General features: G+C 46.6%; 13 non-coding genes and 2 pseudogenes across 13 annotated transcripts; all 15 read left to right on the top strand.

Moving 5' to 3' along the window:
* The first annotated feature begins 44791 nt into the window (after positions 1-44791).
* LOC134950499 (U1 spliceosomal RNA) lies at positions 44792-44955 on the top strand. Its single transcript, XR_010183408.1, has one exon. It is a non-coding gene; the product is annotated as a U1 spliceosomal RNA (small nuclear RNA).
* Positions 44956-45107: 152 nt separating this feature from the next.
* Positions 45108-45270, top strand: LOC134952203 (U1 spliceosomal RNA). The gene has a single exon (XR_010184777.1). It is a non-coding gene; the product is annotated as a U1 spliceosomal RNA (small nuclear RNA).
* A 675-nt stretch (positions 45271-45945) lies between these two features.
* Positions 45946-46109, top strand: LOC134951090 (U1 spliceosomal RNA). The gene has a single exon (XR_010183893.1). It is a non-coding gene; the product is annotated as a U1 spliceosomal RNA (small nuclear RNA).
* A 152-nt stretch (positions 46110-46261) lies between these two features.
* Positions 46262-46424, top strand: LOC134952609 (U1 spliceosomal RNA). Its single transcript, XR_010185097.1, has one exon. It is a non-coding gene; the product is annotated as a U1 spliceosomal RNA (small nuclear RNA).
* A 671-nt stretch (positions 46425-47095) lies between these two features.
* On the top strand, positions 47096-47259 carry LOC134950498 (U1 spliceosomal RNA). The gene has a single exon (XR_010183407.1). It is a non-coding gene; the product is annotated as a U1 spliceosomal RNA (small nuclear RNA).
* A 152-nt stretch (positions 47260-47411) lies between these two features.
* LOC134952202 (U1 spliceosomal RNA) lies at positions 47412-47574 on the top strand. Its single transcript, XR_010184776.1, has one exon. It is a non-coding gene; the product is annotated as a U1 spliceosomal RNA (small nuclear RNA).
* A 674-nt stretch (positions 47575-48248) lies between these two features.
* LOC134951868 (U1 spliceosomal RNA) lies at positions 48249-48412 on the top strand. Its single transcript, XR_010184527.1, has one exon. It is a non-coding gene; the product is annotated as a U1 spliceosomal RNA (small nuclear RNA).
* A 152-nt stretch (positions 48413-48564) lies between these two features.
* Positions 48565-48727, top strand: LOC134952273 (U1 spliceosomal RNA). Its single transcript, XR_010184833.1, has one exon. It is a non-coding gene; the product is annotated as a U1 spliceosomal RNA (small nuclear RNA).
* A 671-nt stretch (positions 48728-49398) lies between these two features.
* LOC134951089 (U1 spliceosomal RNA) lies at positions 49399-49562 on the top strand. The gene has a single exon (XR_010183892.1). It is a non-coding gene; the product is annotated as a U1 spliceosomal RNA (small nuclear RNA).
* A 170-nt stretch (positions 49563-49732) lies between these two features.
* Positions 49733-49895, top strand: LOC134952312 (U1 spliceosomal RNA). Its single transcript, XR_010184866.1, has one exon. It is a non-coding gene; the product is annotated as a U1 spliceosomal RNA (small nuclear RNA).
* A 671-nt stretch (positions 49896-50566) lies between these two features.
* Positions 50567-50721, top strand: LOC134953161 (U1 spliceosomal RNA; annotated as a pseudogene).
* Positions 50722-50866: 145 nt separating this feature from the next.
* LOC134953295 (U1 spliceosomal RNA) lies at positions 50867-51008 on the top strand (annotated as a pseudogene).
* Positions 51009-51701: 693 nt separating this feature from the next.
* On the top strand, positions 51702-51865 carry LOC134951366 (U1 spliceosomal RNA). Its single transcript, XR_010184119.1, has one exon. It is a non-coding gene; the product is annotated as a U1 spliceosomal RNA (small nuclear RNA).
* Positions 51866-52017: 152 nt separating this feature from the next.
* Positions 52018-52178, top strand: LOC134952111 (U1 spliceosomal RNA). The gene has a single exon (XR_010184717.1). It is a non-coding gene; the product is annotated as a U1 spliceosomal RNA (small nuclear RNA).
* Positions 52179-52850: 672 nt separating this feature from the next.
* On the top strand, positions 52851-53014 carry LOC134951715 (U1 spliceosomal RNA). The gene has a single exon (XR_010184404.1). It is a non-coding gene; the product is annotated as a U1 spliceosomal RNA (small nuclear RNA).
* Positions 53015-71046: the final 18032 nt, after the last annotated feature.

The raw sequence follows: 71046 nt of genomic DNA, 5'->3' as shown, positions 1-71046 counted from the left end.
TCCCAGTATACGGCTACCCTCAAAGAGTCTGCTGACCGCAAACAGGAGATTACCCTGAAGTCCATTTATACACATTCAGGTACCTTACTCAGACCGGCAATTGCGTCGGCCTGGGTGTGTAGTGCTGTAGCGGCATGGACGGTTACCTTATCTGAGGGGATGGATACCATAGATAAGGATACTATTTTATTGACCCTGGGGCATATAAGAGATGCTGTCCTATATATGTGTGTATGCAAACTACAGGTGGTGCTGCAGGGCTCACACCCTTTTACTTGTCTTGTAGAGCAACTCTGGAGCTGCTACTGGGTCCAGCTGCTGCAAGAAATCAGCTTGAATGCTTCAGGGGCTGGGGCATGGCCAACATGAGCCCACACTGATGGGGGGTGGGGGTGTATAAAGCGATTTAGGTGTCATCCAAGCGCAACCCCACAAAGGCCGCCATGCCCTGCGTGACCCTTTTCTCTTTTCATATGCAGACGAGGGTTGCAGCCAACTATGCCCACTGCTTGGATGACATCACCATATGCAAATCCATCTGCTGCAGGCCTTCCCCCAGGAATGCTTGCACTAGTTGTTGCATTTGGTTTGTTGTTTGGGGGTGCTTCAGTATTAGGCAGCCTTCTGCCCTCCCACATTCGTCTGAAAATGTGTTCTCCCTGCAGTTGTTGTCCCCAGATGAGAGTTCCCTTGTGCTGCCTCAGTTGAATCTCCTTAACTTGACAGGGGTGTGCCCGAGCAGCCGCCCTCCACAGCCCTATCCCAACACATACTTATCTTGCATATGAGATCTCTTGATCATGAAGATAGTTCTCACAGGGTGAGGTTCATCCATTACATTTTAAAGTAGGAAGGTACAAATTACATATGTGCTGGATTCAAATGTTTTCCCCCCTTCCTTTCTCAATTGTGCCCATCAGCAGCTATTCTAATGTTGCTGCCAATGGGTGCGACACATTCATTTCTTCTGTGGGGTACACTGGACTCCACAAGGATTCACATTGGGGTGTAGAGTAGGATCTTGATCTGAGGCACCAACAGGCTCAAAGCTTTTGACTGTTCCCAAGATGCTCAGCGCCCCCTCCTCTATAACCTCGCTTCCATGAACAGGGAGCTCAGTTTGTAGTTGGTGCCTTCAGTAGCAGGCCACTTAGGTAGCCTATTCTTAGCTATTAATTTTGGCAAGAAAAGAAGAACTTTTTTTATAAGAATCTACAAGGGCTGCAGCAGGCTAGGTCTAATAGACTTCTTTACTGCAGCTCCATCACTCCCAGTGGCGCAGTATACTCCCGTGCCCCGGTTGCTGGGTCACTGCAGCGGAGGCTCCGGTTTCTTCCTAAGGTCAGTCACACACACACCACCCTCCGGGATCACGAGGCCGCTGATGGGGGCGGGCCGTGTGCGCACTGGCGTGGACACTGATTACTGGGCAGCCGCTCCACTAGCCACCAGGGACAGTTAAGGAGCACAGCTCTGGGGTTTTTTCTCCTATATTAACCCCATTTTGTACTACCCGCAGTGCATTGTGATAGGTAATGGGGCCTGATTCAGGTTGGATCGCAATCCAACAGCAAAAACTGCTAAGAGCATACGCATCCGCCTGCATTTTCTGCGGTACCCCGCAGATAATGCGATCGCCTCTGCCTGTGAATCGGTGAAGGGGGGAGGGGGGTCAACAACATTCCATTTCCAAGTCGGAGATGGAGCGGTGCGGGGGCACGGTTTCAAAATGGGGTCGGCAACGGAGAAACAGGAGGTGTGGTCAGAGCAGCTGCATGACATCACATGGGCCGGACTCTGCCAGTGGAGCCCCAGCGTCATGAGGTAGATTTTGTAGAGGCCGGGGAGGACTTCTGTTCCTGGGAACTAGCTGTGTTGTGCAGCTTTATTCCTCTGCCCCTACCTCTGGCAAGAAAGGACGCACCTCGCACTTTCTTGTTTCTTTGTGACCGAAAGGACTGCATTTGATAATGCGGAGCTTTCTTATGCTGTGAGGGAACATAAGGTAAAAATTTGATTTTCCAACTGTAGCTGTGCGTGTTAATGCTTTGTCCATCCTAGGGGAGGATTTCCATCGTAACCTATCCGTTGATGGAAAAGGATACGCCATAAGAATCCTTTTGGAAATCTGCAGTCTTTTATCTGGAGATTCCCAAGCTTTTTCACATAACTCGTTCAGCTCGTGTGACCCCCTCAAAGGTTACCTCAGGCTTCTTTCCCTTGTACATATGTACCCTCTTGTCAGGGACAGGGGGTTCCTCTGTGATGTGCAAAACATCTTTTATTGCCATAATCATATATCGAATGGATTTTGCCAATTTTGGCTGTAACTTTGCATCATCGTAATCGACACTGGAGTCAGAATCCATGTCGGTATCTGTGTCAACAATCTGGGATAGTGGGCGCTTATGAGACCCTGACAGTCCCTGCAACATAGGATCAGGCATGGGTTGAGACCCTGACTGTCCCAAAGCTTCAGCCTTGTCTAATCTTTTGTACAATGAGTTTACACTAGCATTTAAAGCATTCCACATATCCATCCAATCAGGTGTCAGCGAGGACACCACATTCATTTGCTCCCGCTCCTCTCTAATATAGCCTTCTTCCTCAGACATGTCGACACACGTGTACCGACACCACACACACAGGGAATGCTTTTTCTGAAGACAGTTTCCCCACAAGGCCCTTTGGAGAGACAGAGAGAGAGTATGCCAGCACACACCCCAGCGCTATATAACCCAGGAATAACACAGTAACTTAATGTTTGTCCAGTAGCGCTGCTGTATGTAATTTGCGACAAATTTTGTGCCCCCCCCCCCTCTTTTCAACCATCTTCTCTACCGTGGTATAAGCAGGGGAGAGTCCGGGGAGCTTCCTCTCAGCGGTGCTGTGGAGAAAAAAATGGCGCTGGTGAGTGCTGAGGGAGAAGCCCCGCCCCCTCGGCGGCGGGCTTCTGTCCCGCTTAAACTGTAAAATTGGCGGGGGCTCATACATATATACAGTGCCCAGCTGTATATATGTTATATTTTTGCCAATAAGAGGTTTATATTGCAGCCCAGGGTGCCCCCCCTGCGCCCTGCACCCTTACAGTGACCGGAGTATGTGAGGTGTATGGGAGCAATGGCGCACAGCTGCAGTGCTGTGCGTTACCTCAGTGAAGATCATGAACTCTGCGGAGCCCGTCTATCCCCATGGTCCTTACGGAGTCCCCAGCATCCTCTAGGACGTTAGAGAAACTAGGATTTTAATACCTACCGGTAAATCCTTTTCTCTTAGTCTGTAGAGGATGCTGGGCACCCGTCCCAGTGTGTACTGTGTCTGCAGTTATTAAATGGCCCTTAACTCCAGAACATTTATGTGGAGACAACTTTCCTGACTTGACCATCTTCCTTGGACGTTTTCCCCCTGTGTGACTGCTCCCCAGCCTCGGAGGGTTGCATCTGTGGTCCCTAGGATCCAGTGCTGGATCCCGAACCATCGCCCCTCTAGGAGGTGAGAACTGTGCAGCCACCAATGGAGTGAGATTCTGGTCTTGGAAGACAGGATTATCCTCCGGTGCATGTGTAGGTGGGATCCGGACCACTTGTCCAACAGGTCCCACTGGAACACTCTGGCATGGAACCTGCCAAACTGAATGGCCTCGTAGGCCACAACCATCTTCCCCAGCAACCGAATGCATTGATGGATTAACACTCTTGCTGGTTTCAGAATTTGTTTGACCAGACTCTGGATCTCCATAGCCTTTCCCCTGGAAGAAAACCTCTTCTGTGTCCAGTATGACTCCCAAAAACAACTACCGCGTCATTGGGACCAACTGCGATTTTGGCAAGTGTAGGAGCCAACCATGTTGTTGAAGAACTGTCAGGGAGAGTGCAATGTTTTGCACCAACTGGTCCCTGGATCTCGCCTTTATCAGGAGATCATCCAAGTACGGGATAATTGTGACTCCTTGCTTGCGAAGGAGAACCATCATTTCCGCCATCACCCTGGTGAAAATCCTCGGAGCCGTGGACAGACCAAACGGCAATGTCTGAAATTGGTAATGACAATCCTGAATTGCAAACCTTAGGTAGCTTGATGCAGTGGCTAAATGGGAACATGTAAGTAGGCATCCTTTATGTCTACCAAAACCATGTAATCTCTTTCCTCCGGACTGGAGATCACTACCCTGAGAGATTCCATCTTGAAATTGAATTTTTTTAGGAAGAAATTGAGGGATTTCAGATTTTAGATTGGTCTGACTGAGCCGTCTGGCTTCGGGACCACGAAGAGGCTTGAATAAAAACCTTCTCCCTGCTGACTAAGGCCAATTTGAACAATCGGTGAGGGGGAACGTCTTGAAAACCCAGTTTGTACCCTTGGGACACTATTTGTAAAACCCACGAGTCCAGGTCCGAATGAATCCAGAACTGACTGAAGAGTTTTAGACGTGCCCCCACTGGTGTGGGCTCCTGCAAGAAAGCCCCAGCGTCATACAGTGGATTTGGCAGAAGCAGAGGACAATCTCTGCTCCTGCGATCTTGAAGAGGCTACAGACCTCTTCCTTCTCCTTCCTTCTCCTTCCTCTACCTGCAAAGAAAGGGGAATCTTAACTTCTTGCATATCTATTGGGCCAAAATGACTGCGGTAGATAATGATGCGTCTTCATCCGTTGAGAGGGAACATAGGGCAAGAAGGTTGACTTACCTGCGGGAGCTGCCGAGATCAAATTAACTAGGCCGTCGCCAAACAAGGCTTCACCTTCATAGGGAAGAGACTCCCTTTCTTCTTGGAGTCAGTATCAGCATTCCCTTGGTGAATCCACAATGCCCTCCTATCCGAGACTGCCATGAAATTGGCCCGTGAACTCAAGAGTCCTATATCCCTTGCAGTCGTAAGTATGCTGCAGTGTCAACAGGCCAACTAAACCCTCCCCCCTCCTTTTACCCCATCACTTTGTCCAGTCCCTGTGGTCCATACTGTATTGCCATTATTATGCATGTTGCTGTGCTGGCCCTTTTCTGAATGTCCCTGCCACCGCCACCGAAGAGCTGGATAGCCCAGTATGAAAACCACCTGCCGGCCTCACTGACGGTCCGAGTCAAAGGCTCCATTTTTTTTTTAAAGATCCCTCTGCCAAGTTAAGGGGGGCTTAAGGGGGCCCCAGAGATATCAGTGTACTGGGGCCCAAGATTTCTGTTGCTGGCCCTGACCCTCAGGGGCGTATCTACCCCTTGGCCAGGATGTCACTTGCCAGGAGCACCATCCAGGTTTCAGTTGGGGGATTAGAGTTCATACAGTAATTAAATGTTTTCATATTGAGAACTACATCTCCCAGCATATACAGTGTGCTGGGGATGCTAACAAGCTTTATTTAAAAGTTTAAAAAACATTGCTTTTATAATTGCAATGGTTAAAAAGGGAGAGCTATAAATCAATTTATCAGTGAATGATCGCAGTTTGAGCCGTTACATTTTACTGAACCACCTATCCCTCCACACTCACTACCTGTCCTCAGGATACATTTACCATCCTGGCAGACGGTATACCGGCGGTCATTTGACCGATGTTGGAATCCTGACACCGCTTGGGAGACTGGTGCCGGCACACAGACAGCCAACATCCCGAAGGTGAATATTGGAGGGAGGGTTAGGAGTCGGACCAGGGGAGGTGGTGTAAGGGAAGGCACTAGGAGGGGGAAGGGGGTAGCCCTAGCTGCCACCCCCTGAGGGTTAGCCCTATCCGCCACCCCCCCAGAGGGTTAGTATTAGGATTGGGGATCATGTGACCTCTGGAATCCCGAGCGCCGATGCCATACCCAACCCCCTCTACTTTTTCAGGCATTTCTATCTCTCCTCTCTCTATGGTGTTCTAATTGCCCACTTTCCCTTGTGCTTTACACTCTCTCTCTCTCTCCTTTGTTTAGAGCATCAGTTTCTGTAGTCCACTTATACCCTTATTTTTTCCAGTGTTTCACTAACTCTCTGATGTAATGAGGATGTATGGTCTAGAGGGATCAGTAATGCATTGTACTGTATAGAGGCGTCAGGGATGTAGCGTAAGGAATAGAGGCGTCAGGGATGTGGCGTAGGGAATAGAGGCGTCAGGGATGTGGCGTAGGGAATAGAGGCGTCATGGATGTGGCGTAGGGAATAGAGGCGTCATGGATGTGGCGTAGGAAATAAAGGCGTCAGGGATGTGGCGTAGGGAATAGAGGCGTCAGGGATGTGGCGTAGGGAATAGAGGCGTCAGTTATGTGGCGTAGGGAATAGAGGCGTCAGTTATGTGGCGTAGGGAATAGAGGCGTCAGGGATGTGGCGTAGGGAATAGAGGCGTCAGGGATGTGGCGTAGGGAATAGAGGCATCAGGGATGTGGCGTAGGGAATAGAGGCATCAGGGATGTGGCGTAGGGAATATAGGCATCAGGGATGTACTAGCAGGTATATAGAGGTCAGTGTACTGTAAAGAGGGGTCAGTAATGCAGTGATGGTTATAGAAAGGTCAGTGATGTAGTGTAGGGTATAGAGGGGTCAGTTATGTAGTGTGGGGTAAAGAGGGGTCAGTAAAGATACTAAGCTGAAGTACTTAGAACACTTCTTGAATTAAGACGCAACCTGCAAGAAAAAGTATGCAATATGGGTGAAAAGGCAAATGTCAGAGGTCTGATACAAGTGACCAGCTCCATACCTTGCACCACATAGCGTTATGTTAAACTGGGATATGTTCTTTTTTGGTGTGTGTGTGTGTGTGTGTGTGTGTGTGTGTGTGTGTGTGTGGGTGCCAAAGGCTGCCTGCCTTATTGCTCCTCCCCCATCCGGCTCCCAAGCACCTCTGCTGCCCAGTGATCCAGGAGCCTGCTGCTAGGAAGAAGTGGCCGAGCTTCAGCAAGCGAGTCTGGAAACTGGCGGAGGAAGTCATGATAACCAGATAATGGGGAGTGGAGAGCCAGTTCCAAGGTAATACTTTATACAGCTGGTTGAGATCCTGGTCGGTGGATATGGATTCCAAGATAACCCTGGAGGTGCTTCCTTTCAAGGGAGACACTCTCTTTGGAGAAGACCTCAATAAGATTGTAGCTGATCTGGCTACTGCTAAAACAACTTGCCTACCTAGTATGACTCCTACCACGCAGAAGGCTAAAAGTACTTTTCCAGGGCCCTTTCATCCTCCAGGTAAAGCGTACCCATGGTCAGGCATACCCAAAGCAAGCTCATGCTTCCAGACCTGCCAAGCCCAGACTGAAGCAAGCCTGGGCTGCCAGTCAGCCTGCTTCCAAAACGGACAAGCCTGCCGCATGACGGGGCGGGCCTCCCTCTGGGGGATCCCAGGGTGGGGGGCCCGACTTCTAGGTTTGGCATAGAAAGGTATAATTCTAAGATAGAGAATTCTATTTGGAGCTCACCTTGTACTTTGTGAAGAAATAATCAGCATTGTGGCTGAGCAGATACATGTAGTGTGTGGCTGCAAACTGCATGGATCTGCTGCGTTGCAATGCTGATACTTTTTTTTTTCAAAGTACCAATAGCTTCATATAATGTTCACAATTTTTATGCAGGATCAAATAGCTCAATGGGTAGGGTGTTTGATTAGAATTCAACAGGTTATAGGTTTGAATCCTGGGTATTGTAGTTTGAGATGTGTTATTTAATAAAGCATGTTATTCTGACTGCCGGCATCCTATCACCTGGGATATCATACTAAATAAATGGAGTTGATCAATTTTTTTTTTTTTTTTTATTAAACTAGGGACAATTTCCAGATACTTTTATTTATAACTGAGATTGCCCCCTGGAACTTCACATCAGTTGACAACTATGCATGAGTGGGCAGTGCTTGCCCTGGATCTGCCCACCCATTTGTGTGCCATCATAAAAGAAAGCATAACTGACAGTTATCCTGGGCGTACACTACACAATTATCTGTCAGGCTATCTATCCAGTCTGGATGGATGGAATAAAAATCTGGTAATGTATAGGAGCAAATGTCGATTAACCATTTGCTCCCAAACACTAGAAAAGTGGTCAAAAATGGTCATTACACAAATTGGTTAAACCCAAAATTTAACCAATTTGTTTAGGGGACCATTTTTGTCCATTTTCTAGTGTTTGAGAGTAAATCGTTGATGGTCATTAGCTCACATAGATAACCGGATTTCTATTCCAATCAGCCAGTGTTGGAGAGATGGTCTGCCAGACTACATAATGCATACCAGAGCCATAACTAGACTTTTTAGTGCCCTGTGACAGAGAATTATATGCCCCCCCCCCCCCCACTATTTTTGCAATATGGACAAAAGGCGCATGCCTCGTGGGGAAGGGGCATAACAAGATTGGTCTCAGAGAAAGCACATGAGATATGAAGATATATCTAGTATACTTGACACTCAATGGTTTGTGGTATTGCCGGGGGGCCCTCCTTAAATGCATATACAGTCACACATGGCTTGCTTGTGCAAATGGCATATCAGCAGTCAGCACTAACTGGTGACATGCCATTTGTACAAGTAAGCCATGTGTGACTAATATATAAACACACTTTATTAAATAACACCTCAAACTACCATACCCAGGATTCAAACCTATAACCTGTTGAATTCTAATCAAACACCCTACCCATTGAGCTACTTGATCCTGCATAAAAATTGTGAACATTATATGAAGCTATTGGTACTTTGCAAAAAAATATTATTAGCATTGCAACTCAGCAGATCAATGCAGTGTGCAGCCACACACTCCATATATCTGCTCAGCCACAATGCTGATTATTTCTTCACAAAGTACAAGGTGAGCTCCAAATAGAATTCTCTAGCTTAGATTATACCTTTCTATGCAAGGGTAAATAGCTCAATTGTTTGACTGCAATGCCACAGGAAATGGTTTGGATCCAAGACAGTGTGACTGAATAATAAAGAAACCTTAAGATGAGTTCATGAATGTTGTATAAGTATTAGTGAGAGAAGGGGTCAGGAGCATGCTAGGCTGCAAAAAAATAAGGTAGGCTGCAAGTGAAAGTAATGATCTCCTATATATTTTCCCAGATCTGTCACTCTGTGTGGCTAACTCTGGGGGAAGTCACAGCAATGGGCTGAGACGGCATCTGCAGGACGATACACCAGTGCCAGCAGCAGACCGTAACAAAGTGACAGATTAGGGAGAATATATAGGAGGTAGGGAGGTGGCCATGGTACATGGCTGACCAAGGGACACTAGCTCATGTACCCCTTTACCACTGAGGCTAGCCACCAAGGATGGACCTGTCACCAGTGCACATGCAATAACCTCTTCTGCTGCCCTCTTTGCAACTCGGATTGCCCAGTGCTCCCCTTCGCTAACAGTCCACAAAGTTTCCCCATCTCACGATCTACCTCCTCACCGCCACTTTCATCTCTACAGCACACGCGCATATCATACAAGATCCCATCATGCGTACGTAGGTCTGAAATGCCAGAGGGAGGTTGGGGGGAGATTGGCATGCGCCAGCAACACCACACAGCTCACTGTGACCACAGTGGAGAGGCGCTGCAACAGGACAATACACCAACCTCGGAGCAAGGAACTGCGTCGGTCAGGAGGAGAACTATTTCAATAGCATAAAAAGGTTAGTGCGTCTCACCCTATGGACACCAGACTCATCAAGTCACTGTTGCCAGAGTCTCATACAATGACTCTGAACCTCTAAGCACACTATTTGACTGTCCACACCCTGCTGTGCCTATTACCCATCTCCTCCACCACCCTCAACACTGACCCACACATCATTCACCCACAAAGATACAATAAAGGTAGTTTGGATAAATTAGCTAAATGAAATGGATTTAACCAATTTATCTAAATGACCATTTTTGGATGTTTTCCAGTGTTTGTGAGCAAATGGTCAATTGTCATTTGCTGCCACATATTAGCATAATTTTGTTTCAACTAGAAAAAAAAAATTGGACAGATAATCTAAGTGTGGATCCAGTTTAAAGGTCCGTATTCACGGCCCAATTTTGGGGAGAGATGTGTGCTGAGCGAACTGCTCAGCACACATCTCTCCCCCCGCTCAGCACAGCGTGATGTGTACTGAGCGTACGGGGGGTGGGGGGGCGCTCATTTCACCCCCTGTGTAGGGCATTCTGTGTGTATCCAGCTTAACAGGTGTGAGCATCATACAACTACTGACTTGCGAGTAACTATACAGCAGCTCCATACCTTGTGACTTGAAGAAACACCAGTTAACCCCGGGAATGCTGCAGTCAAAGCAACAATTCCTCTTCTTACATTCCGCTGCACTTATTGTGGGGTAGCCGCAATCCCTTCTGCTGTACGGTTCCACATTACATTGTTTCTTGTCACTTCCTGTTGATGCAGTAAGGAAACATCCAGGAATTACAGCAGCTTAGTTTTTTTTTTTTTTTTAACTGGTGCAATTTAGCTAAAACAGCTAACAGGAAATTTCCACTTAAATGGTATTTTCTAATCTTATCTGACCATGACTAAGAATAAAGGATACACAAGATAAACTCTTATAGCTATGGACCTTATCCATGTTTAAGCTCCATCAAATCTGTAATCAATAGCACTACATGCTCCCACTCTACCACTGTACTGTATACTCTACCTGTGTTTTTAAGGTAAAAACACCATTTAACCCCAGTGACACTTGAATTAAAGCAGCAGCCTCTATAATAGCATTCTTTAGCATTAATCCCAGGAAATCTGCAATCTTCACGCTCTTTGATAGCCACGCTACATTGCTGTTTACTTGGATGGAGCAGAGAGCACAACATCAGGACATAGGAAATATTACAATGCATGACAAGAAAGGTGTGAGCTCTACAGCAAGGCCTCTAACCCTTTGCCAGTGCCAAATACATAGGGCTTAACTCAGATCTGATCACAGCAGCAAATTTATTAGCTAAAACCATGTACACTGCGGGGGGGGGGGGGGGGGGGGTGTATAATATGTGCAGAGAGAGTTAGATTTTGGTGCGGTGTGTTCAAACTGAAATCTAAATTGCAGTGTAAAAACAAAACAGCCAGTATTTACCCTGCACACAAACAATATAACCCACCTAAATCTCTCTGCAAATGTTATATCTGCCCCCCCCCCCATCCCTGCAGTGCACATGGTTTTGCCCACTAGCTAACAAATTTGCTGCATCTGGGAATTACAGCATCTTAATATTTCTTTTTACAGAAGGTTCAGCAAATTAAATTATTTAGTGAAATACTGTAATCATAACAGTTACAGGGATATTGTAGGTAGATTTATTGTCAGTGGATAAATGTAAAAAATTAAACCCTTAGGCATAGTTCCCAAATGCTGTCATTGCAATCCAGATTTTAAGGATAACATGCTTGAGCACAGGTGACTTAATTAGAACTTCGGTCAATGTGAATTAACCATTGGACTCAACCATGGTTATCCTTAAAACCCAGGGGTCTATTTAAGATCGATCTTAATCGATGTGTGTTTTTTTTTCAACCTGGAAGCCCAACATTTACTAACATTTTAAAATTTATATAAAAAATCATCTGTTCGTAAATGCAGTGCACATGGTTTTGCCCAACTGCTAACAAAAATCCTGCTGCGATCAACTCAGAATTACCCCCCATGGCCCTCATTCCGAGTTGTTCGCTCGCAAGCTGCTTTTAGCAGCATTGCACACGCTAAGCCGCCGCCTACTGGGAGTGAATCTTAGCATCTTAAAATTGCGAACGAAAGATTTGCAATATTGCGATAAGACATCTCTGTGCAGTTTCTGAGTAGCTCGAGACTTACTCTGCCAGTGCGATCAGTTCAGTGCTTGTCGTTCCTGGTTTGACGTCACAAACACACCCAGCGTTCGCCCAGACACTCCTCCGTTTCTCCAGCCATTACCGCGTTTTTCCCAGAAACGGTAGCATTTTTTCCCACACGCCCCTAAAACGGTCTGTTTCCGCCCAGAAACACCCACTTCCTGTCAATCACATTACGATCACCAGAACGATGAAAAAACCGTGAGTAATATTCCTAACTGCATAGCAAATTTACTTGGCGCAGTCGCAGTGCGAACATTGCGCATGCGCATTAAGCGGAAAATCGCTGCGATGCGAAGAAAATTACAGAGCGAACAACTCGGAATGACCACCTATGTGCACTGCAGGGAATGCAGATTTAACATGTGCAGAGAGAGTTAGATTTGGGTGTGGTGTGTTCAATCTGCAATCTAATTTGCAGTGTAAAAATAAAGCAGTCAGTATTTACCCTGCACAGAAACAAAATAACTCACCCAAATCTAACTCTTTCTGCACATGTTATATCTGCCTCCCCTGCAGTACACATGGTTTTGCCCAACTGCTAACAAAATTCCTGCTGCGATCAACTTGGAATTACCCCCATCGAATTACCCCCATTTTCACACTGCTCGTGTATATAAGACATAGGGCCTAATTCAGTTTGGATCGTAATACGCGTTCCAACCGCAAAAACTATGAAGAGGATGGGGGCATATACGCAGGGTCCATCCTGTGCGTGTGCCTACATTTTCTTCGGGTGCCCCGCAGAAAATGCGAATGCCTCTGCCTGTCAATCAGTAGAGGGCGTACCTTCGCAGGTATATCGCGATCATGAGCCATGTCTCCCATTTTTGTCATTATAGGTGCTCTGTGAGCTGCTGGCCATGCCCCAGCCCCTCTGTCTCCCGTGAATAGACATTGAGGCTTATTCAGACCAGATCGCTTCAATTTATTTTCACCCAGCGGGCAATCAGGTCTGCACTGCACATGCGTATGCGCCACAATGCGTAAGTGCGACGGTCTGGAGATCACAAGAAGATTGACAAGAAGAGGGTGTTTGTGTGGGTGGCAACTGAATGTTTCTAGGGAGTGTCCGGAAAAACACTGGAGGGACCCGGCGTTTTGTGGGAGGATTTGTGACGTCACAATGTGCATATTTGCAGAGCAACAAGCTACAGGGAGCCTTCCACCCCCCCCCCTTCCCCATGACTATGGGACACTGCGGCTCCCACAGGGGGGGGGGGGGGGGTTGTTTGGGTTAGCTGGACATTCCCAAAAAAAGTGACTGTCCTGCAAAAATTGGTATAGTTGGGAGGTATGTTCAAATACATTTATTGTTTTGCATGCAGGGTAAATACTGGCTTCTTTGACATTTAGCCACAAATGCTGCACAGCTGAATTACAGTATTACACTGCAATTAACAGTTATGCTAGGACATTCCCCCTCCCAAATCTACCTCTCTCTGCATGTTACATCTGTCCCACAGTGGCGTGCGGTGAGGTCAGTGGCTAGTGAGGCACTACAGCCATAATTTCCGCCGAATCCTGCCGATGACCCTTAGCCAATGCCCGCTACTGCCTCTGAGCCGATACCCGCTGCCACCGCCAATGGCTTACAAACTCTCCCACAATCAACTGACCCAGCCCTCCACCACTAATTTCTATCTCAGTCCGATGCCGCCAATGCCCGCTGCCTGCCTGCTCATTGTTCTTGTTATATATTATACATTTTTAAAGAAAAAAAAATGAGTGTTTGGGACTGGGAAGGGTGAGGGAGGAGGACATGAATGCAATTTTGTTGTCCAGGGCTTCCATTAACTTAAAGGAGAAGGGTCTGAATGGGTTAAAAAAAAATGCGTGAGGTCCCCCCTCCTTAGTATAACCAGCCTCGGGCTCTTTGAGCCGGTCCTGGTTATTTAAATACTGGGGGGAAAATTGGACAGGGGTTCCCCGTATTTAGACAACCAGCACCGGGCTCTTAGAACGGTCCAGGTTCCAAAAATACGTGGGACAAAAGATGTAGGGGTCCCCCATATTTTTAAAACCAGCACCGGGCTCCACTAGCCAGAGAGATAATGCCACAGCCGGGGGACACTTTTATGTAGGTCCCTGCGGCCCTGGCATTACCCCTCCAACTAGTCACCCCTGGCCGGGGTTCCCTGGAGGAGTGGGGACCCCTTAAATCAAGAGGTTCCTCCCCTCGAGGCACCCAAGGGCCAGAGGTGAAGCCCGAGGCTGTCCCCAGCACCCCTGGGTGGTGGGTGCCGGGCTGATAGCCATGTGTGTAAAAAAAGAATATTGTTTTTTTTGTTGTGGAACTACAAGGCCCAGTAAGCCTCCCCCGCTTGCTGGTACTTGGAGAACCTCAAGTACCAGCAGGCGGGGAAATAACAGGCTTGCTGGTACCTGTAGTTCTACAACAACAAAAAATACCCAAATAAAAACGCAAACACACATAGCGTGACAGTAAAATTATTGAGACAGGCTGTAGCATGTGGGTGCATGTAACCCTATAAAAGTGATGGATTGGGTGACTATTACAATACCCACTGTTGCTGTCTGAAAAATTATGGATTTATAGATTGCTCTGCCGAGACATGTTTTTTTCTAAAATGCACCACAGGTATGGATGGATAGTATACTTGACTACACAGAGGTAGGTAGAGCAGTGGCCTACTGTACCGTACTGCTATATATTATATTATTTATTATTATCCTTTATTTATATGGCGCCACAAGGGTTCCGCAGTGCCCAACTACAGAGTACATAAACAAATAATCAAACCGGAAAACAGCAACTTACAGTTGACGACAATATAGGACAAGTACAGGGTAAATAAACATAGCTACATCAGCAGATGACACTGGAATAAGTATCAGGTGGCAGAAGACTGCTGGATTTGGTGCAGCTGAAGATTATTAAAGTAAGAAAAGAGTAAGCACATGAGGGAAGAGGGCCCTGCTCGTGAGAGCTTACATTCTAAAAGGGAGGGGTAGACAGACAGGGGTGAGACAGATGGGGTACATAGAGAGCGTGGAACAGAGGTATAGGATGAGATTTGGCTGGGTTTGGTGAAGAAGTGGGTCTTGAGAGCCCGTTTGAAGTTTTGTAGAGAGGTGGAGAGTCTGAGGGGGAGAGGTAGGGAATTCCAGAGAAGTGGTGCAGCACGTGAAAAATCTTGGAGGTAGGAGTGGGAGGAAGTAATCCGTAGGCAGGAGTCGGTGTGCATTAGCAGAGCGAAGAGGACGGGTGGGAGTGTAAAGCGAGATAAGATCAGAGATGTAGATGGGAGAGGAGTGGGTGAGGGCTTTGTAAGCAAGTGTGAGAAGCTTGAAATGGATTCTGAAAGGGAAGGGGAGCCAGTGAAGGACTAGTAAGAGAGGAGAGGTGGACGTAGTGCGTTTGGTGAGGAAAATGAGCCGGGAAGCAGCATTGAGGATAGATTGGAGTGGAGAGAGGTATTTGTCAGGAATGCCAGTCAGGAAGAGATTACAGCAGTCCAGTCTGGAGATGACCAGTGAGTGGATAAGAGTCTTAGTAGCATCCTGGGTCAGAAAGGGTCTGATCCTGGAAATATTTTTTAGATGAAAACGGCAGGTTTGTGAGAGGTGCTGAATGTGTGGTTTGAAGGAGAGGGAGGAGTCAAGGATTACTCCAAGACAGCGCACTTGGGGGGGTAGAGGAGATAGTAGTGCCATCAATAGATAATGAGATTGTAGGAGGTGAGGTTATGCGGGAGGGAGGGAAGATGATCAGATCGGTCTTAGACATGTTAAGTTTAAGAAAGAGCTGGGACATCCAGGAAGAGATAGCAGAGAGACAGTTGGAGATACGAGTGAGGAGAGTAGGGGAGAGGTCTGGAGAGGAAAGATAGATTTGAGTGTCATCAGCACAGAGATGATATTGGAAACCAAAAGAACTAATGAGCTTACTTAGTGAGGACGTTTAGAGAGAGAAGAGAAGAGGACCAAGGACAGAACCTTGGGGTACCCCTACAGTTAGTGGAAGTGAGGGGGAGGTGGAGTCATGAGAGGAGACAGAGAATGAACGGTCAGAAAGGTAGGACGACAACCAAGAGAGGGCTGTGTTACGCAGACCAATGGAGTGAAGGATTTGCAGTAGGAGAGGATGGTCCACAGTGTCAAAAGCAGCAGAGAGATCAAGTAGAATAAGTAGAGAGTAGTGTCCCTTAGATTTAGCAGCATGGAGGTCATTGCATACTTTTGTAAGGGCAGTTTCAGTGGAGTGGAGAGGACGGAAGCCAGACTGGAATGGGTCAAGCAGTGAGTGTGAGCGGTTGTAGACAATACGCTCAAGGAGTTTAGAGGCAAAAGGGAGGAGAGAGATGGGTCGGTAGTTGGAGAGAGTGTTTGGATCAAGGGTAGGTTTTTTAAGAATAGGAGAGATGAGAGCGTGCTTGAAGGCAGAGGGGACAGTGCCTGATGAGAGGGAGAGATTGAGAAGGTGGGAAAGATGGGAAAAAGCAGAAGAAGAGAGGTGGCAAAGGAGGCGGGAGGGGATTGGGTCAAGTGGGGAGGTGGTGAGGGGACAGGAACGAATGAGGGCCATGACTTCCTCTCCAGATGCATGGGAGAAAGATGACAGAGTTGGTGCGAGGGATGGGGAGGGTTCGTAAGGGTTGGGAGAAGGCTGGTTACTGATAGTCTGGTGTGATGTGATGTGATGTCCTGACGTATGGAGTCAATTTTGGATGTGAAGTAAGTGGCAAAGTCAAGAGCAGAGAGTGAGGAAGGGAGACGAGGTGGAGGTGGGCAGAGGAGTGAGTTGAGAGTGGCAAAGAGGCGCCGGGGGTTGGAAGACTGGGAGGAGATGAGGTTCTTGAAGTATGACTGTTTAGCAAGAGAAAGGGCAGCACTGAAGGATGAGAGCATAAGTTTGAAATGGAGGAAGTCTGCATTAGAGCGTGATTTCCTCCAGTGTCGCTCAGCCATACGTGAGCATTTTTGCAGATATCTGGTGCATTTGGTGTGCCAGGGTTGAGGTGTTAATTTGTGAGGGTGAATAGTGGTTGGTGGAGCAACAGAGTCAAGAGCAGAAGTAAGGGAAGCATTGTATGTGGAAGTGGCTTGTTCAGGGCATGAGAGAGAGAGACTAGGAGAGAGAAGTGAGTCAAACAGGGAGGAAAGGAATGTGGTGTCAATAGCTTCAATGTTACGCTTAGTGATGGTAGCCTTAGGAGGTAGAGATGGGGAAGTCGAGAGAGATAGGTTGAAGGAGAGCAGGTGGTGGTCAGAGAGGGGAAATGGGGAGTTGGAAAAATCAGAAATATCACAGCGGTGAGTGAAGACCAGATCCAGTGAGCTCCCATTCACATGGGAGAGTGAGGAGGTCCACTGGGAGAGACCAAGTGAAGAGGTGAGGTTAAGGAGTTTAGAGGCAGGGGATTGTGTGGGGATGTCAATAGGGATGTTGAAATCGCCTAGGATAATGGTGGGAATGTCAGAAGAGAGGAAGTGAGGAAGCCAGGAAGCAAAGTTGTCGATGAATTTGGAAGCAGTGCCAGGGGGGGCGGTAAATGACAGCTACTCTAAGATGGACTGGTTGGAAGAGGCATATGGCGTGGACCTCAAATGTAGAGAATATAAGGGATGGTTCTGGTGGTATGAGTTGGTAGGAGTAACTAGAAGGTAAAAGGACCCCAACACCACCCCCATGGCGACCCCCAGGTCGGGGTGTGTGTGTGAATGTAAGGCCCCCAGCAGAGAGAGCAGCAGCAGAAGTAGTGTCAGAGGGCGTAATCCAAGTTTCAGTAATGGCTAGTAGGTGTAGGGAGTTGGAAATGAAAAGGTCATGAGTGGGGACCAGTTTGTTATAAACAGATCTGGCATTCCAGAGGGCACAGGATAGGGGGTATGAGTTTGTGGGAGAGATGTGAATTAGATTTTCAGGGTTGCTGTAGCGATGAGGTGGGATTAACTTTGAGGGCAGGGATGATGAGAGAGTAGTGATGGTACGGGTGCCTGAGCTAGGATGGGAAACTGCAGGAGGTGGGCAGGGAGGGAGGTCAGTGTGATGTGGATGGGGGTGTGGGGAGGTGACAGGGAAGGGAGAGAGGGAGCAGGGCTGAGTTGTGGGGTAGCAGGACCATGGGGCAGAGGTGAATGAAAGTGGGGTAACAGGAAAGGTGGGGGAAGGAAACAGAGGGATGGAGGGGAGACAGAGGAGGGGAGAGAGGAGGAGGTGGAGGAGACTAGGGGGGAAGGCTAAAGATACATTATTAGGTAGACACTGAGTGATGTGGGGAGTATAAGAAAACCTTGACATAGTGTTAAGTAGGTAAATAGGTTGAGGGAAAGTGGAAGTAGGAGAGGAGACTGTAAGGCAATCCGAGCAGAAGAATTGCAGAAATGCAGGTGAGAAAAGCAGTGTAGGCTCAAGGGGTGTAGATTTAGTATGAAATGAGTCAAAAGCGTAGATAAAGTGGGTGCAGAAAAGTATTTGGAGTGTAAGAAATGAAAGGATTGTGAGAGGTTTAAGAAGCAATGGTAATTATGTTAGATGTTTTAAGTGTTTGCAGGTAAAATTGCATTGGTGCAGCTGTGCTTAAAAAACAAAATTACAATAATACAGATACAGGCATTTGTAGGTGAAATGGATGGTTTATGAAATTTCCAAGTAAGGTAGTTCTGTGCTATGTAATCAGATGCAACAATCAGGAGGTGAGTGATCTGAGGAGTAAGTGACTCACATTTGTTATTAGTTCTTCAGTTTTCTTTGTTTTGTTAGATTGGTGTGCTTCTGTTTTCCTTCTTTTTCACTTCGATTGAACGCTAATTGAACACTGCTGTTATGTGTCAATTTTATCACGCTTTGATAAAAATGCACGCTTAGATCAATAAATGCACAGCCAAATGGCTTTGCACAGCCTACACCATTGGACTTAAGTAGAAGACTATTACAAGTGAAACCAATAATTGAAATCTGTAACCACACCCCACCCCCTCAAATGCCAGGCAATAAATTACCTTAAAAACAACAACCAGGCATTCCACAAAGATTAAACTGGGTCTATATCATTCAAAACTTTAAAAAAGTACTTCAAAATCACATACTATGCAATAATGTTTCAATTTGCATTACCCAGCAGAATTAGCTTTGCATATATAGATATAGTGCAGCAGAATATATTGGTGGTTGTAGTCAATTGTAATTACCTGTAGGTGACAAGAAGAGAAGAAACGTCAATTCACAATCGATATCAGCTGAAGATAAATTAATGCTGATTGAACACTGCTGTTATGTGTCAATTTTATCACGCTTTGATAAAAATGCACGCTTAGATCAATAAATGCACAGCCAAATGGCTTTGCACAGCCTACACCATTGGACTTAAGTAGAAGACTATTACAAGTGAAACCAATAATTGAAATCTGTAACCACACCCCACCCCCTCAAATGCCAGGCAATAAATTACCGTAAAAACAACAACCAGGCATTCCACAAAGATTAAACTGGGTCTATATCATTCAAAACTTTAAAAAAGTACTTCAAAATCACATACTATGCAATAATGTTTCAATTTGCATAACCCAGCAGAATTAGCTTTGCATATATAGATATAGTGCAGCAGAATATATTGGTGGTTGTAGTCAATTGTAATTACCTGTAGGTGACAAGAAGAGAAGAAACGTCAATTCACAATCAATATCAGCTGAAGATAAATTAACGCTGATTGAACGCTGCTGTTATGTGTCAATTTTATCACGCTTTGATAAAAATGCACGCTTAGATCAATAAATGCACAGCCAAACGGCTTTGCACAGCCTACACCATTGGACTTAAGTAGAAGACTATTACAAGTGAAACCAATAATTGAAATCTGTAACCACACCCCACCCCCTCAAATGCCAGGCAATAAATTACCTTAAAAACAACAACCAGGCATTCCACAAAGATTAAACTGGGTCTATATCATTCAAAACTTTAAAAAAGTACTTCAAAATCACATACTATGCAATAATGTTTCAATTTGCATTACCCAGCAGAATTAGCTTTGCATATATAGATATAGTGCAGCAGAATATATTGGTGGTTGTAGTCAATTGTAATTACTCAGCAGAATTAGCTTTGCATATATAGATATAGTGCAGCAGAATATATTGGTGGTTGTAGTCAATTGTAATTACCCAGCAGAATTAGCTTTGCAAATATAGATATAGTGCAGCAGAATATATTGGTGGTTGTAGTCAGTTGTAATTACCCAGCAGAATTAGCTTTGCATATATATAGTGCAGCAGAATATATTGGTGGTTGTAGTCAATTGTAATTACCCAGCAGCAGCTCTACTGCACTCAACATCACCAGTGCTCACAATATATATAATGCTATATACTATGCCATAGTGGTGCTTACTATATAACACCTCCTACTGCGTTCCCCCTGGCAATTAGCATGACACCCAGAGAGTGAAACCCCTGGCAATGAGCATGACACCCAGCACGTGAAACTCTTGGCATTGAGCAGTTTTTGTAAAAGTAATTAGAAGCTTTACTGTAGGGCATAGTGTATCACAGATATTGTGGTGAGTGACATAATATGTTCCAAAGGGCATTAATGTGTGGGGCTTAACATGGTGGAAATTACTGTACTTTTTTCCCTGTGGTGGCCGAGGTCTGTTGGTGCAGGGTCAAGAACTGGGGTGTAAGGTAGTCTTTGCCTGCAAGGCTACGCCCATTTTATGGAGACCATACCCATTTTTGCGAGGTCACGCCCCCCCATCTCGTCCGGAGCGCTCACGCAAATATAGTTTTTTTTATATATATATATATGGGGGAGGGGCACAATTTTTAATGCCAATGGTGGCGGGGGGCACGCATTTGAAGCCAAATTGTTTAGAAACACCCCTGCAAGAAAATATCTGCAAATCCAATGTTACCATAAGTGTGGCATATACCTGCGCTTGCTCGCGGGGTGAGAACATCTCCCTAATTGAATTCAGCGATATGAATAGAGGTTGTGCAGCAGCCACAGAAAGGGTTAATCTCTGCAGCTTGTCACTAAATTACATTGTTGCAATTTTAGCTGGGAGCTGCAATAATTACTCTAATACATAACACAGCCAAATCTTCTATATTCACACAATATACTGCATGGTGAATATAGAAGTGGTGCTTACTAAACAGCACCTCCTACTGCATTCCACATCACCGCTGGTCACACTCATATCAGGCCCATAATGCTGTATACTATGCCATAGTGGTGCTTACTATATAACACCAGGTGCTGTGCAGTGGTCAAAACAAACTAACTGGTCCCATGCTGTTGTTGAACTAAAGGCCTATACACACGATGAGATTCGGTCTATGCTAATAGGTTTAAAAAGGTTACATAAAAGCTACTTTATGTATTTATTCATTAAAGTTTTTAAGTTGTATTTTACAACCATACAATGATATGATATATAATGTATCGTATAATCATTACATAATGTTGATGGCATTGAATTGTCTCTGCCTTGACTAGTGGCAGCAGCTTCAGCACTAGGTGGAAGTGGATCTTGGTCTTTCCCTATTTTACCCTCCACCTTTTTGTTCTCCATTTTTTAATGTGTGGAATTATATGCCAGTAATATATCTGGAATTAGACGGTGGTAATGTCTGGAATTAGATGCCACTAGATAGATACCAGATATCACTGCATACCCTCCAACATTTTACACACAAAAATCGGTACAAATTAGAAAAAGGGGCGTGGTCACAGGTAAAGGGGGGCGTGGTCACGCCCCTTTTCCTATACTTTCAATGGAAGTTTGGAGAGCCAAAAATAGGTACAGACCATGAAAAAAAGGTACTGTACCTATTAAAAAGGTACAGTTGGAGGGTATGTCACTGTGTCTGGAATGATGACATATGCACAGTGACAGGACACTACCACAGCACCCTACAGCAGCCATATGCGGCACAAGACACTGGAGTATTAGTAATGTACTGTAGTATACTGAGCACCACAAGACAATGAGCAGTGATGCGGAGCACTGATGAGATTACTAGAACTGACACTGAGCAGCCAGATGCAGCACTGGACTATTAGTAATGTTCTGTAGTATACTGAGCACCACAATGCAGCACAAAACAATGAGCAGTGATACTGAGCACTGATGAGGATACTAGAACTGACACTGAGCAGCAAGATGCAGCACTGGACTATTAGTAATGTACTCTAGTATACTGAGCACCACAATGCAGCACAAGACAATGAGCAGTGATACTGAGCACTGATGAGGATACTACTGAGAACTGACACTGAGCAGGAGAGACACACTACAATTTCATCTTGCGCCTCTTTTTTTATTTATCTTTGCATCATGTGCTGTTTGGGGCTATTTTTTTAAGTGCCATCCTGTCTGACACTGCAGTGCCACTCCTAGATGGGCCAGGTGTTTGTGCTGCCCACTTGGGTCGCTTAGCTTAGTCATCCAGGGACCTTGGTGCAAATTTTAGGACTAAAAATAATATTGGGAGGTGTGAGGTGTTCAGAATAGACTGGAAAGGAGTAGAAATTATGGTTATTGAGCTTAATACTATAGGATCAAAATTACCCCCAAATTCTATTATTTTAGCTGTTTGAGGTTTTAAAAAAAAATCACCCGAATCCAAAACCCGAAAGGGTGGTTTTGCCAAAACGCGTCCGTATCCAAAACACAACTGCGGATCCGAAACCAAAACCAAAACATGAAACACGAAAAATGCCCGCTGCACATCTCTAGTTAGGGGAGAAGCATGTAGCCTTGTAGACTATGCACAGCTATATCTAGAAAAATATATGATCTAATCTTTAACCAACCAATGCAAGAAAGTATTTAATGTGAAAATACGAAACACTAGACTAATTGGAGGTGCGCCCTAAAGCAAATTACAATGTTAGGATTAGGGGGTTCGGAAAGACCTCTAGTGTATACACTACTATATACATTTTAAGATAGGAAGGTACAAATTACATATTCACATTGCATCTATGGGCTGGATTCAAATGTCCCTTTCCTCCCTCAATCGTGCCCGTCAGCAGCTATTCTAATGTTGCTGCCAACGGGTGCGACATGTTTATTTCAGCTCGCTACCCCCAGGGGAAACAAGCTGAAATGTGTGCAAAGAGACCCATTTGGGCAACCAAACGGTGTCTTTTCACGATCGCGCCCATTACTTTATTCAGGTTTAGGTGCTTTGTGCACCTAAACCAGAGTGTAATGGGCGCAATAATTGAGGGCATTTGAATTTCCCTTATATGTGTGTGTGTGATATACACACAGACACACATACTGTATTTCTTTATATAATGGACACCTCAGTTTCTATTCATTCATGTCCTGCCCCCTACTCTGTCAGACCCCTTCCCATCTACTTTTCTGACCCCAAACGCCACTCATTCTTGTTGAGTGCTGGTGGGCCCATTCAGAATTTTGCTATGGGGCCCACAAAGGTCTAGTTACGCCACTGGGCAGGGTTATAGAGGAGGCGGTGCAAGGCATCCTGGGAACAGTCAAAGCTTTAGCCTGTTGGTGCCTTGGATCAACATCCAACTCTACACCCCTATGTTAGTGTAGTGCCTTTTGGGGTTAAGGTTTTACAGAAAGTTACAGGTTTTTTTTAATTTAGTAAAATATGCCCCATTTTAAAGATAGGGCATTTAAATTTGTTGCACCTGTGCAGTACATAGCAGCCTGCAGGGCATGTACAGTGGCTTCATTTGGGTGCACATACATTGCCGGCTCCTGGACGCAAACTGAAATTATTGTGTGTAAGTGGAATTAGCGGTGTTTATGTCATACAGGGGGGTGGGGGAGGTTTGTGGTTGGCGGGGGGCACGCTGTGCGATTATTATCCTGCATCTATACATACATGCGCTAACACCTGGACATACACTGATGTACCCACACCTAATATCCATACATACACGCCCTGACACCTGGACATACACCAACATTCCCACACCTGCATCTATACATACACATGCTGACACCTGGACATACACCAACATACAAGCACCTGCATCTATATATACACGCGCTGACAAATGGACATACACCGACGTACCCACACTTGCATCTATACATACATGCACTGACATCTGGACATACAAGCACCTGCATCTATACATACACGCGCTGACACCTGAACCTACACTGATGTTCCCACACCTGCATCTATACATACACATTCTGACACCTGGACACACACAGACGTACCCACACCTGCATCTATACATACACGCGTTGACACCTGGACGTACACTGACGTACACACACCTACATCTATATATGCATGGATGCAAATGTGGGTACGTCTGTATACGTCCAGTTGTTAGCATGTGTATGTATAGATGTTAGGTGTGGGTACATCAGTGTATGTCCAGGTGTCAGCACATGTATGTATAGATTCACATGTGGGTACGTTGGTGTACGTTTAGGGGTCAGCGTGTTTATGTATAGATGTTGGTGTGTGTATGTCAGTGTACGTACAGATATAGGTGTGTGTATGTATGTATGTATATATGTATATGTATAGAGGAAGGTGTGATACATACATATAACACATACATGATAGATACATACATATATCACACACACGATAGATAGATAGATAGATAGATAGATAGATAGATAGATAGAACACATACATACAAGATAGATAGATACATACATACATACATACATACATGATAGATACATATATACACACACACATACGATAGATAGATAGATAGATATATATATATATATATATATATATCACAAACATATATGATTCATACATATATCACACACACATACATGATACATACATGAGAAAGACCTGGGATGGTGATGAGGCCCGGGCCCCCTGCTGATGTTGCGTTGAGGAAGGCAGTGTTCCAGGGCGGATGCCAGTCGGGGAGAGCGCCGCGCAGCCCGGGAAAAATACTGCTGAGGAGCTACATCTGGAAGAGCCCCAGGGAGGGAGAGTGTCACATGCCCCATCCTGCGCGGCACACTCTGCAGGCCTGCACATGGGAAGGGAGGTCTCTGGCCACACATACTCACCCTGCTGCTGAAGCCCCACTGCTGTCCCCATCAGCGCTCTCCAGCGGGGAGCGGGGCCAGGATGAACCTCAACCTGTGAGAACTATCTTCATGATCAAGAGATCTCATATGCAAGATAAGTATGTGTTGGGAAAGGGCTGGGGAGGGCGGCTGCTCGGGCACACCCTCGTCAAGTTAAGGAGATTTAACTGAGGAAGCACAAGGGAACTCTCGTCTGGGGACAACAACTGCAGGGAGACCACATCTTTTCAGATGAACATGGGAGGGCGGAAGGCTGCCTAATACTGAAGCACCCTCAGACATTAAACCATATGCAACAACTATTGCAAGCATTCCTGGGGGAAGGTCTGCAGCAGACGGATTTGCATTCGGTGATGTCATCCAAGCAGTGGGCCAAAGTTGGCTGGAACCCTCATCTGTATATGAAAAGAGAAAAGGGGCATGCGGGGCATGGCGGTCTTTTGCGGCGCTTGGATAACCCCAAGTTTGCATTAAACACCCCCACCCTCCTTCGGTGTGGGGCTCATGTTGGCCATGCCCAAGCCCCTGAAGCATTCAAGCTGATTTCTTGCAGCAGCTGGGCACTGTAACAGCTTCAGAGCTGCTCTACAAGACAAGTAAAAGGGTGTGGGCCCTGCAGCACCACCGGTAGTTTGCATACACACATATATAGGACAGCATCTCTTATATGCCCCAGGGTCAATAAAATAGTATCCTTGTCTAGGCTATCCATCCCCTCAGATAAGGCATTTGTCCATGCCGCTACAGCACTACACACCCAGGTCGACGCAATTGCCGGTCTGAGTAAGGTACCTGAATGTGTATAAATGGACTTCAGGGTAATCTCCTGTTTGCGGTCAGCACACTCTTTGAGGGTAGCCGTATCCTGGGACGGGAGGGCTACCTTCTTGGATAAGCGTGTTAATGCTTTGTCCACCCTAGGGGAGGATTCCCATCGTAACCTATCCGTTGATGGGAAAGGATACGCCATAAGAATCCTTTTGGAAATCTGCAGTCTTTTATCTGGAGATTTCCAAGCTTTTTCACATAACTCGTTCAGCTCGTGTGAGGGGGGAAAGGTTACCTCAGGCTTCTTTCCCTTGTACATATGTACCCTCTTGTCAGCGACAGGGGGTTACTCTGTTATGTGCAAAACATTTTTTATTGCCATAATCATAAATCGAATGGATTTTGCCAATTTTGGCTGTAACTTTGCATCATCGTAATCGACACTGGAGTCAGAATCCGTGTCGGTATCTGTGTCAACAAACTGGGATAGTGGGCGCTTATGAGACTCTGACAGTCCCTGCAACATAGGATCCAGGCATGGGTTGAGACCCTGACTGTCCCAAAGCTTCTGCCTTGTCTAATCTTTTGTGCAATGAGTTTACACTAGCATTTAAAACATTCCACATATCCATCCAATCAGCTGTCGGCGGAGACACCATATTCATTTGCTCCCGCTCCTCTCTAATATAGCCTTCTTCCTCAGACATGTCGACACACGTGTACCGACACACCACACACACAGGGAATGCTTTTTCTGAAGACAGTTTCCCCACAAGGCCCTTTGGAGAGACAGAGAGGGAGTATGCCAGCACACACCCCAGCGCTATATAACCCAGGAATAAAACAGTAACTTAATGTTTGCCCAGTAGTGCTGCTGTATGTAATTTGCGAATTATGTGCCCCCCCCCCCTCTTTTCAACCCTCTTGTCTAACGTGGTATAAGCAGGGTAGAGTCCGGGGAGCTTCCTCTCAGCGGTGCTGTGGAGAAAAAATGGCGCTGGTGAGTGCTGAGGGAGAAGCCCCGCCCCCTTGGAGGCGGGCTTCTGTCCCGCTTAAACTGTAAAATTGGTGGGGGCTCATACATATATACAGTGCCCAGCTGTATATATGTTATATTTTTGCGAAAGAGGTTTATATTGCTGCCCAGGGCGCCCCCCCTGCGCCCTGCACCCTTACAGTGACCGGAGTATGTGAGGTGTATGGGAGCAAAGGCACACAGCTGCAGTGCTGTGCGTTACCTCAGTGAAGATCATTAAGTCTTCTGCCGCCTCTGAAGTCTTCTTTTCTTCTCATACTCACCCGGCTTCTATCTTCCGGCTCTGCGAGGGGGACGGAGGCGCGGCTCTGGGACGGACGGCGAGGGTGAGATCCTGCGTACCAATCCCTCTGGAGCTAATGGTGTCCAGTAGCCTAAGAAGCAGGACCTTGCAACTCAGAGAGTAGGGCTGCTTCTCTCCCCTCAGTCCCTCGATGAGGGAGTCTGTTGCCAGCAGTGCTCCCTGAAAATTAAAAACCTAACAAAATACTTTCTGTCAGAAAGCTCAGGAGAGCTCCTGAAAAGCACCCAGTCTCCACTGGGCACAGTATCAAACTGAGGTCTGGAGGAGGGGCATAGAGGGAGGAGCCAGTGCACACCCAGAACTAAAGTCTTTCTTAAAGTGCCCATGTCTACTGTGGAGCCAGTCTATCCCCATGGTCCTTACGGAGTCCCCAGCATCCTCTAGGACTTTAGAGAAAATAGGATTTTAATACCTACTGGTAAATCTTTTTCTCTTAGTCCGTAGAGGATGCTGGGCACCCGTCCCAGTGCGTACTGTGTCTGCAGTTATTAAATGGCCCTTAACTCCAGAACATTTATGTGGAGACAACTTTCCTGACTTGACCATCTTCCTTGGATGTTTTCCCGCTGTGTGACTGCTCCCCAGCCTCGGAGGGTTGCATCCGTGGTCCCTAGGATCCCGTCCTGGATCCCAAACCATCGCCCCTCTAGGTGGTGAGAACTGTGCAGCCACCAATGGAGTGAGATTCTGGTCTTGGAAGACAGGATTATCCTCCGGTGCATGTGTAGGTGGGATCCGGACCACTTGTCCAACAGGTCCCACTGGAACACTCTGGCATGGAGCCTGCCAAACTGAATGGCCTCGTAGGCCGCAACCATCTTCCCCAGCAACCGAATGCATTGATGGATTAACACTCTTGCTGGTTTCAGAATTTGTTTGACCAGACTCTGGATCTCCAGAGCCATTCCACTAGAAGAAAACCTCTTCTGTGTCCAGTATCACTCCCAAAAACAACAACCGCGTCATTAGGACCAACTGCGATTTTGGCAAGTTTAGGAGCCAACCATGTTGTTAAAGAACTGTCAGGGAGAGTAGATGTTTTGCACCAACTGGTACCTGGATCTCGCCTTTATCAGGAGAACATCCAAGTACGGGATAATTGTGACTCCTTGCTTGCGAAGGAGAACCATCATTTCCGCCATCACCCTGGTGAAAATCTTTGGAGCCGTGGACAGACCAAACGGCAACGTCTGAAATTGGTAATGACAATCCTGAATTGCAAACCTCAGGTAGCTTGATGCAGTGGCTAAATGGGAACATGTAAGTAGGCATCCTTTATGTCTACCAAAACCAGGAAATCTCCTTTATCCCCCGGACTGCAGATCACTACCCTGAGAGATTCCATCTTGAAATTGAATTTCTTTAGGTAGAAATTAAGGGATTTCAGATTTAAGATTGGTCTGACTGAGCCGTCCGGCTTCGGGACCACTAAGAGGCTTGAATAAAAACCTTCTCCCTGCTGACTAAGGCTGATTTGAACAATCGGTGAGGGGGAACTTCTTGAAACCCCAGTTTGTACCCTTGGGACACTATTTGTAAAACCCACGAGTCCAGGTCCGAATGAATCCAGAACTGACTGAAGAGTTTTAGACGTGCCCCCCAGTGGCGGAACTAGCGAGCAGTGGGCCCATGTGCGACAAAATGGCTTGGGCCCCCCCCCCATCCCTTCCCATCCAAGTCCACCCCCTCACCCCTGGAGAGGATCTGGTGAGGGGGGCCTGCTCAGGGAAGTGGATACCTAGCAACAGTGCCGTAACTAGACATTTTAGCAGTGTGTGCAAGAAACGGCATTGGAGCCCCACCCCTGCATGCAAAACAGGGGCAGTGCGCGCCGTAGGCGCGCGCAAAAAAACATAGTGGCGTGGCTTCGTGGTTAAGGGGTGTGGCCACAAAATAATACCAATTCATAAAACGGTGCACAGTAGTCTCCATTATTCAAATTACGCCGCACAGTAGCACCACTACACCAGGTAGAGACCCTTTTACACCTTACGGCGGACAGATTCCTCTTTTTACACATTACAGCAGACAGCGTCCTCTTTTTACACATTACAGCAGACAGCGTCCCCTTTTTACACATTACGGCAGACAGCATCCCCCTTTTTTACACAACGGCAGACAGCGTGCCCTTGTTACACATAGCGGCAGACAGCGTACATTTTTTCACATAACGGCAGACAGCCTGCCCTTGTTAAACATAGCGGCAGACAGCGTACACTTTTTACACATAACGGCAGACAGCCTGCCCTTGTTAAACATAGCGGCAGACAGCGTACACTTTTTTCACATAACAGCAGTCAGCCTGCACTTGTTACACATAATGGCAGACATCGTATACTTTTTACACATTACAGCAGACAGCTTGCCCTTGTTACACATTACAGCAGACAGCTTGCCCTTGTTACACATTATGGCAGACAGCGTGCCCTTGTTACACATTACGGCAGACAGCATCCCCCTTGTTACACATTACGGCAGGCAGATTCCCCCTTGTTACACATTGCGGCAAGCAGATTCCCCCTTTTTACACATTGCGGCAAGCAGCTTCCCCCTTTTTACACATAGCGGCAGGCAGATTCCCCCTTTTTACACATTGCGGCAGGCAGTCCCCCTTTTTACACATAGCTGCAGGCTGTCACGATCCGGGTATCTGGACGCCATTTCTTACCCATCAGATGCCTCCTAAGGCTGGCTCAGCGCTCCAGGACCGGATTCCATCTGTTATCCTGATGTGTACATTCCTGTATCCTCTCCTGTCACTCTGGGACGCTCTCACAGTAAGCGCCATATTACATCTGGCATGGCGTCTCCCGCTGCCTCCGCCGCCGTCCCTGAGCTTCTGCATGCAGAGTGTCAGAGTGGCGATTACGTCAGCCGCGGCCTCCGCTGTGTCCGCGTGGTTGGATGTGCACTTGTCAGCCTGGCGTCTCCTGTCTCCAGTGGCCGGCGCCGCCATTACTGTTTTCATTACCACATGGATTACAAACCAAACTTCCCTCCAAGTGTCTGCATGGGCGCAGCCATCTTGGATTCTGTCAGCTGATCATTTCCTCCAATCTGTTGTCAGTATTGTTAATCTGCATAATTGCCTAGCCAATCCCTTCCTTGCTGCAGGTATAAATACACTGTGCCTGAGCAAGGAAGGCGTCAGTGCTTTGGTTGTCAAACCTAGTTCCTGTTTGTCTCTCTCCTGTGATTGTCTTCCAGGTTCCAGCTCCTGTCTCAAGACTTCCACCATAGAGACCCGCACCAGCATTCCACCTGCGGTGTAGCCTGACTCTCCAATCCATTGTGGATTCATCTGTTTCCAGCTACAACATTACCTGCTCCCAGCTCAGCTTCCAGCAGAGTACAGCTTCCCTTAAAGGGCCGGTGTCCTTTCTACACTTTACCACTCTCCACCGGTATTATTATTTCTCCGCTCTCAAGTTCTACATTTCAGTTCATATTTCATCGCTCCCAAGTTCATTTATTATTTAACTGGTTCCAGCCAGTATCCACTCCGTGCTAACAACAGTCTGGTTCCAGCCAGTATCCACAGCAGCTGTTTTATCTTCAGCAACCCAGCTTTTCCTGGAACACCAGCTGGCACAATCCTGGGTTATCTCCATTGCTACAGTCGGGCCTGGTAAGGACTTTCCATCTAGAAGATCATAAGAACTATCTCACACTACCAGTGCCCTGTGGCTCCTGCCATCCTGTAGTACCCAGGAACTGTATTTATTCTTTGCTGACTTTTACGTTTTCTTTTACTGCTGCTGTGTTGCGGAGTTGTCATAATAAACATCATTGACTTTTATCCAAGTTGTCGTGGTCACGCCTTCGGGCAGTTATTATTCATGTTACTTACATGTCCAGGGGTCTGATACAACCTCCCAGGTTCCGGTACATCTCAGCCCCTACAACTGAGGCTGCCTCCCGTCAGCTCAGGCCCTCAGTTGTGACAGTAAGCACTGACCTAATGAATCCAGCCGGAGACCAGGATCAAGCGGCCAGGCCGATGCAAGAACTGGCAGCCCGACTAGAACATCAGGAGGCTGCACAGGGCCACATCATCCGCTGTCTCCAGGATCTCTCTACTCGGCTGGATGGGATTCAGACAACTCTCCGTGAATCAGGCGCGTCTGGTGCGTCAACCACAGTGACTCCAGCTATAACCCCACCCACCTTACCCATTTCTGCTCCACGTCTTCATCTTCCAACGCCAGCAAAATTTGACGGATCTCCAAGATTCTGCAGGGGATTTCTCAACCAGTGTGAGATTCAGTTTGAGCTACAACCTGGCAATTTTCCCAGTGACCGTACAAAAATTGCCTACATTATTTCTCTTCTCAGTGGCTCAGCCCTTGATTGGGCATCACCGTTATGGGAGAGGTCCGACACCCTGCTATCTTCCTACACTGCCTTCGTGTCAACATTCAGGCGCATCTTCGACGAGCCAGGCCGGGTAACCTCAGCTTCATCCGAGATTCTCCGTTTACGCCAGGGGTCACGTACTGTAGGACAATATCTGATACAGTTCCAGATCCTGGCATCCGAACTGGCATGGAACGACGAGGCCCTGTATGCTGCATTCTGGCATGGCTTATCTGAGCGTATTAAAGATGAGTTAGCTACCAGAGACTTACCTTCTAAGTTAGATGAGCTAATCTCACTCTGCACGAAAGTTGATTTACGTTTCAGAGAGAGAGCAACTGAGCGTGGAAGATCATCTGCTCCAAAATCTTCTGCTCCTCCTCCTCGTCAACTGTCACCATCTAAAGATGAGCCCATGCAACTTGGCCGTTCCCGTTTAACTCCTGCTGAGCGCCGAAGACGTCTCTCCGAGTTTCTCTGTCTCTATTGTGCAGCTCCGTCTCACACCATTAACGCCTGTTCCAAACGTCCGGGAAACTCCAAATCCTAGCTCGCCAAGGAGAGGGCCGGCTAGGAGTAATGATCTCCTCTCCATCTCCTCAAGATTGTAATCTCCCAGTCTCGCTTCAAGTTGCTCAACGTTACCGGAACGTCATTGCCCTCCTTGATTCCGGAGCAGCTGGGAACTTTATTACCGAAGCCTATGTTAAACGGTGGTCCCTACCCACCGAGAGACTTCCTTCGTCCATTTCTTTAACTGCCGTGGATGGCAGCAAAATTTTTGATGCAGTTATTTCTTTAAGGACTCTACCAGTTCGTCTGAGAGTGGGAGTTCTTCATTCCGAACTTATTTCTTTTTTAGTAATTCCAAGAGCCACACATCCTGTGGTCCTGGGCCTTCCATGGCTCCGTCTTCACAATCCTACAATTGATTGGACGACTACGCAAATCCTGGCATGGGGTTCCTCCTGTGCTGAGACATGTTTGTTTAAAGTATTGCCTGTCTGTTCTTCCTCCCCCAGGTCGTCTGATGTTCCACCTCCTCCATATCAAGATTTCACGGATGTGTTCAGTAAAGCTTCTGCTGATATCCTTCCTCCTCATAGAGAATGGGACTGTCCGATTGATCTCGTTCCAGGGAAGGTTCCACCTCGAGGCCGAACTTATCCGTTGTCTCTGCCTGAGACGCATTCTATGGAGGAATATATTAAAGAGAACCTAGCAAAGGGGTTCATTCGACCTTCTTCTTCTCCAGCCGGCGCAGGCTTCTTTTTTGTAAAAAAGAAAGATGGTGGTCTGCGGCCGTGCATCGACTACAGAGGTTTGAACGACATTACCATCAAGAACCGTTATCCTTTACCCCTGATTACTGAGCTCTTTGACAGAGTTAGCGGAGCTACCATCTTTACAAAGCTGGACTTGCGAGGTGCATACAATCTCATCCGGATCCGTGAGGGTGACGAGTGGAAGACCGCCTTTAACACCCGTGACGGACATTATGAGTACCTCGTCATGCCCTTCGGATTGAGCAATGCTCCAGCTGTCTTCCAGCATTTTGTCAATGAGATCTTCAGAGACATTCTATACCGTCATGTCGTGGTCTATCTAGACGATATCCTCATTTTTGCCAACGATTTAGAGGAACATCGTTTTTGGGTTAAAGAGGTTCTGTCCCGTCTCCGTGTCAATCATCTCTATTGCAAATTAGAAAAATGCGTCTTTGAAGTCAAGTCCATTCCGTTTCTAGGGTACATTGTGTCCGGTTCCGGACTAGAGATGGATCCTGAGAAACTACAAGCAATCCAAAATTGGCCGGTACCCTTAACCCTCAAAGGGGTCCAGAGGTTCTTAGGGTTCGCCAACTATTACCGAAAGTTTATACGAGACTTTTCCACCATTGTGGCGCCTATTACTGCTTTCACTAAGAAGGGTGCTAACCCGTCCAAGTGGTCTGAAGAAGCCATGCAAGCATTTCATCTTTTAAAACAAAGGTTCATCTCTGCGCCTGTTCTGAAACAGCCTGACATCGACTCTCCTTTCATCTTAGAGGTGGATGCCTCCTCCGTTGGAGTAGGAGCGGTGTTATCTCAGAGGGCTAAAGATGGCCATTTACACCCTTGCAGTTTCTTCTCCCGGAAGTTCTCCCCAGCTGAGCGCAACTATGCCATTGGCGACCAGGAGTTGCTAGCCATCAAGCTCGCTCTAGAAGAGTGGAGGTATCTGTTGGAGGGAGCTTCTCATTCAATCACCATACTTACAGACCACAAGAACCTTTTATACCTGAAGGGCGCACAATGTCTCAACCCTCGTCAGGCCAGATGGGCACTTTTCTTTTCCAGGTTCGACTTTAAACTCCAGTTCTGTCCGGGCTCTCAGAATCGCAAGGCCGATGCCCTTTCCCGCTCATGGGAGCAAGAAAATGAGTCAGAGTCTTCAGACAAGCATCCTATTATAAATCCGTTGGCATTCTCCACGGTAGGGATGGACTCTACGCCCCCATCAGGGAAAAGTTTTGTGAAGCCGATGCTAAGGAAGAAGCTCATGCATTGGGCCCATGCTTCCCGTTTTGCCGGACATACAGGTATCCAAAAAACCCTGGAGTTTATCTCTAGGTCCTATTGGTGGCCAACTCTGAAAAAGGACGTCTTGGAGTTTATTGCATCTTGCCCAAAGTGTGCCCAACATAAAGTATCCCGCCAGTCGCCTGCGGGGCAACTGGTTCCACTATCCGTTCCCCGTCGACCATGGACCCACTTGTCGATGGATTTCATTTCAGACTTACCCATGTGCAACAAGTTCAATACCATCTGGGTGGTAGTTGACCGGTTCACCAAGATGGCACACTTCATTCCTCTCACCGGTCTTCCGTCAGCTTCCAAGTTGGCTCAAGTATTCATACAAGAGATCTTCCGACTCCACGGTCTTCCTGAAGAAATTATCTCAGATCGAGGAGTTCAATTCACAGCCAAATTCTGGCGAAGTTTATGTCAAGTCCTCCAAGTCAAGCTAAAGTTTTCCACGGCTTACCATCCTCAGACCAATGGTCAAACCGAGAGGGTGAATCAGGACTTGGAGGCCTTCCTCCGCATCTATGTGTCCTCCTCTCAAGATGACTGGGTTCAATTACTTCCCTGGGCCGAGTTCTGTCATAACAACCAGTATCATTCTTCATCTGCTTCAACACCATTCTTCACTAACTTTGGATTCCACCCTAAAGTCCCTGAGTTCCAACCGCTTCCAGCAACTTCTGTTCCCGCAGTAGATATCACCTTGCATCAGTTTGCCAATATCTGGAAGAGCGTACGATCAGCTCTGCTCAAGGCATCGTTCAGGTACAAGAAGTTTGCGGATAAGAAGCGTCGAGCAGTTCCTGCTCTCAAGGTGGGTGATCGGGTATGGTTATCCACGAAGAATTTGAGGTTAAGAGTTCCCAGTATGAAGTTTGCACCTCGCTATATCGGTCCTTTCAAGATTGAACAAGTCATCAATCCTGTTGCTTACAGACTCCAGTTGCCTCCCTTCTTAAAAATACCCAGGACATTCCATGTTTCCCTGTTGAAACCGCTGATCTTGAATCGGTTTCATTCCTCACTTCCTCCAACTCCGAAAGTCCAAACTCAACGAGGCGTTGAGTATGAAGTGGCCAAGATCCTGGACTCACGTCACCGTTACGGTCAACTACAATATCTTATTGACTGGAAAGGTTATGGTCCTGAGGAACGTTCATGGACCAATGCTTCTGATGTCCATGCTCCTGCCTTGGTCCGGAGATTCCATTCCAAGTTTCCTCAAAAGCCAAAGAAGTGTCCTGGGGCCACTCCTAAAGGGGGGGGTGCTGTCACGATCCGGGTATCTGGACGCCATTTCTTACCCATCAGATGCCTCCTAAGGCTGGCTCAGCGCTCCAGGACCGGATTCCATCTGTTATCCTGATGTGTACATTCCTGTATCCTCTCCTGTCACTCTGGGACGCTCTCACAGTAAGCGCCATATTACATCTGGCATGGCGTCTCCCGCGGCCTCCGCCGCCGTCCCTGAGCTTCTGCATGCAGAGTGTCAGAGTGGCGATTACGTCAGCCGCGGCCTCCGCTGTGTCCGCGTGGTTGGATGTGCACTTGTCAGCCTGGCGTCTCCTGTCTCCAGTGGCCGGCGCCGCCATTACTGTTTTCATTACCACATGGATTACAAACCAAACTTCCCTCCAAGTGTCTGCATGGGCGCAGCCATCTTGGATTCTGTCAGCTGATCATTTCCTCCAATCTGTTGTCAGTATTGTTAATCTGCATAATTGCCTAGCCAATCCCTTCCTTGCTGCAGGTATAAATACACTGTGCCTGAGCAAGGAAGGCGTCAGTGCTTTGGTTGTCAAACCTAGTTCCTGTTTGTCTCTCTCCTGTGATTGTCTTCCAGGTTCCAGCTCCTGTCTCAAGACTTCCACCATAGAGACCCGCACCAGCATTCCACCTGCGGTGTAGCCTGACTCTCCAATCCATTGTGGATTCATCTGTTTCCAGCTACAACATTACCTGCTCCCAGCTCAGCTTCCAGCAGAGTACAGCTTCCCTTAAAGGGCCGGTGTCCTTTCTACACTTTACCACTCTCCACCGGTATTATTATTTCTCCGCTCTCAAGTTCTACATTTCAGTTCATATTTCATCGCTCCCAAGTTCATTTATTATTTAACTGGTTCCAGCCAGTATCCACTCCGTGCTAACAACAGTCTGGTTCCAGCCAGTATCCACAGCAGCTGTTTTATCTTCAGCAACCCAGCTTTTCCTGGAACACCAGCTGGCACAATCCTGGGTTATCTCCATTGCTACAGTCGGGCCTGGTAAGGACTTTCCATCTAGAAGATCATAAGAACTATCTCACACTACCAGTGCCCTGTGGCTCCTGCCATCCTGTAGTACCCAGGAACTGTATTTATTCTTTGCTGACTTTTACGTTTTCTTTTACTGCTGCTGTGTTGCGGAGTTGTCATAATAAACATCATTGACTTTTATCCAAGTTGTCGTGGTCACGCCTTCGGGCAGTTATTATTCATGTTACTTACATGTCCAGGGGTCTGATACAACCTCCCAGGTTCCGGTACATCTCAGCCCCTACAACTGAGGCTGCCTCCCATCAGCTCAGGCCCTCAGTTGTGACACAGGCAGATTCCCCCTTTTAACACATAGCTGCAGGCAGATTCCCCCCTTTTACACATAGCTGCAGGCAGATTCCCCCTTTTTACACATAGCGGCATGCAGATTCCCCCTTTATACACATAGCGGCAGGCAGATTCCCCCTTTTTACACATAGCGGCAGGCAGGTTCCCCCTTTTTACACATAGCGGCAGGCAGTCCCAACAAAGAAAGAAAGAGACGAAAGAAAGAAAGAAAGAAAGAAAGAAAGAAAGAAAGAAAGAAAGAAGAATTATACTTACCCTCTCCGCTGGCTCAGGCTCCTCGTGCAGCTTGACGATTCCCGGGCAGTAGAGAAGGAGGAGGAGGGAGGTGGAGGAGGGAGCCGCAGCAGCGCTGTGTTATTGGTGGAGGCGCTGCTGCTGCTGCTGCCCCTCTGCTTCACTATAGGCTGTTCTCGGAAGACAGCCTATAGTGAAGCAGAGGGGCAGCAGCAGCAGCGCCTCCACCAGTAACAAAGCGCTGCTGCGGCTCCTTCCTTCACCTCCCTCCTCCTCCTCCTCCCCCCCGTGCCGCTGCTCCTCTCATCTCCAAGCGACCCTCCTCCCTCTTCGTGTGTTACAGAGGCGGCAGCGTGTCTGGTGCTGCGGCTGCTGCCCGTAGTGCCCTGGCCTGATCTGTTCGTTACGACGGGCGGCGGGAGTCGCAGGACGCAGACCCGACGGGAGCGCTGGTGTGCGGCTGCGGCATGATACAATGAGTCATTGTGACTCTTTGTAATGCCGGCGGCTGTGGGCCCTTGAGTGCGGCGGGGCCCCAGTGCAATGCACTGCCTGCCCTGCCAGTAGTTCCGCCCCTGGTGCCCCCCACTGGTGTGGGCTCCTGCAAGAGAGCCCCAGCGTCATGCAGTGGATTTGGCAGAAGCAGAGGACTCTGCTCCTGCGATCTTGAAGAGGCTTCTTGGAGTCAGCATCAGCATTCCCTTGGTGAATCCACAATGCCCTCCTATCCGAGACTGCCATGAAATTGGCCCGTGAGCACTTGTGCCCGGTGTAGGATTTTTAAATATGTGTAGTTTACTGTATGCAAGGGTTTAAAACCTTTTAGGAACTGAGATCTAAGGTGTATTACATGTAGTTTAAAAAAAACAAAAAAGGTTTATTTTATGGCAGTAGTTTCCAAACTGGGGTTCTTGCACTGGTAGCAAAGTTTGGTGGTCCAGGACCAATTAAAATTATTTATACTTTATTAAATTGGCAAAACCATTCCCTCACAACATAACTGAACCTGAGGATGACATGCTATAAACACAATTTACTTAATTTTATATTTTTTTCTGAATTTCTCAATAAAAAAAACTTTGGCCTAGGGGTGCCGTGAAACAAATTTTGATACTATTTATTTATATAGTGCTCTTTCTCCAACAGGACTCAAGGCGCTTGAGATATGGCTTCTGGAACTGAACACAGGATTCTAAATGTGGCTGTACCAAGGACCTATACAGTGGCATTACAGGTTGAGTATCCCTTATCCAAAATGCTTGGGACCAGAGGAATTTTGGATATCGGATTTTTCTGTATTTTGGAATAATTGCATACCATAACGAGATATTATGGTGATGGGACCTAAATCTAAGCACAGAATGCATTTATGTTTCATATATACCATATACACACAGCCTGAAGGTCATTTTAGCCAATATTTTTTATAACTTTGTGCATTAAACAAAGTGTGTGTACATTCACAGAATTCATTTATGTGTCATATACACCTTATACACACAGTCTGAAGTTCATTTAATACAATATTTTTAATAACTTTGAGTATTAAACAAAGTTTGTGTACACTGAGCCATCAAAAAACAAAGGTTTCACTATCTCAGTCTCACTCAAAAAAGTCCGTATTTCGGAATATTCCGTATTTCGGAATATTTGGATATGGGATACTCAACCTGTATTACTTTTTTCTGCTACTGGTTCTTTACCTATGCAAACAAGCATCTGACTTGCCTTTCCTATTGCTTTGTTACATTGCTCACCTGAAATAGTAATACTTAGATAGCTTTCCTCTTGCCATTATAATGCCCTTAATATTATAGTTAGCCTTTGTATTTTTGAGACGTGTATGATTTTGCATTTTTTGGCATTAAATGTTGCCATGTTCTTGACCATTCCTCTAGTCCAGGGGCGGAACTGCCAGAGACAACGGAGTCAGTTGCCGCCGGGCTCCAGCCCTAAAGGGGCTTCCTCCATTGCCCTCCGGCTGTTACGTGCCCTTCCTACTAAATAGACAAAGGCGCTACCAGCAGGGTCTCGCAGTTTGTACATTCCATGCCGTAACACCCTTCTTTCCACCTTTTTCAAGACCCAGCCCAGCAGCCTCGCCGCTGCCACCACCGCTAGCTGCAGCACTGCAAGCGGTGGGGTGCCCCTGCTTCTTCTCACACCACAGATAGCTGGGCAGCACTGCAACTGCCTGCCTGATTGCTCCGCCCCCTTCTGGCTCCCAAGCACCTCTGCTGCCCAGTGATCCAGGAGCCTGCTGCTAGGAAGAAGTGGCCGAGCTTCAGCAAGCGAGTCTGGACACTGGCGGAGGAAGCCATGATAACCAGATAATGGGGAGTGGAGAGCCAGTTCCAAGGTAATACTTTATACAGCTGGTTGAGATCCTGGTCGGTGGATATGGATTCCAAGAAAACCCTGGAGGTGCTTCCTTTCAAGGGAGACACTCTCTTTGGAGAAGACCTCAATAAGATTGTAGCTGATCTGGCTACTGCTAAAACAGCTTGCCTACCTAGTATGACTCCTACCACGCAGAAGGCTAAAAGTACTTTCCCTTGGCCCTTTCATCCTCAAGGTAAAGCGTACCCAAGGTCAGGCATACCCAAAGCAAGCTCATGCTTCCAGACCTGCCAAGCCCAGACTGAAGCAAGCCTGGGCTGCCCATCAGCCTGCTTCCAAAACGGACAAGCCTGCCGCATGACGGTGCAGGCCTCCCTCTGGGGGATCCCAGGGTGGGGGGCCCGACTTCTAGGTTTGGCATAATTCTAAGCTAGAGAATTCTGTTTGGAGCTCACCTTGTACTTTGTGAAGAAATAATCAGCATTGTGGCTGAGCAGATACATGTAGTGTGTGACTGCAAACTGCATGGATCTGCTGCGTTGTAATGCTGATACTTTTTTTTTCAAAGTACCAATAGCTTCATATAATGTTCACAATTTTTATGCAGGATCAAATAGCTCAATAGGTAGGGTGTTTGATTAGAATTCAACAGGTTATAGGTTTGAATCCTGGGTATGGTAGTTTGAGATGTGTTATTTAATAAAGTATGTTGTTCTAACTGCCGGCATCCTATCACCTGGGATATCATACTAAATAAATGGAGTTGATCAATTTTTTTTAATTTTTTTTTTAAACTAGGGACAATTTCCAGATACTTTTCTTTATAACTGAGATTGCCCACTGGAACTTCACATCAGTTGACAACTATGCATGAGTGGGCAGTGCTTGCTCTGGATCTGCCCACCCATTTATGTGCCGTCATAAAAGAAAGCACAACTGACAGTTATCCTGGGCGTACACTACACAATTATCTGTCAGGCTATCTATCCAGTCTGGATGGATGGAATGAAAATCTGGTAATGTATAGGAGCAAATGTCAATTAACCATTTGCTCCCAAACACTAGAAAAGTGGTCAAAAATGGTCATTACACAAATTGGTTAAACCCAAAATTTAACCAATTTGTTTAGGGGACCATTTTTGTCCATTTTCTAGTGTTTGAGAGTAAATCGTTGATGGTCATTTGCTCACATAGATAACCGGATTTCTATTCCAACCAGCCAGTGTTGGAGATATGGTCTGCCAGAATGCATAATGCATACCAGAGCCATAACTAGACTTTTTGGTGCCCTGTGACAGATAATTATATGCCCCCCCCTCCTCCTCCTCCCCATTTTTGCAATATGGACAAAAGGCGCATGCCTTGTGGGGAAGGGGCATAACAAGATTGGTCTCAGAGAAAGCACATGAGATATGAAGATATATCTAGTATACTTGACACTCAATGGTTTGTGGTATTGCCGGGGTGCCCTCCTTAAATGCATATATAGTCACACATGGCGTGTTTGTGCAAATGGCATATCAGCAGTCAGCACTAACTGGTGACATGCCATTTGTACAAGTAAACCATGTGTGACTAATATATAAACATACTTTATTAAATAACACCTCAAGCTATCATACCCAGGATTCAAACCTATAACCTGTTGAATTCTAATCAAATACCCTACCCATTGAGCTACTTGATCCTGCATCTATTCTAACCTCCAAAAACAGATTCAGTTGCATTTTCCAGCGTGTTTTATTTGCGCCTTTGCAAATGTCTTACATCGACAAACTTATTTAGTACTATTTTGCAAATAGGGTTACATTGTCGCAACATTGTGTTCCCTAATTGCTTGATTTTTTTAAATGCAACAATTGATAAAGACACCTGATAATTGCTCTGTGGAGTCTTATTTTGTGTCTACTTCTTATCTACATTTAATTCCCTACCTCTAATCAAGGCATTTTTAAATGCTGGGGGCTGCCAGGACGTGAGGCCTACCTAGACTTTAGATCTGAATTTGAATGTACTTGTGAACTAACTTAATTTCCTACTTCTAAATTCATTCCTAAATTCACTACTTATATTAATCCTGTAGTTGGGCATTTTGAGCCTTCAATTGTGGGCATTGTTTTGTGTCCAGACCAGCAGCTGGTGGTGTGCATTTTGCTGTAAAGGCATCGAAGACCTCCGATATGCTGCATCTCCTGATGTGTGTCTCCCTCAAGTGGCTGTCAGCAAATGCATGCTAGACACCCCATTCCAAGCTGATTGTGACATCATGGAACATGCATCATAGAACAGGCATGCTAGAATATGGGTCTTCAACCTGCGACCCTCCAGCTGCTGTGGAACTACATATACCAGCATGCCCTGCCTCAGTTTTAGCATACCTTAATAGCAAAACTGTGGCAGGGCATGCTGGGATGTGTAGTTTCACAGCAGCTGGAGGGCCACAGGATGAAGACCCATGTGCTAGAGCCAAGCCGCAGGTACATTGAATGCTAGCAAGCTGAATGTTTAAATCATTTTTGTTCCGCAGCATTCCAATGCGGAAGATTCCATGGAACCAGAGATTATTCCATTGAGAAGGACATGCTGCCTGGATGACTGCACTGTGCAAATTAAATCACGGAGGCAGTTGGCTTGTGGGTGGCTCTGGTGACTGGGTGGTTGGGTGGGCGGTGTGTCGGAGGTGGAGCACATGCAAATGAATGTGTATCATCCAGCTAGTGAGAGTGAAAACTCATGCAGGAGTGTGCCTGCTTGTCAGTGGGTTATGCACCTTGCCAGGCGTCAAATCTACATGGAGCAGCTGGAGGGGACAAGAGCAGGTTTGCAAAATATAGATAGAAGAGCATATATGCTGGCGCATTCTCCATGATTGTGTCAGCTTATGTTTTGGTGCACTGCACTTTCCTTCACTAAGTTTTAGCCATTTTGGTTAAACGCAAGTGTAGTTGCTTCTCGCCCTTTTGGCTGTGATCTTGTATCGTGGTTGAAGAGTCTTCTGGAGGGATTGTTTTCTTCATTGGCGAGAGACTGAAGATATTCCAGGATGGAAGGCTTGGGAACACTATCCGTTTTTCAGTTGTGGAAGAGTTGAAAGACCGGATTGGACTACATTCTATAGTAAAGGATATCTTTGTATTTATTAATCCTCCCTTTATATGTGTCTGTCTTTCAATAAAGCTTCGGGCTTGTGATTCCTTCACCCTCTTACACTCCACACCCATAGCCTTATTAACTGTTGTATTATTGTATTGTTTAAATGTATAGTGCAGTTCATGATTTATAGTGTAGGCTGGCCTGTGCTGTAGTTCTTGAACTGTACTATACCGACAGCATTTGTATTGTGTTTTGGCTGTGCTGCAACACGGTACTTATGTGTGTAATGTTTATGTATGTTTTTTTGCTTCTTTATGTCAATAAAGACTGCTTTTTCAATCCAATATCTGAAAACAATCAATGTTTATCTTTGATGGCAATAGAAGTGGTATGATATTTGCTGCTTTTGAAAGGCAATATCTGATATGTCCCCTATCTGGGAACCATATATTAAATGGCTTTTCAGAAAAGGGAGATGGGAGAAGAGCTTTCAGTACTTGTAGGACCAATGCTCATTTCCTATTCTAGCCTCCAAAAACAGATTCAGTTGCATTTTCCAGCGTGTTTTGGATGCGCCTTTGCAAATGTCTTACATCGACAAACTTATTTAGTACTATTTTGCAAATAGGGTTACATTGTTGCGACATTGTGTTCCCTAATTGCTTGATTTTTTAAATGCAACAATTGATAAAGACACCTGATAACTGCTCTGTGGAGTCTTGTTTTGTGTCTACTTCTTATCTACATTTAATTCTCTACCTCTAATCAAGGCATTTTTAAATGCTGGGGGCTGCCAGGACGTGAGGCCTACCTAGACTTTAGATCTGAATTTGAATGTACAAAGGGAGATGGTAGAAGAGCTTTCAGTACTTGTAGGACCGATGCACATTTCCTATTCTAGCCTCCAAAAACAGATTCAGTTGCATTTTCCAGCGTGTTTTGGATGCGCCTTTGCAAATGTCTTACATCGACAAACATATTTAGTACTATTTTGCAAATAGGGTTACATTGTTGCAACATTGTGTTCCCTAATTGCTTGATTTTTTAAATGCAACAATTGATAAAGACACCTGATAACTGCTCTGTGGAGTCTTATTTTGTGTCTACTTTTTATCTACATTTAATTCTCTACCTCTAATCAAGGCATTTTTAAGTGCTGGGGGCTGCCAGGACGTGAGGCCTACCTAGACTTTAGATCTGAATTTGAATGTACTTGTGAACTAACTTAATTTCCTACTTCTAAATTCATTCCTAAATTCACTACTTACATGAATCCTGTAGTTGGGCATTTTGGGACTTCGATTGTGGGCATTGTTTTGTGTCCAGACCAGCAGCAGGTGGTGTGCATTTGCTGGAAAGGCATCGAAGACCTCCGATATGCTGCATCTCCTGATGTGTGTCTCCCTCAAGTGGCTGTCAGCAAATGCCTGCTAGACACCCCATTCCAAGCTGATTGTGACATCACGGTACATGCATCATAGAACAGGCATGCTAGAACATGGGTCTTCAACCTGCGACCCTCCAGCTGCTGTGGAACTACACATCCCAGCATGCCCTGCCTCAGTTTTAGCATACCTTAATAGCAAAACTGTGGCAGGGCATGCTGGGATGTGTAGTTTCACAGCAGCTGGAGGGCCACAGGATGAAGACCCATGTGCTAAAGCCAAGCCGCAGGTACATTGAATGCTAGCAAGCTGAATATTTAAATCCTTTTTATTCCGCAGCATTCCAATGTGGAAGATTCCATGGAACCAGAGATCCTTCCATTGAGAAGGACATGCTGCCTGGATGACTACACTGTGCAAATTAAATCACGGAGCCAGTTGGCTTGTGGGTGGCTCTGGTCACTGGGTGGTTGGGTGGGTGGTGTGTCAGAGGTGGAGCACATGCAAATGATTGTGTATCATCCAGCTAGTGAGAGAGAAAACTCATGCAGGAGTGTGCCTGCTTGTCAGTGGGTTATGCACCTTTCCAGACGTCAAATCTACATGGAGCAGCTGGAGAGGACAAGAGCAGGTTTGCAAAATATAGACAGAAGAGCTCTCCAGCCTAGTTTGCTGTCTGTTTCCACTTCTCTTTTCTTGAGCCGCTCCCTTCTATGCCCTTGCGCACTATCCTGACTTCTCCCATCTGCTTACTTTGTGCCTTCCAACGCACAATGCGAACTACAGGTAGTGCTGCAGGGCCCACACCCTTTTACTTGCCATACAGAGCAGCTCTGGAGCTGTTACAGTGCCCAGCTTCTGCAAGAAATCAGCTTGAATGCTTCAGGGGCTGGGGCATAGCCAACATGAGCCCCACACCGAAGGAGGGTGGAGGTGTTTAATGCGAACTAGGGGTCATCCAAGCGCCGCAAAAGGCCGCCATGCCCTGCACGCCCCTTTTCTCTTTTCATATGCAGACGAGGGTTGAAGCCAACTTTGACCCACTGCTTGGATGACATCACCATATGCAAATCCATCTGCTGCAGGCCTTCCCCCAGGAATGCTTGCACTAGTTGTTGCATTTGGTTTGTTGTTTGGGGGTGCTTCAGTATTAGGCAGCCTTCTGCCCTCCCATGTTCATCTGAAAATATGTGTTCTCCCTGCAGTTGTTGTCCCCAGATGAGAGTTCCCTTGTGCTGCCTCAGTTGAATCTTCTTAACTTGACAGAGATGTGCCTGAGCAGCGGCCCTCCCCAGCCCTATCCCAAATCATACTTATTTTGCATAGGAGATACCATGGTCATGAAGATTGTTCTCCCAGGGTGAGGTTCATTCATTGCATTCTGGGTATGCTGACCCCTGTGATTTCCCCAAATGTGGGAAACTTGACTGCATTATTTGTGGTAGTGGGGGACTGTGTTTGTGCTTTCCTCTGGTCAGCTCTGGTAAAAGTCAGATTTCTTTGTCTCAGATCTTCCTCTAGCCTTGTTCTTCTTTCGAGAGTTCCCTTGTGCTGCCTCAGTTGGATCTCCTTCACTTGACAGGGGGGTGCCCAAGCAGCGACCCTCCCCAGCTCTAGCCCAACTCCTACTTACCTGCCAGGTGAGATACTATGATCATGAAGGTGCTTCTCCCAGGGCAAGGCTCACCCATTGCACTCTGGGTGTGCTGCCCCTGTGATTTCCCCAAATGTGGGAAACTTGACTGCATAATTTGTGTTTCCACTGGTCGGCTTTCATATAATTCAGATCTCTTTGTCTCAGGTCTCTCTCCAGCCTAGTTTGCAGTCTGTTTCCACTTATTTTTTTTTTGAGCCCCTCCCTTCTATACCCTTGTGCACTATCCTGATTTCTCCTCCTGTCTGCTTACTTTGTGCCTTCCAATGCACAATGCAAACTACAGGTAGTGCTGCAGGGCCCACAAACTTTTACTTGCATTACAGAGCAGCTCTGGAGCTGTTACAGTGCCAAGCTGCTGCAAGAAATCAGCTTGAATGCTTCAGGGGCTGGGGCATTGCCAACATGAGCCCCACACCGAAGGAGGGTGGGGGTGTTTAATGCGAACTAAGGGTCATCCAAGCGCCGCAAAAGGCCGCCATTCCCTGCATACCCCTTTTCTCTTTTCATATGCAGATGAGGGTTCCAGCCAACTTTGACCCACTGCTTGGATGACATCACCATATGCAAATCCATCTGCTGCAGGCCTTCCCCAAGGAATGCTTGCACTAGTTGTTGCATTTGGTTTGTTGTTTGGGGGTGCTTCAGTATTAGGCAGCCTTCTGCCCTCCCATGTTCATCTGAAAATATGTGTTCTCCCTGCAGTTGTTGTCCCCAGATGAGAGTTCCCTTGTGCTGCCTCAGTTGAATCTCCTTTACTTGACAGAGATGTGCCTGAGCTGCGGCCCTCCCCAGCTCTATCCCAAATCATACTTATTTTGCATAGGAGATACCATGGTCATGAAGATTGTTCTCCCAGGTTGAGGTTCATTCATTGCATTCTGGGTATGCTGACCCCTGTGATTTCCCCAAATGTGGGAAACTTGACTGCATTATTTGTGGTAGTGGGGGACTGTGTTTGTGCTTTCCTCTGGTCAGCTCTGGTAAAAGTCAGATTTCTTTGTCTCAGATCTTCCTCTAGCCTTGTTCTTCTTTCGAGAGTTCCCTTGTGCTGCCTCAGTTGGATCTCCTTCACTAGACAGGGGGGTGCCCGAGCTGCGACCCTCCCCAGCTCTAGCCCAACTCCTACTTACCTGCCAGGTGAGATACTATGATCATGTAGGTGCTTCTCCCAGGGCAAGGCTCACCCATTGCACTCTGGGTGTGCTGCCCCTGTGATTTCCCCAAATGTGGGAAACTTGACTGCATAATTTGTGTTTCCCATGGTCGGCTCTCGTATAATTCATATCTCTTTGTCTCAGGTCTCTCTCCAGCCTAGTTTGCTGTCTGTTTCCACTTCTCTTTTCTTGAGCCGCTCCCTTCTATGCCCTTGCGCACTATTCTGACCTCTCCCGTCTGCTTACTTTGTGCCTTCCAACGCACAATGCAAACTACAGGTAGTGCTGCAGGGCCCACACCCTTTTACATGCTTTACAGAGCAGCTCTGGAGCTGTTACAGTGCCCAGCTGCTGCAAGAAATCAGCTTGAATGCTTCAGGGGCTGGGGCATAGCCAACATGAGCCCCACACCGAAGGAGGGTGGAGATGTTTAATGCGAATTAGGGGTCATCCAAGCGCCGCAAAAGGCCGCCATGCCCTGCACGCCCCTCTTCTCTATTCATATGCAGATGAGTGTTGAAGCCAACTTTGACCCACTGCTTGGATGACATCACCATATGCAAATCCATCTGCTGCAGGCCTTCCCCCAGGAATGCTTGCACTAGTTGTTGCATTTGGTTTGTTGTTTGGGGGTGCTTCAGTATTAGGCAGCCTTCTGCCCTCCCATGTTCATCTGAAAATATGTGTTCTCCCTGCAGTTGCTGTCCCCAGATGAGAGTTCCCTTGTGCTGCCTCAGTTGAATCTTCTTAACTTGACAGAGATGTGCCTGAGCAGCGGCCCTCCCCAGCCCTATCCCAAATCATACTTATTTTGCATAGGAGATACCATGGTCATGAAGATTGTTCTCCCAGGGTGAGGTTCATTCATTGCATTCTGGGTATGCTGACCCCTGTGATTTCCCCAAATGTGGGAAACTTGACTGCATTATTTGTGGTAGTGGGGGACTGTGTTTGTGCTTTCCTCTGGTCAGCTCTGGTAAAAGTCAGATTTCTTTGTCTCAGATCTTCCTCTAGCCTTGTTCTTCTTTCGAGAGTTCCCTTGTGCTGCCTCAGTTGGATCTCCTTCACTTGACAGGGGGGTGCCCAAGCAGCGACCCTCCCCAGCTCTAGCCCAACTCCTACTTACCTGCCAGGTGAGATACTATGATCATGAAGGTGCTTCTCCCAGGGCAAGGCTCACCCATTGCACTCTGGGTGTGCTGCCCCTGTGATTTCCCCAAATGTGGGAAACTTGACTGCATAATTTGTGTTTCCACTGGTCGGCTTTCATATAATTCAGATCTCTTTGTCTCAGGTCTCTCTCCAGCCTAGTTTGCAGTCTGTTTCCACTTCTTTTTTTTTGAGCCCCTCCCTTCTATACCCTTGTGCACTATCCTGATTTCTCCTCCTGTCTGCTTACTTTGTACCTTCCAATGCACAATGCAAACTACAGGTAGTGCTGCAGGGCCCACAAACTTTTACTTGCATTACAGAGCAGCTCTGGAGCTGTTATAGTGCCAAGCTGCTGCAAGAAATCAGCTTGAATGCTTCAGGGGCTGGGGCATTGCCAACATGAGCCCCACACCGAAGGAGGGTGGGGGTGTTTAATGCGAACTAAGGGTCATCCAAGCGCCGCAAAAGGCCGCCATTCCCTGCATACCCCTTTTCTCTTTTCATATGCAGATGAGGGTTCCAGCCAACTTTGGCCCACTGCTTGGATGACATCACTGTATGCAAATCCGTCTTCTGCAGACCTTCCCCCAGGAATGCTTGTACTAGTTGTTGCATTTGGTTTGTTGTTTGGGGGTGCTTCAGTATTAGGCAGCCTTCTGCCCTCCCATGTTCATCTGAAAATATGTGTTCTCCCTGCAGTTGTTGTCCCCAGATGAGAGTTCCCTTGTGCTGCCTCAGTTGAATCTCCTTAACTTGACAGAGATGTGCCTGAGCAGCGGCCCTCCCCAGCCCTATCCCAAATCATACTTATTTTGCATAGGAGATATCATGGTAATGAAGACTGTTATCCCAGGGTGAGGTTCATTCATTGCATTCTGGGTATGCTGACCCCTGTGATTTCCCCAAATGTGGGAAACTCGACTTCATTATTTGTGGTAGTGGGGGACTGTGTTTGTGCTTTCCTCTGGTCAGCTCTGGTAAAAGTCAGATTTATTTGTCTCAGATCTTCCTCTAGCCTTGTTCTTCTTTCGAGAGTTCCCTTGTGCTGACTCAGTTGGATCTCCTTCACTTGACAGGGAAGTGCCCGAGCAGCGACCCTACCCAGCTCTAGCCCAACTCCTACTTACCTGCCAGGTGAGATACTATGATCATGAAGGTGCTTCTCCCAGGGCAAGGCTCACCCATTGCACTCTGGGTGTGCTGCTCTTGCGATTTCCCCAAATGTGGGAAACTTGACTGCATAATTTGTGTTTCCCCTGGTCGGCTCTCGTATAATTCAGATCTCTTTGTCTCAGGTCTCTCTCCAGCCTAGTTTGCTGTCTGTTTCCACTTCTCTTTTCTTGAGCCGCTCCCTTCTATGCCCTTGCGCACTATCCTGACTTCTCCCGTCTGCTTACTTTGTGCCTTCCAACGCACAATGCAAACTACAGGTAGTGCTGCAGGGCCCACGCCCTTTTACATGCTTTACAGAGCAGCTCTGGAGCTGTTACAGTGCCCAGCTGCTGCAAGAAATCAGCTTGAATGCTTCAGGGGCTGGGGCATAGCCAACATGAGCCCCACACCGAAGGAGGGTGGAGGTGTTTAATGTGAATTAGGGGTCATCCAAGCGCCGCAAAAGGCCGCCATGCCCTGCACATCCCTTTTTTCTTTTCATATGCAGACGAGGGTCGAAGCCAACTTTGACCCACTGCTTGGATGACATCACCATATGCAAATCCATCTGCTGCAGGCCTTCCCCCAGGAATGCTTGCACTAGTTGTTGCATTTGGTTTGTTGTTTGGGGGTGCTTCAGTATTAGGCAGCCTTCTGCCCTCCCATGTTCATCTGAAAATATGTGTTCTCCCTGCAGTTGTTGTCCCCAGATGAGAGTTCCCTTGTGCTGCCTCAGTTGAATCTCCTTTACTTGACAGAGATGTGCCTGAGCAGCGGCCCTCCCCAGCTCTATCCCAAATCATACTTATTTTGCATAGGAGATACCATGGTCATGAAGATTGTTCTCCCAGGTTGAGGTTCATTCATTGCATTCTGGGTATGCTGACCCCTGTGATTTCCCCAAATGTGGGAAACTTGACTGCATTATTTGTGGTAGTGGGGGACTGTGTTTGTGCTTTCCTCTGGTCAGCTCTGGTAAAAGTCAGATTTCTTTGTCTCAGATCTTCCTCTAGCCTTGTTCTTCTTTCTAGCCTTGTTCTTCTTTCTAGAGTTCCCTTGTGCTGCCTCAGTTGGATCTCTTTCACTTGACAGGGGGGTGCCCGAGCTGCGACCCTCCCCAGCTCTAGCCCAACTCCTACTTACCTGCCAGGTGAGATACTATGATCATGTAGGTGCTTCTCCCAGGGCAAGGCTCACCCATTGCACTCTGGGTGTGCTGCCCCTGTGATTTCCCCAAATGTGGGAAACTTGACTGCATAATTTGTGTTTCCTCTGGTCGGCTCTCGTATAATTCAGATCTCTTTGTCTCAGGTCTCTCTCCAGCCTAGTTTGCTGTCTGTTTCCACTTCTCTTTTCTTGAGCCGCTCCCTTCTATGCCCTTGCGCACTATTCTGACCTCTCCTGTCTGCTTACTTTGTGCCTTCCAACGCACAATGCAAACTACAGGTAGTGCTGCAGGGCCCACACCCTTTTACATGCTTTACAGAGCAGCTCTGGAGCTGTTACAGTGCCCAGCTGCTGCAAGAAATCAGCTTGAATGCTTCAGGGGCTGGGGCATAGCCATCATGAGCCCCACACCGAAGGAGGGTGGAGGTGTTTAATGCGAACTAGGGGTCATCCAAGCACCGCAAAAGGCCGCCATGCCCTGCATGCCAATTTTATCTTTTCATATGCAGACGAGGGTTGAAGCCAACTTTGACCCACTGCTTGGATGACATCACCATATGCAAATCCATCTGCTGCAGGCCTTCCCCCAGGAATGCTTGCTCTAGTTGTTGCATTTGGTTTGTTGTTTGGGGGTGCTTCAGTATTAAGCAGCCTTCTGCCCTCCCATGTTCATCTGAAAATATGTGTTCTCCCTGCAGTTGTTGTCCCCAGATGAGAGTTCCCTTGTGCTGCCTCAGTTGAATCTCCTTTACTTGACAGAGATGTGCCTGAGCAGTGGCCCTCCCCAGCCCTATCCCAAATCATACTTATTGTGCATAGGCGATACCATGGTCATGAAGATTGTTCTCTCAGGGTGAGGTTCATTCATTGCATTCTGGGTATGCTGACCCCTGTGATTTCCCTAAATGTGGGAAACTCGACTGCATTATTTGTGGTAGTGCTTTCCTCTGGTCAGCTCTGGTAAAAGTCAGATTTCTTTGTCTCAGATTTTCCTCTAGCCTTGTTCTTCTTTCGAGAGTTCCCTTGTGCTGCCTCAGTTGGATCTCCTTCACTTGACAGGGGGGTGCCCGAGCAGCGACCCTCCCCAGCTCTAGCCCAACTCCTACTTACCTGCCAGGTGAGATACTATGATCATGAAGTTGCTTCTCCCTGGGCAAGGATCACCCATTGCACTCTGGGTGTGCTGCCCCTGTGATTTCCCCAAATGTGGGAAACTTGACTGCGTAATTTGTGTTTCCCCTGGTCGGCTCTCATATAATTCAGATCTCTTTGTCTCAGGTCTCTCTCCAGCCTAGTTTACTGTCTGTTTCCACTTCTTTTTTCTTGAGCCCCTCCCTTCTATACCCGTGTGCACTATCCTGACTTCTCCTCCCGTCTGCTTACTTTGTGCCTTACAATGCACAATGCAAACTACAGGTAGTGCTGCAGGGCCCACACCCTTTTACTTGCCTTACAGAGCAGCTCTGGAGCTGTTACAGTGCCCAGCTGCTGCAAGAAATCAGCTTGAATGCTTCAGGGGCTGGGGCATGGCCAACATGAGCCCCACACAGAAGGAGGGTGGGGGTATTTAATGCGAACTAGGGGTCATCCAAGCGCCGCAAAAGGCCGCCATGCCCTGCATACCCCTTTTCTCTTTTCATATGCAGATGAGGGTTCCAGCCAACTTTGGCCCACTGCTTGGATGACATCACCGTATGCAAATCCGTCTTCTGCAGACCTTCCCCCAGGAATGCTTGTACTAGTTGTTGCATTTGGTTTGTTGTTTGGGGGTGCTTCAGTATTAGGCAGCCTTCTGCCCTCCCATGTTCATCTGAAAATGTGTTCTCCCTGCAGTTGTTGTCCCCAGATGAGAGTTCCCTTGTGCTGCCTCAGTTGAATCTCCTTTACTTGACAGAGATGTGCCTGAGCAGCGGCCCTCCCCAGCCCTATCCCAAATCATACTTATTTTGCATAGGAGATACCATGGTCATGAAGATTGTTCTCCCAGGGTGAGGTTCATTCATTGCATTCTGGGTATGCTGACCCCTGTGATTTCCCCAAATGTGGGAAACTTGACTGCATTATTTGTGGTAGTGAGTGACTGTGTTTGTGCTTTCCTCTGGTCAGCTCTGGTAAAAGTCAGATTTCTTTGTCTCAGATCTTCCTCTAGCCTTGTTCTTCTTTCGAGAGTTTCCTTGTGCTGCCTCAGTTGGATCTCCTTCACTTGAGAAGGGGGTGCCCGAGCAGCGACCCTCCCCAGCTCTAGCCCAACTCCTACTTACCTGCCAGGTGAGATACTATGATCATGAAGGTGCTTCTCCCAGGGCAAGGCTCACCCATTGCACTCTGGGTGTGCTGCTCCTGCGATTTCCCCAAATGTGGGAAACTTGACTGCATAATTTGTGTTCCCCTGGTCGGCTCTCGTATAATTCAGATCTCTTTGTCTCAGGTCTCTCTCCAGCCTAGTTTGCTGTCTGTTTCCACTTCTCTTTTCTTGAGCCCCTCCCTTCTATGCCCTTGCGCACTATCCTGACTTCTCCCGTCTGCTTACTTTTTGCCTTCCAACGCACAATGCGAACTACAGGTAGTGCTGCAGGTCCCACACCCTTTTATTTGCCTTACAGAGCAGCTCTGGAGCTGTTACAGTGCCCAGCTGCTGCAAGAAATCAGCTTGAATGCTTCAGGGGCTGGGGCATAGCCAACATGAGCCCCACACCGAAGGAGGGTGGAGGTGTTTAATGCGAGCTAGGGGTCATCCAAGCGCCGCAAAAGGCTGCCATGCCCTGCACGCCCCTTTTCTCTTTTCATATGCAGACGAGGGTTGAAGCCAACTTTGACCCACTGCTTGGATGACATCACCATATGCAAATCCATCTGCTGCAGGCCTTCCCCCAGGAATGCTTGCACTAGTTGTTGCATTTTGTTTGTTGTTTGGGGGTGCTTCAGTATTAGGTAGCCTTCTGCCCTCCCATGTTCATCTGAAAATATGTGTTCTCCCTGCAGTTGTTGTCCCCAGATGAGAGTTCCCTTGTGCTGCCTCAGTTGAATCTCCTTTACTTGACAGAGATGTGCCTGAGCAGCGGCCCTCCCCAGCCCTATCCCAAATCATACTTATTTTGCATAGGAGATACCATGGTCATGAAGATTGTTCTCCCAGGGTGAGGTTCATTCATTGCATTCTGGGTATGCTGACCCCTGTGATTTCCACAAATGTGGGAAACTCGACTGCATTATTTGTGGTAATGGGGTGCTGTGTTTGTGCTTTCCTCTGGACAGCTCTGGTAAAAGTCAGATTTCTTTGTCTCAGATTTTCCTCTAGCCTTGTTCTTCTTTCGAGAGTTCCCTTGTGCTGCCTCAGTTGGATCTCCTTCACTTGACAGGGGGCTGCCCGAGCAGCGACCCTCCCTAGCTCTAGCACATGTAAGTTTGTTTTTATTTTACTACATTGTGGTTTGTGGCTCTATACCATGTAATGCATGTCTTTTAACAGTAGTCAAGTCTTCCAATGTGCTTGTTAGTGAAACCCAATACATAGCTTTATTTTATTTTGTTTCTTCAAATATTGAATGCATATGTCTTATAACTTTTTTTTTCAATATATAAACATTTTTATTATAAGATTTTCAATGACACAAGTACATCCAAGTTGCAGATTATGGGTTGTGAAGGACAAATCAACCATATAAACAATTTAAGCAATTTAAATTGCATGCAGGTAGTAGAATATCAAACTCCTTGGATGAGAGTTGGTCGTAATAAACTAGGATAGAAAAGAATAAAGTAGAAAATAAGATTTTAAACCTACCGGTAAATCTTTTTCTCGTAGTCCGTAGAGGGTGTTGGGGACTCCGAAAGGACCATGGGATAGACGGGCTCCGCAGGAGACATGGGCACTTTAAGAAAGACTTTAGTTCTGGGTGTGCACTGGCTCCTCCCTCTATGCGCCTCTATGCCACAGTTAGAGAAACTGTGCCCAGAGGAGACTGACAGTATGAGGAAAGGATTTTGTTAATCCAGGGCAAGATTTTTTGTTAATTAAAGTAATCCAAAACTGGGATTGATATGTTGGCTCTTTTATTTTTACTTACAGTACAATAACTTTTACCATTTTAATTTGTTTTAATAGTATATTGACAGTATTGTTTTCTTTCAAAAATCCACTTAATTTTCTTTACCCTATTATTAAAATGGTAATTGACAAAAAAGGGCCAAGGAAAAGTACTTGTAGCCTTCTGCGTGGTAGGAGTCATACTAGGTAGGCAAGTTGTTTTAGCAGTAGCCAGATCAGCTACAATCTTATTGAGGTCTTCTCCAAAGAGAGTGTCTCCCTTGAAAGGAAGCACCTCCAGGGTTTTCTTGGAATCCATATCCACCGACCAGGATCTCAACCAGCTGTATAAAGTATTACCTTGGAACTGGTGATATGCCATTTGCACAAGCAAGCCATGTGTGACTGTATATGCATTTAAGGAGGGCCCCCCGGCAATACCACAAACCATTGAGTGTCAAGTATACTAGATATATCTTCATATCTCATGTGCTTTCTCTGAGACCAATCTTGTTATGCCCCTTCCCCACGAGGCATGCGCCTTTTGTCCATATTGCAAAAATAGTGGGGGGGGGGGGGGCATATAATTCTCTGTCACAGGGCACTAAAAAGTCTAGTTATGGCTCTGGTATGCATTATGTAATCTGGCAGACCATCTCTCCAACACTGGCTGATTGGAATAGAAATCCGGTTATCTATTAGCATTGCAACTCAGCAGATCAATGCAGTGTGCAGCCACACACTCCATATATCTGCTCAGCCACAATGCTGATTATTTCTTCACAAAGTACAAGGGTGAGCTCCAAATAGAATTCTCTAGCTTAGATTATACCTTTCTATGCAAGGGTAAATAGCTCAATTGTTTGACTGCAATGCCACAGGAAATGGTTTGGATCCAAGACAGTGTGACTGAATAATAAAGAAACCTTAAGATGAGTTCATGAATGTTGTATAAGTATTAGTGAGAGAAGGGGTCAGGAGCATGCTAGGCTGCAAAAAATAAGGTAGGCTGCAAGTGAAAGTAATGATCTCCTATATATTTTCCCAGATCTGTCACTCTGTGTGGCTAACTCTGGGGGAAGTCACAGCAATGGGCGGAGACGGCATCTGCAGGACGATACACCAGTGCCAGCAGCAGACCGTAACAAAGTGACAGATTAGGAAGAATATATAGGAGGTAGGGAGGTGGCCATGGTACATGGCTGACCAAGGGACACTAGCTCATGTACCCCTTTACCACTGAGGCTAGCCACCAAGGATGGACCTGTCACCAGTGCACATGCAATAACCTCTTCTGCTGCCCTCTTTGCAACTCAGATTGCCCAGTGCTCCCCTTCGCTAACAGTCCACAAAGTTTCCCCATCTCACGATCTGCCTCCTCACCGCCACTTTCATCTCTACAGCACACGCGCATATCATACAAGATCCCATCATGCGTACGTAGGTCTGAAATGCCAGAGGGAGGTTGGGGGGAGATTGGCATGCGCCAGCAACACCACACAGCTCACTGTGACAACAGTGGAGAGGCGCTGCAACAGGACAATACACCAACCTCGGAGCAAGGAACTGCGTCGGTCAGGAGGAGAACTATTTCAATAGCATAAAAAGGTTAGTGCGTCCCACCCTATGAACACCAGACTCATCAAGTCACTGTTGCCAGAGTCTCATACAATGACTCTGAACCTCTAAGCACACTATTTGACTGTCCACACCCTGCTGTGCCTATTACCCATCTCCTCCACCACCCTCAACACTGACCCACACATCATTCACCCACAAAGATACAATAAAGGTAGTTTGGATAAATTAGCTAAATGAAATGGATTTAACCAATTTATCTAAATGACCATTTTTGGATGTTTTCCAGTGTTTGTGAGCAAATGGTCAATTGTCATTTGCTGCCACATATTAGCATAATTTTGTTTCAACTAGAAAAAAAAAATTGGACAGATAATCTAAGTGTGGATCCAGTTTAAAGGTCCGTATTCACGGCCCGATTTTGGGGAGAGATGTGTGCTGAGCGAACTGCTCAGCACACATCTCTCCCCCCGCTCAGCACAGCGTGATGTGTACTGAGCGTACGGGGGGTGGGGGGCGCTCATTTCACCCCCTGTGTAGGGCATTCTGTGTGTATCCAGCTTAACAGGTGTGAGCATCATACAACTACTGACTTGCGAGTAACTATACAGCAGCTCCATACCTTGTGACTTGAAGAAACACCAGTTAACCCTGGGAATGCTGCAGTCAAAGCAACAATTCCTCTTCTTACATTCCGCTGCACTTATTGTGGGGTAGCCGCAATCCCTTCTGCTGTACGGTTCCACATTACATTGTTTCTTGTCACTTCCTGTTGATGCAGTAAGGAAACATCCAGGAATTACAGCAGCTTAGTTTTTTTTTTTTTTTTTTAACTGGTGCAATTTAGCTAAAACAGCTAACAGGAAATTTCCACTTAAATGGTATTTTCTAATCTTATCTGACCATGACTAAGAATAAAGGATACACAAGATAAACTCTTATAGATATGGACCTTATCCATGTTTAAGCTCCATCAAATCTGTAATCAATAGCACTACATGCTCCCACTCTACCACTGTACTGTATACTCTACCTGTGTTTTTAAGGTAAAAACACCATTTAACCCCAGTGACACTTGAATTAAAGCAGCAGCCTCTATAATAGCATTCTTTAGCATTAATCCCAGGAAATCTGCAATCTTCACGATCTTTGATAGCCACGCTACATTGCTGTTTACTTGGATGGAGCAGAGAGCACAACATCAGGACATAAGAAATATTACAATGCATGATAAGAAAGGTGTGAGCTCTACAGCAAGGCCTCTAACCCTTTGCCAGTGCCAAATACATAGGGCTTAACTCAGATCTGATCACAGCAGCAAATTTATTAGCTAAAACCATGTACACTGCAGGGGGGGGGGGGGGGGTGTATAATATGTGCAGAGAGAGTTAGATTTTGGTGCGGTGTGTTCAAACTGAAATCTAAATTGCAGTGTAAAAACAAAACAGCCAGTATTTACCCTGCACACAAACAATATAACCCACCTAAATCTCTCTGCAAATGTTATATCTGCCCCCCCCCCATCCCTGCAGTGCACATGGTTTTGCCCACTAGCTAACAAATTTGCTGCATCTGGGAATTACAGCATCTTAATATTTCTTTTTACAGAAGGTTCAGCAAATTAAATTATTTAGTGAAATACTGTAATCATAACAGTTACAGGGATATTGTAGGTAGATTTATTGTCAGTGGATAAATGTAAAAATTAAACCCTTAGGCATAGTTCCCAAATGCTGTCATTGCAATCCAGATTTTAAGGATATCATGCTTGAGCACAGGTGACTTAATTAGAACTTCGGTCAATGTGAATTAACCATTGGACTCAACCATGGTTATCCTTAAAACCCAGGGGTCTATTTAAGATCGATCTTAATCGATGTTGGGCTTCCAGGTTGAAAAAAAAACACACATTTACTAACATTTTAAAATTTATATAAAAAATCATCTGTTCGTAAATGCAGTGCACATGGTTTTGCCCAACTGCTAACAAAAATCCTGCTGCGATCAACTCAGAATTACCCCCCATGGCCCTCATTCCGAGTTGTTCGCTCGCAAGCTGCTTTTAGCAGCATTGCACACGCTAAGCCGCCGCCTACTGGGAGTGAATCTTAGCATCTTAAAATTGCGAACGAAAGATTTGCAATATTGCGATAAGACATCTCTGTGCAGTTTCTGAGTAGCTCGAGACTTACTCTGCCAGTGCGATCAGTTCAGTGCTTGTCGTTCCTGGTTTGACGTCACAAACACACCCAGCGTTCGCCCAGACACTCCTCCGTTTCTCCAGCCATTACCGCGTTTTTCCCAGAAACGGTAGCATTTTTTCCCACACGCCCCTAAAACGGTCTGTTTCCGCCCAGAAACACCCACTTCCTGTCAATCACAATACGATCACCAGAACGATGAAAAAACCGTGAGTAATATTCCTAACTGCATAGCAAATTTACTTGGCGCAGTCGCAGTGCGAACATTGCGCATGCGCATTAAGCGGAAAATCGCTGCGATGCGAAGAAAATTACCGAGCGAACAACTCGGAATGACCACCTATGTGCACTGCAGGGAAGGCAGATTTAACATGTGCAGAGAGAGTTAGATTTGGGTGTGGTGTGTTCAATCTGCAATCTAATTTGCAGTGTAAAAATAAAGCAGTCAGTATTTACCCTGCACAGAAACAAAATAACTCACCCAAATCTAACTCTTTCTGCACATGTTATATCTGCCTCCCCTGCAGTACACATGGTTTTGCCCAACTGCAAACAAAATTCCTGCTGCGATCAACTTGGAATTACCCCCATTGAATTACCCCCATTTTCACACTGCTCGTGTATATAAGACATAGTTTGGATCGTAACACGCGTTCCAACCGCAAAAACTATGAAGAGGATGGGGGCATATACGCAGGGTCCATCCTGTGCGTGTGCCTACATTTTCTCCGGGTGCCCCGCAGAAAATGCGAATGCCTCTGCCTGTCAATCAGTAGAGGGCGTACCTTCGCAGGTATATCGCGATCATGAGCCATGTCTCCCATTTTTGTCATTATAGGTGCTCTGTGAGCTGCTGGCCATGCCCCAGCCCCTCTGTCTCCCGTGAATAGACATTGAGGCTTATTCAGACCAGATCGCTTCAATTTATTTTCACCCAGCGGGCAATCAGGTCTGCACTGCACATGCGTATGCGCCACAATGCGTAAGTGCGACGGTCCGGAGATCACAAGAAGATTGACAAGAAGAGGGTGTTTGTGTGGGTGGCAACTGAATGTTTCTAGGGAGTGTCCGGAAAAACACTGGAGGGACCCGGCGTTTTGTGGGAGGATTTGTGACGTCACCTCAATGGCTGAGTAAGTGCTGAGCTGTGCAGCTCTTGTGCACATGTGATCACACACCTGCACAGCAAATTTTCCCTTCCGCTGTAGGCGGCAACTACCTGATTACAGGGATGCAAAAAACACACCCTAGCGATCAGGTCTGAATTACCCACAATGTGCATATTTGCAGAGCAACAAGCTACAGGGAGCCTTCCACCCCCCCCCCCCCTTCCCCATGACTATGGGACACTGCGGCCCCCACAGGGGGGGGGGGTTGTTTGGGTTAGCTGGACATTCCCAAAAAAAGTGTCCTGCAAAAATTGGTATAGTTGGGAGGTATGTTCAAATACATTTATTGTTTTGCATGCAGGGTAAATACTGGCTTCTTTGACATTTAGCCACAAATGCTGCACAGCTGAATTACAGTATTACACTGCAATTAACAGTTATGCTAGGACATTCCCCCTCCCAAATCTACCTCTCTCTGCATGTTACATCTGTCCCACAGTGGCGTGCGGTGAGGTCAGTGGCTAGTGAGGCACTACAGCCATAATTTCCGCCGAATCCTGCCGATGACCCTTAGCCAATGCCCGCTACTGCCTCTGAGCCGATACCGAAACAGACAAAATCAGCTGCGCAAAGTATCAGGGAAAGGACAGTACAATTTTAGGAGAACCGATGTATGTATATAAATTGATTTATTAATGAAAAAGCATAAAATAGCAGTAAAAGATGACATTAAATTGTTGGATATAAAAGGCACACCTTGACTCAGTTTATCCGTTTAAACAGACACCAAATTGTGTCAGTTCTCTATATAGAAGTCCACAAAAGGAAATAAAGTCCAGCTGTTTGTTGGAAAGCAATAGATGGTAGTAGCCGTAAGGTTAATATTGGAAGTGAATGATCAGTGCAGTAGACATCCCATAATAAATTGAGGGAGTGATCCAGTGTTATTTATTGTTCAATTACCTCTCCTTAGGTGGGCTGGTCCAAAGCCGAGCGTCCTCGGCGATGTGTCCTGCAATGCCCACTGTGCGAATGCCGCAGGGGAGAGGGAGCCGTGGATTCACTGTAAAGTATAAGCCGTGTCTGCACACCTGCCGAGGTATCCGATTTGAAAGCATCAGCGGGTTTGTTCTCCCCGCAAGCCGTCCTTCATCTCCACAGAGATCCCAGAATAGCCGCGGATCTGAATTCTTGAGCCGCCCGTATCAACATACGGCTCCCCGTCAGACGGATAAACCAGGACACGGCTTATACTTTACAGTGAATCCACGGCTCCCTCTCCCCTGCGGCATTCGCACAGTGGGCATTGCAGGACACATCGCCGAGGACGCTCGGCTTTGGACCAGCCCACCTAAGGAGAGGTAATTGAACAATAAATAACACTGGATCACTCCCTCAATTTATTATGGGATGTCTACTGCACTGATCATTCACTTCCAATATTAACCTTACGGCTACTACCATCTATTGCTTTCCAACAAACAGCTGGACTTTATTTCCTTTTGTGGACTTCTATATAGAGAACTGACACAATTTGGTGTCTGTTTAAACGGATAAACTGAGTCAAGGTGTGCCTTTTATATCCAACAATTTAATGTCATCTTTTACTGCTATTTTATGCTTTTTCATTAATAAATCAATTTATATACATACATCGGTTCTCCTAAAATTGTACTGTCCTTTCCCTGATACTTTGCGCAGCTGATTTTGTCTGTTTCTATATTCTCCAACCAAACACCCACATAGTGTTTTTCAGCCGCGCATGTATCAGGGTAATTTGATTATTAGCCTCCTGCAATTGAGGCGCTGTAGAAGCAGTCTTCGGTTTTTTCTCTTCTGAGCCGATACCCGCTGCCACCGCCAATGGCTTACAAACTCTCCCACAATCAACTGACCCAGCCCTCCACCACTAATTTCTATCTCAGTCCGATGCCGCCAATGCCCGCTGCCTGCCTGCTCATTGTTCTTGTTATGTATTATACATTTTTAAAGAAAAAAAAAATGAGTGTTTGGGACTGGGAAGGGTGAGGGAGGAGGACATGAATGCAATTTTGTTGTCCAGGGCTTCCATTAACTTAAAGGAGAAGGGTCTGAATGGGTTAAAAAAAAATGCGTGAGGTCCCCCCTCCTTAGTATAACCAGCCTCGGGCTCTTTGAGCCGGTCCTGGTTATTTAAATACTGGGGGAAAAATTGGACAGGGGTTCCCCGTATTTAGACAACCAGCACCGGGCTCTTAGAACGGTCCAGGTTCCAAAAATACGTGGGACAAAAGATGTAGGGGTCCCCCATATTTTTAAAACCAGCACCGGGCTCCACTAGCCAGAGAGATAATGCCACAGCCGGGGGACACTTTTATGTAGGTCCCTGCGGCCCTGGCATTACCCCTCCAACTAGTCACCCCTGGCCGGGGTTCCCTGGAGGAGTGGGGACCCCTTAAATCAAGAGGTTCCTCCCCTCGAGGCACCCAAGGGCCAGAGGTGAAGCCCGAGGCTGTCCCCAGCACCCCTGGGTGGTGGGTGCCGGGCTGATAGCCATGTGTGTAAAAAAAGAATATTGGTTTTTTTGTTGTGGAACTACAAGGCCCAGCAAGCCTCCCCCGCTTGCTGGTACTTGGAGAACCTCAAGTACCAGCAGGCGGGGAAATAACGGGCTTGCTGGTACCTGTAGTTCTACAACAACAAAAAATACCCAAATAAAAACACAAACACACACAGCGTGACAGTAAAATTATTGAGACAGGCTGTAGCATGTGGGTGCATGTAACCCTATAAAAGTGATGGATTGGGTGACTATTACAATACCCACTGTTGCTGTCTGAAAAATTATGGATTTATAGATTGCTCTGCCGAGACATGTTTTTTTCTAAAATGCACCACAGGTATGGATGGATAGTACACTTGACGACACAGAGGTAGGTAGAGCAGTGGCCTACTGTACCGTACTGCTATATATTATATTATTTATTATTATTATTATCCTTTATTTATATGGCGCCACAAGGGTTCCGCAGTGCCCAATTACAGAGTACATAAACAAATAATCAAACAGGAAAACAGCAACTTACAGTTGACAACAATATAGGACAAGTACAGGGTAAACAAACATAGCTACATCAGCAGATGACACTGGAATAAGTATAAGGTGGCAGAAGACTGCTGGATTTGGTGCAGCTGAAGATTATTAAAGTAAGAAAAGAGTAAGCACATGAGGGAAGAGGGCCCTGCTCGTGAGAGCTTACATTCTAAAAGGGAGGGGTAGACAGACAGGGGTGAGACAGATGGGGTACATAGAGAGCGTGGAACAGAGGTTTAGGATGAGATTTGGCTGGGTTTGGTGAAGAAGTGGGTCTTGAGAGCCCGTTTGAAGTTTTGTAGAGAGGTGGAGAGTCTGCGGGGGAGAGGTAGGGAATTCCAGAGAAGTGGTGCAGCACGTGAAAAATCTTGGAGGTAGGAGTGGGAGGAAGTAATCCGTAGGCAGGAGTCGGTGTGCATTAGCAGAGCGAAGAGGACGGGTGGGAGTGTAAAGCGAGATAAGATCAGAGATGTAGATGGGAGAGGAGTGGGTGAGGGCTTTGTAAGCAAGTGTGAGAAGCTTGAAATGGATTCTGAAAGGGAAGGGGAGCCAGTGAAGGACTAGTAAGAGAGGAGAGGTGGACGTAGTGCGTTTGGTGAGGAAAATGAGCCGGGAAGCAGCATTGAAGATAGATTGGAGTGGAGAGAGGTATTTGTCAGGAATGCCAGTCAGGAAGAGATTACAGCAGTCCAGTCTGGAGATGACCAGTGAGTGGATAAGAGTCTTAGTAGCATCCTGGGTCAGAAAGGGTCTGATCCTGGAAATATTTTTTAGATGAAAACGGCAGGTTTGTGAGAGGTGCTGAATGTGTGGTTTGAAGGAGAGGGAGGAGTCAAGGATTACTCCAAGACAGCGCACTTGGGGGGTAGAGGAGATAGTAGTGCCATCAATAGATAATGAGATTGTAGGAGGTGAGGTTATGCGGGAGGGAGGGAAGATGATCAGCTCGGTCTTAGACATGTTAAGTTTAAGAAAGAGCTGGGACATCCAGGAAGAGATAGCAGAGAGACAGTTGGAGATACGAGTGAGGAGAGTAGGGGAGAGGTCTGGAGAGGAAAGATAGATTTGAGTGTCATCAGCATAGAGATGATATTGGAAACCAAAAGAACTAATGAGCTTACTTAGTGAGGACGTATAGAGAGAGAAGAGAAGAGGACCAAGGACAGAACCTTGGGGTACCCCTACAGTTAGTGGAAGTGAGGGGGAGGTGGAGTCATGAGAGGAGACAGAGAATGAACGGTCAGAAAGGTAGGACGACAACCAAGAGAGGGCTGTGTTACGCAGACCAATGGAGTGAAGGATTTGCAGTAGGAGAGGATGGTCCACAGTGTCAAAAGCAGCAGAGAGATCAAGTAGAATAAGTAGAGAGTAGTGTCCCTTAGATTTAGCAGCATGGAGGTCATTGCATACTTTTGTAAGGGCAGTTTCAGTGGAGTGGAGAGGACGGAAGCCAGACTGGAATGGGTCAAGCAGTGAGTGTGAGGAAAGAAAGGAAGTAAGGCGGTTGTAGACAATACGCTCAAGGAGTTTAGAGGCAAAAGGGAGGAGAGAGATGGGTCGGTAGTTGGAGAGAGTGTTTGGATCAAGGGTAGGTTTTTTAAGAATAGGAGAGATGAGAGCGTGCTTGAAGGCAGAGGGGACAGTGCCTGATGAGAGGGAGAGATTGAGAAGGTGGGAAAGATGGGAAAAAGCAGAAGAAGAGAGGTGGCAAAGGAGGCGGGAGGGGATTGGGTCAAGTGGGGAGGTGGTGAGGGGACAGGAACGAATGAGGGCCATGACTTCCTCTCCAGATGCATGGGAGAAAGATGACAGAGTTGGTGCGAGGGATGGGGAGGGTTCGTAAGGGTTGGGAGAAGGCTGGTTACTGATAGTCTGGTGTGATGTGATGTCCTGACGTATGGAGTCAATTTTGGATGTGAAGTAAGTGGCAAAGTCAAGAGCAGAGAGTGAGGAAGGGAGACGAGGTGGAGGTGGGCAGAGGAGTGAGTTGAGAGTGGCAAAGAGGCGCCGGGGGTTGGAAGACTGGGAGGAGATGAGGTTCTTGAAGTATGACTGTTTAGCAAGAGAAAGGGCAGCACTGAAGGATGAGAGCATAAGTTTGAAATGGAGGAAGTCTGCCTTAGAGCGTGATTTCCTCCAGTGTCGCTCAGCCGTACGTGAGCATTTTTTCAGATATCTGGTGCATTTGGTGTGCCAGGGTTGAGGTGTTAATTTGTGAGGGTGAATAGTGGTTGGTGGAGCAACAGAGTCAAGAGCAGAAGTAAGGGAAGCATTGTATGTGGAAGTGGCTTGTTCAGGGCATGAGAGAGAGAGAATAGGAGAGAGAAGTGAGTCAAACAGGGAGGAAAGGAATGTGGTGTCAATAGCTTCAATGTTACGCTTAGTGATGGTAGCCTTAGGAGGTAGAGATGGGGAAGTCGAGAGAGATAGGTTGAAGGAGAGCAGGTGGTGGTCAGAGAGGGGAAATGGGGAGTTGGAAAAATCAGAAATATCACAGCGGTGAGTGAAGACCAGATCCAGTGAGCTCCCATTCACATGGGAGGGTGAGGAGGTCCACTGGGAGAGACCAAGTGAAGAGGTGAGGTTAAGGAGTTTAGAGGCAGGGGATTGTGTGGGGATGTCAATAGGGATGTTGAAATCGCCTAGGATAATGGTGGGAATGTCAGAAGAGAGGAAGTGAGGAAGCAAGGAAGCAAAGTTGTCGATGAATTTGGAAGCAGTGCCAGGGGGGCGGTAAATGACAGCTACTCTAAGATGGACTGGTTGGAAGAGGCATATGGCGTGGACCTCAAATGTAGAGAATATAAGGGATGGTTCTGGTGGTATGAGTTGGTAGGAGTAACTAGAAGGTAAAAGGACCCCAACACCACCCCCATGGCGACCCCCAGGTCGGGGTGTGTGTGTGAATGTAAGGCCTCCAGCAGAGAGAGCAGCAGCAGAAGTAGTGTCAGAGGGCGTAATCCAAGTTTCAGTAATGGCTAGTAGGTGTAGGGAGTTGGAAATGAAAAGGTCATGAGTGGGGACCAGTTTGTTATAAACAGATCTGGCATTCCAGAGGGCACAGGATAGGGGGTATGAGTTTGTGGGAGAGATGTGAATTAGATTTTCAGGGTTGCTGTAGCGATGAGGTGGGATTAACTTTGAGGGCAGGGATGATGAGAGAGTAGTGATGGTACGGGTGCCTGAGCTAGGAGGGGAAACTGCAGGAGGTGGGCAGGGAGGGAGGTCAGTGTGATGTGGATGGGGGTGTGGGGAGGTGACAGGGAAGGGAGAGAGGGAGCAGGGCTGAGTTGTGGGGTAGCAGGACCATGGGGCAGAGGTGAATGAAAGTGGGGTAACAGGAAAGGTGGGGGAAGGAAACAGAGGGATGGAGGGGAGACAGAGGAGGGGAGAGAGGAGGAGGTGGAGGAGACTAGGGGGGAAGGCTAAAGATACATTATTAGGTAGACACTGAGTGATGTGGGGAGTATAAGAAAACCTTGACATAGTGTTAAGTAGGTAAATAGGTTGTCAAAGTCAGAAAAATATCACGATGCACACTGCCATATTTGCACCTCATATGTGTCCCTGCTGCGCATGCGTGCGCTCTCCCGTGCGTGCGCATACTCGCTGTTGCGGGCACCCGCAGGCGCACGGTGTGCGCATTTACGGTAGAGATTGTATGCGTCTAGCGGGCGACTCGTTCATAACATATTTTAACTATATAATGTATTTTGTAGATTATGGTCCCTTTGATAGATTCTGAAAGTTTGGTTAATGTAGCATGTTCATGGACAGAGAAATCCCTCTTTGTTTGATACGAAGGGTCAGACAGGAGTAATACAGTGGTGTTTAGTATCCATCGGAAGAGTATTTAATTAGCAATATTCCTGTGTTGGTTTGAAACAGATTAATCGCTCGTGCGAATAGTTATGGACATAAGAAGTTTATGTCCATTTACTATTATTTGCACTTACTTATCCATGCGGCGGGAAACCTAGTTTCCCACCCACCTGAGCAGTTGGAAATCGTCACAGCCCACCTGTATGAATCAACCTATGACCTTTTGTTATAATGCGAAGAGGAATTCCTGTGTCCAATGAACAATGAGATTGTAGGGACCATTGAATTGTATTGTGTGTGGGGCATAAATAGACAAGCCGATCACATCCAGCTCACTCTTCAACGGTTCTCATTGCTGATAATCGGGAGCTGGATGTCCAGAGGCGCATGCGATCGTTCCCCTTTGTGCGTAAGTTTTCTCCGCAATCATATTGTCTTTCTTGTTATTGTGAGCCATATCTCTCTCTCTCTCTCTCTCTCTTCTCCTCTTTCTCTCGTATTCTCTTAAACGTAATAGTATTGTATTGTATTTCCTGTGTAGTTACCTGGTTAGTTAGTCTGTGTTATATTGTAGTGTATGACTTGTACTGTATTATTCTTTTTGCAAGTATAAACATTCATATAAGGCGTTAGACCCTAAGCCCGGTGGTTGTGTATTTATTATAGTGTTAAGTATTCACAGAGCGTCGGTGACGCTCAAACAGCTTTTAAGTTAATAAGGTTACACTGTGTTGCATCTACACCCTATCTCTACACTAAGGTTTTACTGCATATTACATTGTTTATGGTTTAGAGATAAAGGTTTAACATTGTGAGCGTCTGCGCCGCTGGTGATCTCCTCGTGGTCCCGAGCGTCCGCTACGCTATAGCGAACCATTACGTTAGTCAGCAGCCAATAGCGTGCCTGCCTGTGATCTCTTGGCCGTGAGCGAACGTGACGCTTGAGCGTCTCGACCTCGGCTAAGCGATTGCTACGCAACGTGCGTACCCTTACGGTACTCCATACGTCAATAGCGTACAGTGTTCTTAGGCCTCTTAAAGGGTTTTAAATAAGATAAATATTTAGCTTTATCAATTGGCGGCTCGTCCGTCCTTCACATATCTCTGCTAGGTAATTTCAGCAGACATTATCCAGCAGCAAAGGGCGGGAGGTCATATTCCTCGTAGTGCTGTTTGGATAAGCGTCTGCTTAGCTTAGTAAAGGGTGCTGAAGGAATCCGGAACCGGAGGTAAGAACAAAACGCTAGTGTCTTTTAAAACTGTTTATTTCTGTCTTGCATACGCACGCACGCACGCACGCACGCACATATCTGCATTTCTTTTTCATTCGTGTATTTTCATATCACTCTCCTGTTTGCCATTTTATAATTGATAAAACGTGCTAAGAGAGATTTGTCGCTATTTCATAGTTAAAGTGTAAAAGTAATATATAAAGGGATAAAGTGTAAAGCCCACACGCAACTCTACCTAAGGTATAAGGAGAGATTGGTGTGTTGCGCGGTAGACGATCGAGGATCATCTACATTGATAAACGTGTTAGTTGTGTTACGGTGGATATTTGCTTTGCGTACACGTGTCTCTAACAAAGGGTGAGACTCGCGTACGCAACTCAAAGGCCGACGCACGCAGCGTAAATTACGCAACGGAGCGTCCGGGTACGCCCACGTAACTCAAATCACACGGTAGTATTATCGTAACAGGCGAAAAGGTGGCAACGCGATAAATAGCGCAAGTTTATTTTAGTGTCCGAAATTTAGACTAACAGATCCTTCTCCAAATTCACAACACATCTGGTTTAAAGAAAATTTCTGCGCAGAAATAGAAATAGAAACAAAAGTATATATGTGGTGAGTGAGTGTTTTGTATATATAAGTTTATACAATTTCCAGGTTGAACCACAAGAAGTCGAGTTCTCGCAGAGGTACATGCATGTAAGTGTCGTACATGGTGGCGAGGGAGGCATCCTTTGTTAAATATAAAATTTGAGCAGTAGAGTATAGTAGACCAGGAGGTCATACTACAGACCAGGAGGTCCAGGTACAGCAGACTAAGAAGTCTGCCATAAATAAGAGAAAAGGGCACAACCCAGGGGGTTGGTGCAAAACCCATATAGGCCAATAAAGCTCTGGCTGAAGGAATTCGCAGCCGAAATTTTCGATTCCACTGGTCGCTCAGTACATAAGATTAGTTGCTTATGTGCTGAACGATTGTACCGCACGTAATTGTGTGCATTAGTTAGTCTGACCAGTACCATTTGTGTACGAACCCGGTCATAAAACTATTTGTACATTCTGACGTGATTTGTGTAATTTTTTATTTTCTGAAGGGAAGTTCGCTGGTCACTCAGGAATTGTCCAACAACCAATAGTTACTGGAAAGAGTAAGTGTTCTGCGGATATCCCTCGCATGTTCCAGTAAATAGAGGTTCATAGGGGCCCTGGGTCGAGTACGCCAGCGCTAAGGCAGTGTGTAGGTCGTATTGGTCGGCGTGGGCGAGTGAGTGGGGTACTCGGTAAACCGCCACCGTCAGCCTATCGTGAACATTTTGGTTTTTGTAAGGGTTCGCTGAAGACCCTGATTGAAGGTCAGAGGTGGTGAAAGCAACGCCTGCAAGTTATGGGGGCCAATTGTTCAGGAAAGGGGCGATCAACCTCGGTTCGGGTTGATTCAGTAAACCGACCAGTCGGGTCGGCAAGGTACGTAATGTGTGAAAAATATGGTTCACACACAGAGGTTTTATGTGATGAATGGGAGAGAATGACAGTGCATGACGGGGAGAAATTCCCAAGAGTAGGTAGCTTTAGCCCAGAAGTGTTGCAAAATTTAAGGAGGAGGATATGTCTCATTAAATCAACAAAGAGACGAATCCAACATTATGATTATTTGCAGTTATGGCAACAGGAGGGTGAAATACAGAGAGGATTGGCTCTGGCGGCGGGATCTAATCCTATCAAGAAATTGGTAGCCACGGCCCCGCCGCCACCATACATATCAGGAGAGAAATTGGTTGCGGAGAATGACGCATTAGGGTGTAACAAACAAACACTTAGCAACTGTGTAAATGTTAATAAGTTAACAAATGCAAGTATTAACCCGTGCAAGTTGTACCCTGTTTTGAACTTTCCCCAGGAGTGTGATCAAGAGGACGAATCGGCAACAATATCGGCGCTCTCTCTAGCAGCCACCATAGCAGAGACAACAGTAGGCACGGCTCCACCCACGAGATTAGTAACAAAAGCCCCTAGCGGAGGGATAGGTGAGGTCGTATCTACAGGTAAGTACGGCACCATACACTATGCTGAAACCATTTCACCACAGGCTGTAGAACCTACACAGAATGATGTTAGTAGACTTAATCCTGTTAGGGTAATAGCAGTGCCAAATGGGAAAACTGACACGACAGGAATCACACCTGTTAGGAACATTGCCATGTACAGCCCATTTTCCCGAATGGAATTAAGAACCATAGTGTCAGAATTCCCTGACCCTAGGAAAGACTTAGTTGCTAGCCAGAAATACATCAGAGACCTAGGAAACACTTTAGAGCCCAATAACAAAGACTGGCAGATATTGCTGAGGGCATGTTTACCCTCCAATGTCGACGCAGCTCAATTTTTAGCTGACTGTGGATTGGATCAGGATGTACCTCTTACAGATGTGTACAACAAAGATAACGTAAAAAGAATAAGTTTACAGTTAAAGGAGTATTTTCCAGCGGTAGTTAAATGGAACAAGATTTTCTCCATTAAACAGAAAGAGTCAGAAACTGCTGCAGAATATTTTCACAGGGCATTACTAGAAATGGCAAAATACACAGGTATAGAGGACATTAAAACAAACATAAACCATCGAGAAGTAGCAGTATCTGTACTAATGGATGGTTTAAAAGAGACATTAAAGACAAGGGTACAGACCACGCAACCATGTTGGCGAGGTCTGTCGGTGGCTACTTTGAGAGAGGCTGCTATTGATCACGACCGGAATATCACCCGACACAGGGAGTCACAAGGTGATAAGTTAATGGCCGTAAGTATACAGGCCCTGACCACAAGGCAGCCTTTGTATAAATCACCAAACCCTGTGGGTAAGTCAAATGTGGTAACTTGTTTTTCTTGTCATAGACAGGGACACATGGCACGAGACTGTAGAGTGAAAAATTCACAAAACTCATATCAACCCCCTAGACAACGACACGACACACGACATTGGGAGCAGGGTCCGCAGAAACGGAGTTATGAGCCACATGCAGGGGAAACAAAAAGATACCCCCCGAACAGAGACTGGCAAGCCTCTGGCAGTTCCCATTTAACCCCTTCACAGGTAGTTGCTGCCAGCGGGATTCAGGGAGGTCACCATACCCAATAGGGGTGTGGCCATACCTGTAATCTGCAGCCAGTAAAATTGATTGCAAGTCTTGGGAGTGAACCCGAAATTGCAATAAATGTAGCTGGTAAATCATTAAACTTTCTTGTAGATACGGGGGCGGCCAAATCAGTGATAAATTCGACAGTGGGCATGAGAACCACTGGTAAGACAATTCCAGCCATGGGAGTAACGGGAGTAGTCCAGCACTACCCTGTTAGCAAACCAGCCGAGATTACAGTAGGGCCTTTACATACCAAGCATTCCTTTTTGCTGGCTGCATCGGCACCGACTAATCTCCTGGGAAGAGACTTATTGTGTAAAATGGGGTGCGTCATTTATTGTACTCCTGAAGGTGTATTCTTGGACATACCTGAGAATCACGCTCAGGAAGTGCAAGACATGTTAGACTCCCCATCAAAATTAATGTCACATACCATTATGACAAATAGGACTCCATCCCAAGTAGAAGAAATGACATCCCAGATACCAGAGTCACTGTGGACTAAAGACGGACAAGACACTGGATTGATGGCAAACGTAGCTCCAGTAGTTGTGCAAGTAAAAGATGGTAGGATAGCTCCAAAAATCCCACAGTACCCTCTGAAGCCAGAGGTGGAGTTAGGAGTTTACCCAGTAATAGAGCGCTTGCTACAACAGGGCATACTGGTAAGAACATCCAGCACTGCCAATAGTCCCATCTTCCCTGTTAAAAAGAGTGGGGGGAGGGGTTACAGGCTAGTGCAGGATCTAAGGGGGATTAACAAAATAGTTAAGAGTCAGTTCCCCGTAGTGCCAAATCCAGCTGTCATCCTTATGCAAATCCCTCCCACTGCGAAATTTTTCACTGTTATTGACCTCTGCTCCGCTTTCTTTTCGGTACCTCTGCACCCTGACAGCCAATATTTGTTTGCATTTACATACAGAGGAGTCCAATACACATGGACTCGATTACCACCAGGTTATATAGACAGTCCAAGTATATTTTCCCAGGCTTTGCATGATTGTTTACAGTCTTTCCAACCAGAGAGTGGATCAGTATTAATACAGTACGTGGATGATCTACTACTGTGTTCTGATTCATTGGAAGCATCCCTGAAGGATACGAAA

Source organism: Pseudophryne corroboree, chromosome 8 (assembly GCF_028390025.1).
Source record: "Pseudophryne corroboree isolate aPseCor3 chromosome 8, aPseCor3.hap2, whole genome shotgun sequence".
NCBI lineage: Eukaryota > Metazoa > Chordata > Amphibia > Anura > Myobatrachidae > Pseudophryne > Pseudophryne corroboree.
Note: the sequence above shows the minus strand (reverse complement) of the source record. Positions and strands in the feature narration are given on the sequence as shown.